Source organism: Tachypleus tridentatus, chromosome 7 (genome assembly GCF_004210375.1).
Source record: "Tachypleus tridentatus isolate NWPU-2018 chromosome 7, ASM421037v1, whole genome shotgun sequence".
In the NCBI taxonomy this organism is placed as follows: Eukaryota; Metazoa; Arthropoda; class Merostomata; order Xiphosura; family Limulidae; genus Tachypleus; species Tachypleus tridentatus.
Window position 1 is genome coordinate 159,938,501 of NC_134831.1, and position 72,089 is coordinate 160,010,589.

The 72,089-nt window shown below is 33.9% G+C and overlaps 1 protein-coding gene across 13 annotated transcripts; it reads right to left on the reverse strand.

Annotated features, from left to right (window-relative positions):
* Positions 1 to 13,391: 13,391 nt before the first annotated feature.
* On the reverse strand, positions 13,392 to 53,285 carry LOC143257021 (E3 ubiquitin-protein ligase RNF19A-like). Of its 13 annotated transcripts, none has more exons than XM_076515078.1 (14): positions 53,068 to 53,282; positions 44,486 to 44,638; positions 43,246 to 43,315; positions 42,233 to 42,487; positions 39,714 to 39,970; positions 29,173 to 29,334; positions 28,770 to 28,972; positions 27,810 to 27,954; positions 24,969 to 25,131; positions 23,798 to 23,912; positions 18,984 to 19,127; positions 18,583 to 18,790; positions 17,987 to 18,121; positions 13,392 to 16,660 (listed from the first exon to the last, which is right to left on the reverse strand). In XM_076515078.1, the coding sequence occupies exons 4-14, from the start codon at positions 42,434 to 42,436 to the stop codon at positions 15,868 to 15,870; spliced, it is 2,529 nt and encodes an 842-aa protein (XP_076371193.1). In that variant the 5' UTR covers positions 42,437 to 42,487; positions 43,246 to 43,315; positions 44,486 to 44,638; positions 53,068 to 53,282; the 3' UTR covers positions 13,392 to 15,867. The 13 variants fall into 13 exon arrangements, with proteins under 13 accessions (XP_076371193.1, XP_076371190.1, XP_076371188.1 ...); XM_076515075.1 differs by having other exon boundaries at positions 42,233 to 42,515; positions 53,068 to 53,281; XM_076515073.1 differs by lacking the exon at positions 43,246 to 43,315 and adding an exon at positions 52,841 to 52,939 and having other exon boundaries at positions 42,233 to 42,515; positions 53,068 to 53,281.
* Between the last annotated feature and the right edge of the window lie 18,804 nt (positions 53,286 to 72,089).

Here is a 72,089-nt window from a genome sequence, read left to right on the forward strand (position 1 = left end):
CAGATGATTGAGAAAAATCCACTGATGGCCCAATCTTTATTGATTCTTTGGAAGTGGTGTTAACAGGAACCCTGATGTTTTTGATTACACCATTTCCACCAATTTGAATACACCACTTCCCAACACCTGCTTAAATTTAGAATTCATCCTTTCTTGCAGTGAACATTGTACAGGATGGAATTCAGTATTGACATCACAATACACTTAAAATTTATTAACAGCTTATTTAAGCCTTTTCTGAGTAAAGTCATGTATTATCTCAAGAGTTATTTACTTCCTTTGCATGTTCTGTGAGATTCTCTTGAGAGATTACTCTCTATATGAGGGAACAATTGCACTTTGAGTTTTCTACCAAAAGTCACTGATGGTTGTGTCTCGCTTGTAGATTCATATACTACTGTATAATAACTCATCCGTATTGTGTGTTTTTCTTATAGCAAAGCCACATTAAGCTATCTGCTAAGCCCACCGAGGGGAATTTAAGCCATGATTTTAGAGTTGTAAATCTGTAGACTTACCGCTGTACTAGCGGGAGGCAACTCATCAGTAACAATGGAATATCTTGATTCCATGTTTCCAATTAAATGGCTAATTGATGTAACATTGTATGGGTGTATCACTCTACTGTCTCATTAGATGAGTGAATGACTCTTGTCCTAGTATCTTTGTCCCCAAGGACTGGACACATTTCCAAAAACAAAGTTTAATAAAAGTTTAGTCTCTTATGTAAGTGAAGCTCCATAGTTAAATTAACTGTTTAAACAATTTTGATGACGACTTTTCTTGCTAGAGTTTCTGCTTTCTAGCTAGGATACGCTTTTGGTCATTTAGTGAAATAGTCCATTACATCCATGCTATAGTTATTCTTATAGTTAAGGACCAAAAGCATTGACATCAGCTATCTTAAGTGGTGCTCCAACACAATACTGCTGTAGCTATTGATACTGTTTCTTTTCTTGTTCTTCACAGCATAGTTTACATTTCTTTTTTACACCACTGCTCTACATAATTTGATACTTAACCCAGTAAAAGCGTTCTCCTACTTGCTCTATTGCCTTTTTAACGGCCCGGCATGGCCAAGCATGATAAGGCGTGCGACTCGTAATCGAAGGTCGTGGGTTCGCATCCCCGTCGCGCCAAACATGCTCGCCCTTTCAGCCGTGAGGTCGTTGTATGTTGTGGTCAATCCCACTATTCGTTGGTAAAAGAGTAGCTCAAGAGTAGCCAAGGTGGGTGGTGATGACTAGTTGCTTTTCCTCTTACACTGCTAAATTAGGGACGGCTAGCACAAATAGCCCTCGAGTATTCAAAACAAACAAACAAAACAAGCCTTTGTAAAACCTAAATGCTGAGTTGTTATAAAGTTTTGAAGAAAACAAATTGCTTCAAAATAGAAATAATGCGGAAGTTCAACTTGTTGTTGTTTTTGTTTACTGGTAATTTTACATTTTTTGGCATAACAGGCCCTGTTTTTAGCATAATAAATTCCAATGTGCCCAGCACATCTTTTTTCTTTGGGCTGTATGGGGGTGACAATTTGGCATGGGGGTCTTTCCGCTCTATCCTTCATTTGCTGATTAATTTATTTCAACTTCGTTTCTCTTTTCTGAGCATCTTTTAGATGAGTGTTGGACTACTCTAGTTTTTTATCATATCTTGGACTATACTTTCTTGTAGTATTGTTTTGTGATCCCATATTTTCCCAGTATTTACATCTCTAAGTAACACATGGTCTTCACGACAGTGAATCAGCATTTCTATGGATGATGCACAATATTGATATTGTACTTCAGTTTTTGAAGCCATCCTGTTATCTAGTCTTCTGTAGATTTATGTGCGTTTTAATTTAGTTAGTTACTGTCTGAGGTAAGAATTTTTATCATAGCATTTCATCACTAGTAGCGGAATTTTGAGAAAGTGTACTTCTCAGTAAGCACAGATTTTAAATACCACGACTTTAAGGTAGGCATATATATCTTAATAATTATAAATGAAAACTTTTGTTATTTTATCTGTACACGTGGCTTTACATCAGTTGCATATCTGCAGTTAGTTAGGGTTTTGTTTGTTTGGAATTTCGCGCAAAGCTACACGAGGGCTATCTGCGCTAGCCGTCCCTAATTTAGCAGTGTAAAACTAGAGGAAAGGTAGTTAGTTATCGCCACCTTTTGGACTACTCTTTTACTAACGAATAGGGGGGTTGACCGTCACATTATAATGCCCCCACGGCTGAAAAGGGAGCATGTTTGGTGTAAAAGGAGTTCGAATCCATGACCCTCATATTACTAGTCGAGCGTCCTAACCACCTGGCCATGCCGGACCTGCATAGATTTTGATTAGTTCCTCGTTATAAAGCAACCTGTGCTGAAATTAAAACCGTAGGATAACATGAGGTTTGATTGTTTGCTATGAAATTTTCGCAAAGTTACACAAGGGTTATCTGCGCTCTCCATCCCTAATTTAACAGTAAAAGACTAGAGGGAAGCAACTGATCATCACCACCAACTTTTGGGCTACTCTTTTGCCAACGAACAGTTGGATTGACCATCACATAAGTACGCCCTCACGACTAAAAAGGCGAGTGTGTTTGGTATGACGGGAATTCGAACCCACGACCAGCAGATTGCGAGTCGAGCGCTCTAAACACCTAACGATGCTAAGCCTGACAACATTAGGTGCACTATGTTCTCTTATATTCTGAAAGAAGTAAGCAACCATGATCTCACTGTACTCAACAGAGGTACGAGATTACCAATAGTTCAATTGTGCCTCAGTTAAAAGACTCATCGACCATCATTTCATAAGTAATGAGTTACTTATTAAGTTCGGTGGCAGTTAGCGAGTTAGACAGTGATTCACTTAAAGGAAACAATGAGTCAAGTTAGTCCTACCAAACAAAATAGCCTGTAGCAAATACTATTAAACAAATAAATCAATTTTATTAAAACCATGATGTCAAAAGTAGGTTTATTTTCGTAAAAATAATATAGAAATTTGTCTTAACATCAAGATGTTAATATTATTATAAAACAAGATTTAAACTTTCTTGGAAATTACGAAACAGTTAAAAGCAGGTCAATTAAGAAAGATACAGAAGAGAGGAATTAATATTACTATAATAAGAAAGACACTTAAAACCATGGGAACGTTATACAAACGTATTAGAATAAGACAGGTAATTAAAATAAGAGCAAGAAGAAGTTTAGAGAAAAAAATTAAAAGAAGATTTATAACTAGCGGCAGTACAAGAGAATGATTAAAAGAAAAACGTAAAATTTAATGAAGAATTAAGAACAAAGAAATGTCAATGAAGACAAGACTGATGAACCTGTTAAAGATGAGCAGAGGTAAAGTACTGTAACGGCAACATTTGAATCAGGACAAGGATTAGTTGAATAATTAGTTACATAGAATGGAGGAAATAAACTACAAAATAATAGGTGTTATAAGTGTAACTTGAAAGAGCATATATCTACAACTACAAATAAAGGCCTGTATATAACATCAACCCCTTCCACAGGATACCAGAAAGAGGAAACTTATAGATGTGGGAATTATAACCATTACTGTCGAAACTGAGGGAAATCAACAGCAAAGAGACAACATCTGGAAGACGAGCTTTCAATTCCAACCACATCAGAGGAAAAATAGACGACTAACTCAACGTTGGAACCAGGAATTAGTTGCATTCATGGGTGAAACTTAGCTGCGATTAGCCCATTTATATCAAATGATATAAGAAGTTCATTACTTAACAAAAAAAACAATCCACAGTTTATTGGTTTGTAGGCCTGCAGTATGTTGATCGACTCTTGTTCTCCAATTAGAAAAGTGAGATATGATTTGTTAATAGAGAGTGGGAAATATTCTCCAGAGATGGAGAACAGATTGATGCATATAGCAAGTTTGTATAATGAAACATTGTAGAGTGGACAGCAACTGCTTGTTGTGGAAACACAACTGTAGAGGACGACGTTTCGAAAGTCTTCCGCGTTTCATCTTCAGGCGGAAGACTTTTGAAACGTCGTCCTCTACACTTGTGTCTCCACAACAGGCAGTTATTGTCCATTCTAAAAAGTTTCATCATGAATACTCTGTCTAAACAATCTATCAGAGGATTTGGTATAACATTTTATCAAGAGAAAAGTTACAAATTACCATTACTATAGGAATTTTCTCTATACCTTATGATGTATCGACATTTATATTGAGGAAAAGTACGTAACTGGAACTGACTTCATGAGAAAGAAATGAATGTAAAGTTAGGGTAGTTTCAAATGGCCTCACAATCTATGACCAGGAAATCTTTTTATACTATATAACTCAATCACTACATTAGAAGGTGAGCTTCCAGCGATAAAAAGGAGCTCAATTATAGTGATATAAAGAAGTAAAATATACCAGAATGTAGTATGAATACATTTACATCTAGTACAAACAAGCACTCTAGTCTGTTCGAAAGACGTCATCATTGGAGCTATGATCACAACAAGCATAAAATTCGAGTCAAATATAGATAAGACATTGCAAGATGTGAATTTATATAAGTAGTATTTCTATATCAAAGAACATCAGACGCAGTTACTCTTGACGAAAAATTTAGAAAATTTGATATTAAATCCTCACATAAGAACATCTCACCACCTAGTAAGACTTAGATAATTAAAAATATGGAGTTCTTGCACCTGATGAATAATATAGCTTACATTAATTACTCGTGAAATATCAGGATATCTTTACCTTTGAATTTCATGACTTTGGCTGAACAAATCAAATGTCTTATCACATTCATACTGGAGATGCTGCTCCAATATTTTAGTTAGCCACTCAACTTCCATTTGCAGAATAAACTGAAACTTTTTTGAGAAATTGTCTGGAAAGACGAAGGAATATCACTGATGGCATTCATAAGTTTATCCAGGAGAGATTTAAATAAGGTAGTGAAAAATGAAAAATTGCTATCATATAAGTGCTGATAAGAGTACATTTCAAGAAAGTGACATGGTGTTGCTATACAATCTTTGCTCCAAGAGAGGACAAACTCCAAAGTTAAGTAGGTCTTGAGAAGGGTCATATGTTGTACTACAAAAGAATCAATGATATGGTTTACAGAGTTCAGAATAACAGGAGGTACAAACCAAAAAAAAAACATACGCCATGATTGTCTTTGGAAGTACATTGATGCGAAAATGGCTACTAGATAAATTCAGAAAATAATTTGCTCGTGAAAAGTCAGCCTACTGAAAAGCCCAAGGTTCTTGTCAATACCACTTCTATAGATATAGCTGCCATTTTATCTGCTTTACAACCTATCTAGGGGAGAACTTCCTCAGTGACAGGACAGCAAGTGACAATAATAGTCAGGAGGTAATCCCATCTGCATGTCATAACCCTCAGAAAAAAAACCCACCAAAGGTTTGAAAAATATATGATTTAGTGTAGTGTAGTATCCAAAAACTTCATAAACCAGGAAAAGAACAATGCTGTAAGCTTCATTTTTAATATTTTAATTATACATTTGTTTTACTAAAGGAAATAAGTCATTATATGATTATGGTGTAAGATCTTGAAATTTCATGAAAGTTAAGGTCTTCTTAGAAATTCCAGGAGTTCCTAGCATTATATAAAAACGACTGCACGAGTTAGTTAATAGTTAATTAATGAGCTACACAATGAGCTATCCGTACTCTGCCCACTACGGACATTGAAACGCGATTTCTAGCGTAGATTTTTGTTTGTTTTGAATTTCGCGAATACTTACACGAGGATATCTTGCTGTAGCCGTCCCTTTTTTAACAGTGAAAAACTAGAAGAAAGGCAACTATACAACACCACTAACTCTTGTGCTACTCTTTACTAACGAATAATGGGATTGATGATCACATTATAACGACCCCAAGATGAAAAGACAATCATGTTTGGTGGGACAAGCATTCGAACCCACCACCCTCAAATTATGAGTCGAGAACCCTAACCACATGGCCATGCCAGGGCCCCGCAAATAGTCCCTCGCAAAAATGCTGGGACATGGGTTCTAACGTAATCTCCTAGCCATGTTGGGCCCTTTTTCAGAGAGAGAGCTACATATTAGGTCAAGTGGTTAGCTTGACGGACTGGAATCTCTCGAATCAAAGTTCACGTTCCGTTACTTCTAGAAAAAAAAAAAAAAATATATATATATATATATAGTTCTATGCGCACTTTGGGGTCGTGGTTACAAGTCCCACTATTCAGTAATATAAGGTAACTCAAGGGTTAGCGGTAAGTACTGTTAACTAGAGTCTTCCCTGTAATCTACATCATTTTGAAATTAGGGACAACACTTGAGTAGCGTTATACAGATATAAAAAACAACAACAATGAAATAGACGTACCTGGAGATTAGATTTATTTATCAAATTATTTCATGTGATTTTGAGCTCATGAAGAATGAGCACTCTTATAATACTGAAACACACACACATCTAGAGAGAACAAAATGGAGCTAAAAGGCTCCAAAAAAAGAAGAAACACAGAATTGTCACACAGAACTGCCAAACCACGCAAAGAAATACAAAGGGGGAGAGTTACACACTTCACAAATAGAGAAATACAAAGTTGTAAAGTGCCTCACAGCGGAAAAAATATTAGAAATACCACTAAATAATAGAAATGTGTTAGCACAACATGGTGAAATATGGAGAGATATAAACATAAATGTAACATGCTATACAAAGGGAAAACAAGCAAAGAAAAAAAGGAACGGCACAGACAGAGAAGGTTAGAGCTTCCATATATCAAAAACAAAGCACCTCCCCACATACAATAAATGAAAAAGAAAGAAAACTAACATACCAGAAAAATGCAGAAGATATAAACAGCACATTTCATGAATGGATTAACAGGGAACAACTATATCCCCACCTCCAAATAAGAAAAGGAAGAGCTGTAACACTGTATAAAGAAAGAGGAATCTCCAGTACCCGCGGCACTTGAAATTTCTTTTAGGCGAGATGAGAGTAAATTAAACTATGAGACCTTGAACATGTTCAAATATGTGAGACGAAATAATTCGGTCTCCTGTGTTCAAAACGGTGATTAGATCTCAAATCGGTCAAGAGATGACGGAGCTATGAGCTAAAAGGGTGTGCTCGAAAAACCCAGAACCATTCTATGAGCCGTTATGCCGCGGCTGAAAATAAAGCTATAATTTACCAAAGAGAAAGAGGAACAAAGAACCACGCTTTAAAAACAGAAATTTGAGAATTATCTAGCTCAACAAAAGGAGGAAGATAGGGATACTATACGTCACAGAGATGGAAGAATAGAGATAACACACTCAAGTTATAATAGAGACATACCTATCACATCTCATGAGAAACAAAAAGACGGCTATTACTTACGGCGCTAATTAAAAATAAGGTTAATGCTTCTAAATATTACAGAGTCCGACAAACGGAACTGTAATTTTACTTTTACGGTAGAATAAATACAAAGCTAGCATACCTGCAGAGAAACAGAGAGAGATGTACCACTTTACGTGTAGTAAGACAGAAATATAGTGTTTATGAGGGAAAAAATGCTTCTTCCTCAGAGTTCAAAAATACAGTGGTATTTTATAATGAATATACTTCTTAATTACATCATTATATTTATTCCTTTATTGCTGAATTTTCATGAAAAACAACACTAAAAATTATCTACGCATAGCCACTTCTAATTTTGTCTTTCTAGATTAGAGGGAAGGCAGATAGTAAATAGTGCCCACTGCCACCTCTTAGGCTATACGTTTTCATTGTACAATGGGATTATACCATCACCCCTTTACCACACCCGCGATCTGAGGGTGCGGAGCGCGTTTTCGCGATAAGCAGGTGTAAGTAATGAACCATCAGGTTCTCAGCTTGAACATGCTAAATAGTAGGTTACTCACGAGCCAAAGTTTTCACCTGACTGTTGTATGAGTTGTAGTTTATGTTACGTGTCTGTTGTATGAGTTGTAATTCACGAGAAAATTAATACTACACCTACATACAGACTGGAAATAAAGTTTCTAATTAAGTTGTATCCATAAACAGTGAAGCACGACAGCAAGTAAAGACTAGAAAATGTCACTTCACAAGATGAACTTCTTCGTACGCGTCGCTTAGCAACAGCTTACGTCACCGAAACGTGTCAGTATCCTCGAAAGCTGCTCAACCAACTTCGCTAAAAGCAACAAGTGTACGTTCTTGATTTCTACGACGTACGTCGAATATTAAATGTTTGTGATTTTAAATAATCTTTACATCAAGGCTACTTGATAAACAGCTTAGTGGACTTTACACAAACAACCTTGAAAGACACTGCACAGTTTTATTAAATAGAAGTCAACGATTTGTACAATTTTCCAGGTTTGTTTACTGTATGCACTCATGTGTGCTGATTCGCAGCACGATTTTAAAGATCCGCTGTTCAAGTTAACCTCTGGTATTCTGGGTTCAACATGTCTCTAATGGTAATTAGCTCTCCACTAATACCAAAAGCACGAATTTAATTGATAGTCTGTTTTCAAACAATCTGCTCTTTGTATTTATTCAAACACAATGTTCAAGATGTAATTTAAACTGAACATGGAATACCTGACACAAAAATATGAATGAACGTAACATTCTCCAACCTAACCGATACAGAATCAAAATTCGAACGAAAGCAAAAAAAAATAGTCAGAAAATGACACTAAACACAACATGAACTTCGACAGAGATGCATATTTTATTAAAGAGAAATACAAAGTGAACAGTTGTGTATACTGTGTTGAGGAGAAATGCCTAGTGAAAATCTTTCTGTATTGTAATAAGGGGAAATACAAAGTGGGCAGTTATCTGTGTTTTAGTAAGAGGAAATACACAATCAGCACTTGTTTATGTTATTTAAGGGGAAAATACACAGTGAACAATTATCTATATTGTATTAAGGGAACTACATAGTTCTCTAGATTGTGTTGAGGGGAAATACCCACTGAAGAGTTGTCTATAGAATATTATATCAAGGAGAAATACCCACTGAAGAGTTGTCTATAGTATATTATATCAAGGAGAAATACCCACTGAAGACAATACCCTTTGTCTATAGTATATTATATCAAGGGGAAATACCCATTGAGCCGTTGTCTATAGTATAGTATATTACGGGGAAATACATATGGAACAGTGGCGAAATGAAGGGAAAATACAGAAGGCTTGTTTAAAATGGATTTGTTCTTAATTCAATACAAAGCTTTTTAAAATGGGGGCAAATCCAGTTTAAACAGTTGTTTGTACGGAAATAAGAACAAACCTCTCTTTTATGCTAAGAAGAAAGGAAATATCAAATAAAAAAATTGTTATGCGTGTTGTAGTGGGGGGAAGGGTGGGATCCATATGGAACATAGTAACTAAATCCAGTACATTAGGGCTAAGTTGTAAGTAATGTTAGAATACCCTTTAATTATCCGAGGCGAACTATTTTTCTTATACAAGGTCTATAGATATGTGTACTTCTACCTTCGGAACTGTTAATAACTCTTAGTACACAAGTCTGTTATAACATACTGTTATCTGACACTGACCGATTACGTCATTCATAGCAGTCACCTGAAGTCAGGTCTGCTTATTCAGAGCTATATTAATTCAACAGGAAACTGTAATACAAAACGGAGCTCACATTAGCCTTTATACATTCATTAAATACTGTGTTTTCAAAATAAAATAATTATAAAAGACTAACATTAATCTATGCCCGCGAAGCTACTTTTTTCACAGCTGCATAGGCCGCAGTTTATTCTACATGTTATTGTCAGTTTGTTTGTAACTAAACATAAAGCTACACAATGGGTTATCATTGCTTTGCTCACCACAGGTATCAAAATCCGGTTTCTAGCAATATAAGTCCGCAGACATGCCACTATTCCACTGTGGAGCTATTGGTAGTATATTAACTCATGAAATTTCTTTCGGCCTAATTTTTTTGATTGTTTGTTTTGGAATTTCGCACAAAGCTACTCGAGGGATATCTGTGCTAGCAGTCCCTAATTTAGCAGTGTAAGACTAGATGGAAGGCAGCTAGTCATCACCACCCACCGACAACTCTTGGGCTACTCTTGTACCAACGAATAGTGGGATTGACCGTCACATTATAACGCCCCCACGGCTGGGAGGGCGAGCATGTTTAGAGCGACGCGGGCGCGAACCCGCGACCCTCGGATTACGAGTCGCACGCCTTACGCGCTTGGCCATGCCAGGCCCATTTCGGCCTGATAGTTTTAAATACAAAGCTATTCTGTACCCATTACAGGGATCGAACCTTACTTTTATAATAATATATTTAATTATTCATGGCAAAATGCAAAGCGACTAAGCTGCTTCAACAAGTTGTTTTAGAATATCATTGAAACAGGAGGAATGTTGAAACAGCTGATAAACTCTGAATATTTTTGTTTACTTTTCAATTGTCTCTTTCTGATCGTCAAACAAACAAAACATTATGTGAAGTAAACTTCTAAAATTAGTCTAGAAGTAGATGAATACTGAATAATCAATTGTTTCTTCCGATTGAAGTGTTTAAAAGATATTGTAGGTTAGTATTAACTTGTACATGTTCATAACAGTTTTATAGTGCGGAGTTAATTTAACATACTATTTCGACTTTAACGAACGAAACCTAAGAAACGTTATTGTGTAATAACAAAACATATACTAAACACTGTAATATACCATATATAAAATGAAAATTATTTTAAATGTGTCGCGATGTTCAGATTTGTTTTTCAAACACAAATATGTTACAAATACTATATTATTTGATTTAGATTTTTAAACGAATTTATCTCTAAATTCAACACTAAATATAGTGCTCACGGTAATATATAGACTGTCCCTACATTTTGATGAGTTTTAATAAAGAAATGGCCCATTACCCAGGTAAAGTGCACGTTTTTATTTATACATTACAGTGTACACTATTTCATTGTGTGCGTCACTGTTCCGACCTCTGAATTAAACAGATAATTCTTTGGACTGGATCGTTGAAGGTCGGGGTCCACAAAAATCCGATCCTAATGTTGCGCCATCTTTAGGCACAGTATAAAACTATACAGACACATTTATATATTAAGGTTTGATTATTTTTATCATTTCAGTGTGTTTTCATGCTAACGAAAGAGCTGATATAACTGAAAATAGAATATTGTGCTATGGTTTATGCTGTAACGATTGTTTCTAAATAAGAGAAGGTGTTATCAGCTACGTGTTTTTAAAGGAAAGTTAAATATTAAGGCTAGATATTGTAACCGTAAAGAAACATCAATCGACAGGTATTTTAAAGTTATATTTTTGTAAATAGGTAGCGTTGTTTTACAGGTTTTGTGATGAAATGTTTTGAAATTTATTATATTTTGAACAACCGTCTCATGCTACACTAAATCAGATATTGTTAATGTCACTCGAATTATGTGATTTTTTACTTAGTTTTCGATGATATCTCAAACTAACCTTTTTATGTTTTTAATATTTGTCCATGACTTCTTATTTTAATTGTCTTTTGATCAGTGGCTTCAATTTTCGTATCCTATTATCTATCAAATATTAGGCTAAACACAACGCACAGACTAGTTTAACTGAATCCTCTTAACGAATTTGTTGACTTAAAGGTCTAGTTACGCCCTTAAAAAATGCTTTAAAAAAAAAGGGAAAGAACTACACCATAGAATCCACTTTAGAGTATGAGTGTCAAAAGAAAAGTTAGGATCTGCCTTGATGACAAGTTAGGATCTTGATGACAGTTTTCTCAATTGGAAAAATAAAATAGGTTAAATGAGAGGTATAAAATCGAAGGAAAGAATCGAAAGTATATTTAAAGTATATTGCCGGTACGTTTCTGTATTTAACATCCATATTAAAACGAATAGACCAAAGATCAAATGAAGAATAATAAACACGTTATACATGAAACATTACAACAACTAGTAATAATATACACAAAGAAAATAAAACCTGTAACTTCTTAGATATATACACCAAGATATCTATACTCTGCTGTCCACCACTGGTATCAAAATCCGATTTTAACATTACAAGTCCTCAGACTTTTCACTGAGCTACACGGGAGGGTCTTTTATTAAGACAATTATACATAAAACTGTTAGAATCTCGCGGTATTAGACTTAAATATATAGTTATAAGTTATGTTCTTAATTTTTTGATTTAGATATTTCTTTGCTGGAGGACACAAAATTTAATATCTAAAAGTTATTGTTTGTTGAATTTCGCGGAAAGCTACTCAAGAGCCATCTCCTGTAACCGCAAGGTGTCTAAAGCCCGGTGGCAAAACACAATTCCACCTCCCACAAAAATCCAAATTCCATCCACCCTTTACACTCTTTCTAATTCCTGACCTTACATAGCAACCCACGGTACTGGATTTCACCATATTGGCATGACTATCCGGTGTTTGAAAGACAATTGCTGGTCAAGTGAGTAATAACGGCACAGAATGCAAAAAAAAAAAAAAAGGCACATAACCACGTGGAGAGGATTTGGTGGTGAATAGGGATATTTTTCGTGTGAACTTATTTAGATGTTCACGAAATTGCTAAATTTCCAATAAACTACGAAACGTCAGTGTAATTTAATCAATTTATCATTTAAAATCATGAGATTTCCCTACAAAAGGATATCAAGCATAACAAAAATATTTTAACGAGTCTTAATCTTATGGAAACAATTAACTTCTGGGTAAACGGGTTGTTGATTTGTTACCCTCAATGTCTTGCTTTCATTTTGAAGAGATGTAGTACAGGAAGACAGCTACTCAACATTACTCACCTTTTAACAAACGAATAAGGGAATTGACAGCTACTCAACATTACTCACCTTTTAACAAACGAATAAGGGAATTGACCATGACATTATAACATACCCACGACTGAATGGACGACCTCCGTGAATGTATTGAAACCCGAGATCCCCAGATTGTGAGTCGAGTGCCCTACCCACCAGGCAATGCCAGCTAGTTCTTAACAAGAAAAGTTCCTGAAAATTAAAACATTTATATAATCTAAAAGTTTCGTGTAGTATGTAGAAACCAAGCACAATATAAATACGAAAATCATTGAAGTATTCATTAAGTCAATAAATGAATCACTTTACTCAGTGAGTTATTTATGATTGAATCAGTTCATTGCTAGTAGTGAAGGTTATCGTGTCTATTCAGTCACTCAGGGAGTTATCGATTGATTTCTGTCGAAATACTTATTAGTTAATTAGGCATATACACATATTCCTGCAACATATTAATGTAAAATAAATAATGATAAAAATGGACTCACGTGGTATTCAAATAACAGCGACAATATTGTATTATCTAGAAACTGTAAAATGAACAGCACACACTTCCAATCAACAAATGGTTTAATTAAGATTTTAATACAAGCCCAGCGTTCTCAAATATACAATTTCCACTGAATAAGATTACAAAGAGTATATCCAGACATAATACTAAGGTACTGAACATGTTATCAGCCTAGTTTATTATGGAATGTCTTCAGTTGCAATATCATTGCTATCAGAGTTTCTACAGATTAGAAAATCCATTATAAATTTAGAATGACGAGAGATAAATGAGCAAAACAACAAACATAGATATAAAATAACCAGAAATGAATGACAACTGGTAAAATAAAGTGAGTTGTGGGATTACACTGTCACTCATTACTGGATCTTTATTTCTAAGTACCATGCTAAACTTTGACAAAAAATAATTATTTTACTCTTGCTTAAAAGACTTGTAGATACAACTCTTTTTGGAATCTTATTAACAATGTAGACTAACTTTTTAACTGATGTTTCATAAAGACAAAAGAGAGAGATTGCATTAACATTTTAAAAAATGTTTATCACATATCCAAAAGGTTACTGTCAATGTACAAAACAGAAACAACTGATCACATTCTTGACTAGTCCATTGTTGGCTTCACCAGTACTAATCTGACTGGATAAATACACTTCATCACTTGTGGAAAAACTGACAAAGAACTTTAAATGACAATGGCTGTGTCTTGTAAGTGTGAGAACTCCTGCCATTATGTCCAGCTGAGATGCTGGCATAAAAAAAAAAAAGCATAATATATGAACAAGATTGTATTACTATGACTTCTGAAGTTTTTTGTTTTTTTCACAAAAGATGGGTTTTTATTTCTCCACAGTGACTGAAATTACTATTTGACGAAGTTTAAAGATGACAGCAGTACATCAACAACTCACTTTAAACATAATGAATCGTACATACCAATAAATGTTAGCTTATATCAAAAGCTTACAAAAACACACCATAAGATACAATAACATATTTTACCAAGAATAACAATGTATATGTGATGTTATATCAAACATCACAGATGATAAATTGAGATGAAAATTTCTAATAGAATAATTTAGTATCAAACATTACGTATGGTTTGGTTTTAGGACAACATACCTATCAAAAATACTGTAAAAGCTTTATCATACATAAGCTATAATTACTTATCACCAGACAGTGTTTCATGTTTAGAGATAAAAACTAAATACATCGACAAAAATCTTTACATTTATAACACACTTCTATACTTTACACATGATTCAAGTATCTTTAATTTGATCATGACATCACAAAGACAACTTGTAACACAACCAACTAAGCCTTGGTTTACTCTTTCTTTACTTATATAACAATGTGTCTTGGAGAGACATGCTGCTACTATTAAAATTGCAAAATCTCTTAATTTTACATGACAGCAGCTTTAATCACCAGGGGTAGATCACGTCTTTATAATATTCAACCAGCAGACAAAAATGAGATTGTATTGTAAAAATATTTAAAAAAATGAAAGAATAAATGAAGTGTAGGTTAAAATATCAAAATGCTATTTCATGTTTTATAGTGATGCCTCTTTTCCTAATTTTTAACTTCTTGTATATGATAGCAGGTAGAGGAAATTCAGCATTGCTAAAATGCTAAGCAAAATTTATCTGACAAACTCTTAATGAAATATATGACTGTTTGTAAGAAAGTTTTTACGTAACCTACTTATAGATTACTCTTTCAATCAACTTAAACATCATGTTAAGTTAAAACCAGCACTGTAACCCATGTTTCACACATTGAATTTAGGCTAATTTGGTTATTCAACTAACAATGATGAATACTATCATTGTGCTATTTTGTTTTTGCTAAGCCTATGAAATGGCAAATAACACTGGTGGTTTAACAACTGGTTGCATTTCCTACGTCTTCACTCAAATGTTATGAGCTGTTATTGTGTGTACCAAATTTATCACTTGTGTTTTAAATGTGATTGTCTCTCACTGAACACATTTATGAACAGAAATGAAGTAAATCATGGATTTTTTTTAAATTCTTGTTGCATTTACTGGTAAAGACAAGAGCTACACCTTAGCTCTTTTTACTGATTATTCAAATTATGTACTTTAATAAAGGCCATTTTGGTAAAACTGACATCTGACATAAAACACAAACAAAATAACTTTTTCTTTTAAATACATTGTACTCATTTGTACATACATACATATAAACACACATTACACAACAAGTGTTCTTTAAGGATACTTTTAATTTCTCAGTCTTCCTTCTGAGCCCCAGTCGTGATTTGCAAGTTTTTCATTCATGCAGAATTTCACAAATTATAGTTCTGCATTATCTAACTTTAATTATTGACATATTTTCCTTAGTTTACAAAGAATAAAACACAATAATTGTTTGTAGATGCCCTTTTCATCAAACAAGCAACAATAATTAGTCTGTCTCCTCACTCTACACACTTGAAAACTTGAGAAGGTCAATTCTTACTGCAGAACCTTCTACCCAAGATGATCAATATGGGGCACTAGGTGGTCTGGGTATACAGTTCCTTTCAATGTTAGAACCTAGCTCCTCACTGCAACAAAGAGCTGAAACAAACTGCCCACTGGATTTCAAAGAAAAGCTTTTGAACAATTTATCATCTAAATTGTCATGTACTTCTTGACTGGACTCACCTTTTCTTTGGTTTACCTTTTCACAAGTGAAATCACAAGATTTAGTTCTGGCACACTGAAGTTCGGTAGAAGCACTTGAGAGAATTTTTGAGAAATTTTTACTGCCCAGGGATGCAGATCTAGATATCTTTCTAGCTCTAGAATGATGGTCATCCCAGTCTGTTGCCAGTTTCTTTATTTTGCAGCAACACAGATGCTCAGTTTCCTCAGGCAAACTGACCACACTGCTACCTCCAGATGAAAGTGCTGACTTTGGTTTTACACCTTTCTCTGCTCCTGACCTTTCACCTACACCAGGACTTTCATCAATGAAACTGACATAACACTCTCTCAAGTCTTTCCGAGGCTCAGAATTTCGATTTTCTGGAATACGGGATGCTAAAGGACCCCTGTCAACTCCCACCTGCTGCCATCGCCCAGACATTTTCCATCGATACCCATATCCCCCAACACCTCTAATATTCCCATCTTCACCATAAGAGCACAAGAGACAAGAGTCTCCTATTCTCATAGAAACAGCTTCACATGCTTTGCAACTTGCAGCACCTTCCCCTTCTTTGAGTATACCATGAGGAAGAGAAGTATCCTCCGTTGAACTCTCAGCATCGATATGGACATCCACTTTATCTCTAATAAAGATAGACAACTTGTTTCACAGACAAACATAATACACTAGTTTTATCACACAAATATTCCTATCATCATTTAAAAATTAACATACTACCTATAGAAAGATGCATTATAAAAGCTGAATCCTAATTTTTATCTATTCCTCTAGATTACACAGATGTTTTCAAAGATTCTTCAAGTAACAGTATGAAGACATATACCCTGATAACTTATCATTGCTTGTGTTCCAGTGAAATATGATGTTATCTAAAGGTATTTCACAAGTTGAGCTATTTGAGACAAAAACCTTTCAAATAATTCTATACAAGAACAGACTTCAACAGTAACTAATGTTATTTGAAAATAAATTTATTTAAACTATGTACTCCTTTCCAGTTCAATTACAATTTGTAGCTTATAAAGTAGTTGACATTATCTCAAACTGAACTTTGTAAATGTACTATATGCCTGTTATTATGCAACAGTTTAGTTTAAGATGTTAATAATTATCAGGGACATCTAGTAATGTCATCGTATCACATCTTCACAAACTTTACATCTGCAATTTCCTTTCTGTTACAGATATGAAGCAAACCAAATTCAAGTGGAATACAACTAAATGGGGAAGGGGGGGGAATTCTTAACCCCAATAGGCTAGAAATACCTCAGAGACCCATGGAATTCATCCAGCCAATAAAATAGGTAGTTTTATCCACAACTACATGTAACAAAATACAGTTAGTGCAATAATCGTTCCTTTAAACCTTTAGGTGCATACACTTCTTGTGTGAAAATCTCATGCAACTGTTACCACTGAAATATTCCATACTTTCAGACATTGCAATTAACTTTAAACAAAACTTCAAAAAATTAAGTATATTATAATATAAGGAACTTATGGCTGTAACTATACAGAGTATTATCCTAATGACCTAAATTTGTAGGTTTATTCAGTAATGAAATACTGATTATGTATTGAAAGGCACACTGTTAAACCCATTCCTTTAGAAACCAGCCACAAAGTGTAGAATTTCACCTTTTAATAGTATTCTTTTGCACAGAAAACATTTATATTTGGAAAACCAATACTTACTACTCCTAATTTTTAACAGCATTAGTAAAAAAAACTAAATCTCCACTTTACAGTAACATTGGCTGCATTATAGCAAGTTGTTTGTTTTTTTAAGTGATGGAATATTCTTGCTACACTTTCACAATATAATGAGATCTAATCCTTAATCGAAATATAAACAACTAGATATCCAACAAGGATTTTGGTACTAGCATCACCACAAGACAAAAGGTTGGTTGAACAACAAAGTAACAAGATCTAATCCTTAACTTACCTGTAACCAAGTAGAGATCCAGCAAGGGCTTTAGTACTAGCATCATCAGCAAGAGAAAGATTGGCTGAGACTGATTCAGTATGACTGCTTAAACTGAGTCTTTTATTGGAGGAAATATCAACTTGAACTTCTAATCTAGAAAACAAAAAATTCTATGTACTGTTCATTCTCATAGTTATTTATCAGGTTATAGTATACATATATAGTAATTTATAATGTGGGCTGAAAAGTGTAGACATAAGTCTTATGGGTGGAAAAAAAATGTGTGTGTTAAAAGTACAAACTAATTTTTAAGTATATGATCTGGACCACAGAATATTAAAATTAACTTTTATAATGCAATCAGATGTAAATTTACAAAACAGACTTGAATTTAACAAACAGAGATAGAAAGTACAATGGAATTACTGTGTTAACAATATACTGAGTATTTATGTGGTCTTTAGAGCATACATAAAGTACTTTTTTCAAGTTTTATTTCACAGACACACATACAATATATACCAAATAACATAAAACACCTGGTTATATCATCTGTTTAAATGAAACCAATTCAACAGAGTTCATAAGGTATTAAACTGATACAGAAAACTTACTTCTGAGTTGTTGTTAATGAAGAACTGGCTATACTCCCAGCTAATGCAGTATTACTTGCACTCTCCCCATCGCTTTCTGGAATCAATCCAATCCGCTCCAGGTGACTTCCACTGCCCATACTTATGCTGGTTGACATGCCAAAAGAGACTTCACCAATACTTTGGTTGATTCCTCTGTGGCTTGCTGCTGTATCTACACTCATGCCATCTTGTGGCAAAATAAGGTAGTAATGAATAGGAAACCTCATTAATATTAACTTAAAATTATATTTTGATATACATGAATAATGAACTGGTTGTATACTAATACAGTGTTACATTTCAACTAATCTTCGGGTTACAGTTGCAGCCATCAAATAAAAACTCTATCTACTATTAAGTGTAGAGAATTCTCTTCTTACCTGCTACTACACCAATATCATTTTCTTCATCAAATTCAAACCTCACTCCAGATGCTGATGTGGTCACTCCGCAACCACCAGAACGACAGAGGGAAATGGGAACTACTCCATAGACATATGCTAGTAAGACGGGCACCCCAATGCCTAGTATGATGATTTATGAGCACTATTAGTAAATGGAGATTTTCAAAACTTTCAGATTCTGTTTACATTTACAATAAAAAGCTATGAAAACAAGTAACCAGTCATTTAGTTACTTAAAAAAACTGAAGTGAATGAAAACAGTTCAAAATTAAAACTACACATTTAAGTTAGGATAAGAAAATTCTGAAACAACTTGTGTTTTTACATGAAAAAATCAAAACATCTTAGATCCTGCTTTGGCACTATAGTCTAGCATCCATAACAAACAAATGCAGTAGAATGTATTTTTAACACACTTCAGTTTGTTTATTTTGAAATTTCCATACAAAGCTTCAGAGAGGGCTATCTGTACATGACAAACCATTATTTCTGACAAACACAGTCTCTGGAAGTGTTTAGAGACAATAATTTGTCTTTCAATCAGCTTATACAGAGAATAAATAGGTTCATAATTATTACCAACCCACCCACTTCCACATGCACATCAACAGAAAAAAAAGTAAGCACTCTAAAGATGGACTGGATTTGGAACAAAAAAAGGAGGGGAATTCTGGCACAATTTTTGTGAACATGTGTACAGTATGTCTCACAGAAAAAATGGGAAACTGCCCTCTTGTGCTTTCTCACTTATAACTTCAAATTTACAACCCAAGCAATTTTTTTTTTTTTACTTTAAATATATTTAAGGGTGGGATATAATTAAAGCATTCTTTGTTTTGTATTTAAGCACAAAGTTACACAAAGGGCTATCTGTGCTCTTCCCACTATGAGAATCAAAAGCAGGTTTCTAGCACTACACATCCACAAACATACTGCTGTGCCACTGAAGAGCTAAAAAGTATTTTTGGTAACCAATTTATGTCAGCTAATCCTACCAAGACTGTCAAATCAATCTCTTCTGGACACTTAGGCCTGGTGGGTTAAGGCGTGTGACTCGTAATCCGAGGGTAGCAGGTTTGCATCCCGGTCGCACCAAACATGCTCGCCCTTATTTGCCCCCCACTAGTACAGCGGTAAGTCTACGTGTTTACAATGCTAAAATCAGGGCTCAGCAGATAGCCCGCTATGGCTTTGCTATAAGAAAACACATACTCTGGACATTTAACTAGATACGGTTTCTTTTATTTTGTTTTTGTGTTGTCAATGGTAAATTTTTTACTTCAACCAACCAGCAAAAGCCTTTATTCTCTGTGGTAACTCTCACTTTGACAACTCAAGTCTACAAATAGAAACAAAAATGTAACCTTAACAATAGTGTATTGTCTATGTTGTGTTATAATTAACCAGTTGGTAGTGGTTTGTTTTCAGGCTTATGTTACATGTACACAATATTGGAAATAATAAGGAAATGCACTGGAGTCCTTGGATCAAGTGGTTGCTTTTTTTTTTTTTTTTTTAGAATTAAGTTACATGCACACAATACTGGAAATAATATAAAAATGCACAAACAGAATTATTGAACTAATTGGTAGTTTTTTGGTTATAGGGTTAGATTTCATTTCACAGTTATGCTGGTGTGGCATCATGTGATTGACTGGATGACACTCAATCATAGTGTAGATTATAAAAACTTGTCACTTCTCCTCAGGTAGAGATTATTTTCATTGTATCCATAATTTTTTTTTAGTGCTGCATGTGTGTGTGTATTAAGAAAAAATGCTGTTTTATTAAATAAACAAACACAAAACCAAAGAATACAATAATACCATGAGTACTTGATGGATTTGCCCTTTAAAACATTTCAAACAAAAACACTGTTACGCGTTATTTACATAATACAACACGTAGACCTGTGGTACTACACTCTACTAGATTAAGATATTATTAGAAGTTTGTTTTTGGGATGCTTTCCTTTCATACTGAATAGACCTTAGAATATTGATGAATCAAAATATTTCTATACTGTCAGATAATAAAATATCTATATCTAGTTTTGACTGGTCAATCACTCATGCAGCATCATCATAAAATTAACCCTGCTATTGTAAAGGCAACAGACAGGTCAAAATGCCAACATGATTTACTATATAATGCTTTCGACTGTTTTAAGTTATGTGATTACTAAAAAAATAAATATTGTAATTATTTTTTTATAAATGCCAGGACTAAACTGTAAACTAGTATCACATGATGTAAAGATGAAGGGTACTCAGTGTTAGAACAATAATGAATAACAGTGATTCCCAAACTGTGGGCTGCAGCAAACTAGTAGGGGCACTGCAGGATATTTCAAATTTTCAAGGGAAACAGAGCGATATCAACATCTGTCAAACACCACATGAACTATTAGCTCAAGGTAGTTCACAGTTTTAACATTAGATCATGCTACATTCCTTTCAATGGCATTCTTGAATGTTTGAGATATGTTTTTGCTTTCTACTTTCAGCTATGCAAGTGTGAACTTTCTCATTTCTTAGATTTTGTATATAAATACCTGTCAACTTCCAGGTCCATCAGTAATCAAAATAATTGAAGGTGGTTGTGATCAAGTGTGTGAGGTCTAGCAAAGTTCATTGAATTATTTTGTTGATTTTTAGTCCTTGTGCATAAAAATGGAAAGATTTTTCAACATTAATAAGAAGTGTGGGAATGAAAAAAAAAGATGACAAACCACAGACCAGTGGCAAAGTTACGTAAAAATGGAAATACTGAAAATATGACGACAGTTATCTAGACTTTAGTTTTACTTCAGTTAATGCCAATCATGAAGAGTGTCCACAGTATGTATTGTCTAAAAGTTTTGGCCCCAGAGTGAATGCTTCCAAGTAAACTAAAATTCCACTTAGAGACCAATCATCCTAACATGGCTAGTAAATTCCATAATTATTTTACCAGAAAGTTAAAATAATTGAACGAACTAAAAGATACATTTCTGAAACAAGCATGCTTTGCTAGCATCCTACCAGGTGGCATGTAGAGTCACAAAATGTAAAAAGCCTCACACCATTGCAGAAGAACTTATTTTACCAGCTGCAGTGGATATGGTGAACATTATGGTGGGTGAATTTGCAGGAAAACTGCTTTCAAAGGTGCCTTTATCCAACAATACTCTCAGTCATAGAATCCAACACAATCAGCTAATTGAAAAAAATGAAAGAGAAGGAATTCGGGTTACAGTTAGATGAGGCGATGGATAGTAACAAGGGTGCTAATTTGATTTGTTACACATGATTCTTGGATGGTGACAAAACTATGGACGACCTTCTCTTTTGTAAAAGTATTACTGCAGATACAAAGGCTTAAGACTTGTTTGAGATCCTTGACACTTTTATGTGTGAAAACAACTTAGACTGGACTAAGTGCATTGGTGTCTTTACCAATGGTGATCACTCTATGTCCAGCTGTTATGAAGGATTGCAGGCACTCATACGAAGCAAAGCTCTTACTGCATTGTGAACCCACTGCATAACCCACAGGGAAGCCCTTGCATCAAAGCACCCGAGGCCTCCACTGAACCTAGTACTGGAAAGTGTGTTGAAAGTGGTGAACTTTATAAAAACTCAGTCACAGAGGGTTTAAAAACACTGTGCGAGGATATGGGATCTGAGCACACATCTTTGTTTTACAACTGTAGCTTGCTATGGCTCTCCTGTGGGAATGAACTGTCCCATGTGTTCAAATTACCTGGATACTGATTTTTTGTCAAAATTGGCATACCTGTGCAATCTCAAAAAACTGAATGCATTGAATCTCTCTTTGCAGGGAAGCAACATGCTCATTCTAAAACTCACAGAGAATATTTCAGCCTTCAGAAAAAAGTTATTACTATGGAGAAGAGAAATTAATGAAGATGGTGGCAAAGATTGTTTCCCCCTGTTACAGCAGTTTGTTACATCCAATGAAGTTGGTTTGACCCACAAACTAAGATCTGTTTTTGAGGAACACCTACCACAGCTCAGTGATTGGGTTGAAAATTACTTTCCAGAAGATATGGAGAAGTTTGCATGGATCCAAGACCCATTCAAGACTAAAGCTCCATCTGAATTTACCTCTGCAGAAGAAGAAATTCTTATTGAGCTGTTTTGTGACAAGACTTTAAAAACAAAATTTGACAGCATTAAACTAGCTGAGTTTTGGATATCAGTAAAAGAAAAATAACTACTGCTAGTGCTAAAGCTCAGCAAATCCTAATTCCATTTGCGATGTCTTATCTCTGAGAAGCTGGGTTTTTGGAGGATGCTGTGATAAAAAGCAAGTATAGTGCAAAAATCAATGTGGAACAGGAAATGAGGGTGGTGGTGTCCAATCTGATTCCAAAATTTGAGAAGCTGTGCAGTGCCCAACAGGCTCACACATCCTATCAGTAATTGTGGTTATTTAAAAATGAAATAAAAATATTGTTTTTACTTTCAATTTATGTGTATTATTCTTTCAAATGGATACTAAGTTGTTTGGACCTAACTATGTAATAAACAGAACTGTTAGGATTTTCTTTTTGCCTAGGGGCGCCGTGAAAAATTGCTGAGACACTAAGGGCATTGTGAACCAAGAAAGTTTGGAATATGCTGATGAACGTTACAGTCTTTTAACAACTGTTATTATTTAATCATTAAAATGTAACACCTTATGGATGAAGTTTTAATAGCCAGTCAGTAAGATATATATATAGATGTAGCTAACAAACTATTTGATACAATTATACGCTAACACAAGAGCTAAAAACTACGTACCAGCAGCGATCCCTGCCAGCACAGGTGACAAAAGGACAGATGTTATTACTCCAGCTGTGACAGCAAGGTTTCTTTTATGTCTGCCACTGTTTTTGTTGACGTGATAACGATGTAGCTAAACAACATCCAAAAACAGATGTATACTCTTAAATACACACATATGAATACTGGAGTCAAACATTCAGCATGGGTTTGTTTAAAATCTTGTTAGCAGTGATGGAATAATGAGAAAATCAGTAATAAAATACAGCTTCAGTGGCACACTAATAACTATACATAAACAGTTCAAATACTCTAGCATATGTTAACTGTGAATAGGCAATCAAATCAGCACTATATAACAATAATGAAACAAATACAAGTCTAAATGTTCACAATGAGACTACAAAAATTAGAAATTTTCCCATTACCAGTTCTTGTTATCATCATTAACTAACAGCCAAAAATATTTGTGCTCATACTCCCAAACATGTTGGGAATATTTTATCTATCAGTCAAGATCCAAAGGAAGATGTTAAACTAATTAGTAACTATGGATAATCAGCTAAGTGTTAGGAACTGAGCACTTGAACCCACAATATCTCAGTTATTTCTGCCTTTTGCTGTCTGCAATTAGTTGTGGAAAGGAAGTCACTCTTAATATTAAGATATAACCTTAAAATAGAAAGAAACCATCTTAAATACACTTAACTGATTCTCCATAGTTACTGATTAGTTTGATATCTCCCTATGGATCTTAAATGATAGATGCAATATCCCTAACACATTTAGACATTGTGGCCACAGGTATTTCCTACAAGTTCATAATAATAATTTACTAACGCATTATATTAATACAATTTACTTTAAATGAGAATACCATTTTTCAAAATTCAGGTCTCTGCTTCCAAATTTCACAGTCACGTGCAAGTCATAAAGACTTAAAACTTGAACTGCAAATACAACAGGAACTAAAATATGCCATGTTTCACTTTGAAATTAAATATTTGTTGAATTGCAGTACTTAATATCAAAATATACATTTGATGTCCAAGCTGTTCGAAAAGTTGTCTGAAATAATTTACAAGGTAACTTAAGATAATCTGGTGTCTGAATAGTTGCCAAACAATCTAGATGTGTACATCAGCATTACCCTAAGTTTTACAACAGTCCATTCTAAAAGGGATCTCACCTTCCTTCCCACCCAAACAGGGATACCGATGATGATGGCAGGAATGGCTATGCCAGCAATCAAAGCAATACCCACTGGTGCACCAACTAACATACCCAGTTGCCACACAATCTTCTTCTTTCGACTCCAAGGCTTCTTCCCCCAGAATGTACAGCCTGATGGACTACAGAGTGAAAATAAATGTGAACAGCAATTGTGGATTGCAAATCAGAAGCACATAAAAACAACTGTTCAGAGCCGTATATTAACATAACTCTGAGTTTTACTACAGTCTGTTTTAAATGGTATCTCTCCTTTATTTCAACCCACACAGTGATACCAATGATGATGGCAGGAAAAGATATGCCAGCAGTTTTTCACCTAAACTGTAACTTATTAGAGTTTTACAACATAATGTAACATAATACTGTTATCAATTTACAAATTTCTGTCCAATTATTTAAATTTACACAAGCTCATTATTCCAATGCCCCCCCAAAAAATTGAGGTTAAAAGGTACTTTATGGCCTAGCCATGGCATCAAAAAATGTTCCAACTCTGTTAAACAGATTCTTATATCTTGTTATGAAGAAAGTGATAAATAAACCAATTTTAATTCAAGTCAGTACACTAATACACATTGCAATCAGTAATTTGTTTAATAACATTTCTCCTTTCTTTTCAGTATTTTAAATGTTCAATCTGTGCATACAAAATGCTCACAAATAAATTTAACACAATCTTTTATTGTAATGTATTTCAGGTTCTAAAAAACCCTTAGAATATTGCATTACACAAAGATACAAATACCGTGTTTCTCCGAAAATAAGACAGGGCTTATATTAATTTTCACTCCAAAATATGACACTAGGGCTTATTTTCAGGGGATGTCTTATTTTGATATATTAAAAAAATGAAGTTACAAAGTAAAACTATTAAACTACCCATTTAAAATAAACTATTAGTAAACTATTAAACTAACTGATTAATACTTAAACAAACTAATTAACTAACTATTAAACTAATTAATAAATTAATTTTTTTTTTATTTCTTTCCTCTTCCTGCCACTCTTAACTAGGGCTTATTTTAAGGGTAGGTCTTATTATCGGAGAAACACGGTAACACTTCACACACAGAAATAAAAGCAACAGATGTCAATAACCATTCACTGCAACAAATATATATTTTTGTACAATTCTATTAATAAAGCTGTATACAATTGTTATTTAAGTAAACATCTAATACTCTCCTAACATTTGTTTCACTTTGATTCACATTTTTTAAATGCCAATCACTCTTCTATGTGACCAACATGGCTATTAACCTTGACCTCTGATTCAAACACACCATTATAAAGAACTGTTTCAATCTTTTATTATCACATTAACTGAGATATATCCAATCTAGTGTTTAAATAATTAAACAATCACTGTTATTTATTCCTCTAATTTAAACATCCTTCATGATTTTTATAAGCAATATATGCAGCATTTTACATAACTACTGGAGTGATGTGTGGGGTAACAGACCTCCACTAAAGAGCTCTGCTCCTCTCCATCTGAGATACAGTTTTTTAAGAATTTCTAATTTGCTTCATTATAACTCCCAGTGATTTGAATCTTAGTTTTTCTATCCTCCAATAAAAGAAAAAAAAGAAATTCTGTCCTTTGTTAAAACACAAAGCTATACAATGAGTTATCTGGGTTGTGTGCACCAAGAGTATCAAAATATGGTTGTTAGAGTTATAAGTATTCAGACTTAATTCTGAGCAGTGGAAGGTAAATGTGGAAATGTCACTGCATATAAAACAAAACAATCAAGAAAATCTGAGGTTGTCATTTAAGATAAACACTGATTAAAGTTAAATATTTGATATGTGTTAAGACCAGATGATGTGAGGTTTTAAGGTTAGTAAACTAATAAAAGCCACTCTACGTTAAACCATATACATACAAAACTATAAATAACCAAATGGTTGTTTTAATTATTTCACTCAGACTGGTACAAAATGTTTCCCATCATCATTCAAAATTGTCGTGCCTAACGTATGGGACTAAAGTGAGTTGGAAAGTATTTATTGGCATCTTATCTCATGGTTTCTCAGCATTTTCCATTCGACCCTTCAGTAACCAACAAGATGCCCAAGAAGAATGCATTGGGTGGTGATTGTGCCAGCATTCCTAGAGAGGCAAGTAGTAACCCTAAAAAGGCTTGATACATCTGACCCAGAGAGTTTAGAATGTGGTGAAAGTGAGTTAAGTGGTGTTTAGACGTGTGATAATGAAGAGGCAATGAGACAAAAGAATGTCAGCTCTCCATCTAGTGGTGACAGTCAAGATGATGAACCCAGACCCAGCAGAGGAAGGTGCATACATTGTCAACAATGGGAAACATTTGTCTCAGTCACAGCACAAGGGGGTTGGGGAAGCACTGGGAAATATTTGTCCCAGCTGCAGTGAATGGGTTAAATCTAAAAGTATGGTATGTTGAATTACCACAAAAACTTTGCAACTAACCAGTCAACTTTTGAACATTTCATCTTATGCAAACACTTTCTTGTGAGAAAGGATTATTATGACAACACTATTAAATATTTTAAAAATTTAAGTGAATGTGCAATTTTATCACATTATTTCTCAAGTAAAAAAATGTTTATCGGTAAAACAACTTGTATTATATTTCCTTCTTTTCTAAATTATTTTTATTCCATACATAATATTGTATCACATTTACTTTATACTATTTTAAAATGCCACTCAACAAACAATAAAACACTATCACAGCTAAACATTAACGTTGGAATAATAAACAAGACAAATACATGAATCGTAAGTATAAGTGAGCAAATTACTTCTTCCTACCTTAAGTAGTGCAGGTCTGTGATTTCATTCATACACAACCAACAAAACTCTGTACCACATACACTGCATGTCATGTGGTTACACGAGCCATCTTCCATCTTAACAATCAACACCTTACAGCAGGGACACAATTTTATGGCTTCTGCTGTATATAACCAACAATATATTTTGATAACAATATATTCTTTGCATATGAAATAACACAAGTATAGCACTTTTTTCACAAGAAAAATCCAATTATTATTTTGATATCAACACAAGTGCACATCATTATATTGTCTATTGCAATAAAAATTATTTATGTGTATTTCATTACTCATATCAGAAAATATATATTTTTTAGCATTGACTTACCGTATGTTATTGTTGAACAGTTCTTAGAATGACTGAAATGCTCGACAATTATTTTTTGTGGTGGGCAGTATAAAGAGTTCAGAGCCTTGGCTCTAAGTGAAACGAAGAGTGCAACTCAACTGATCTTTTTGAAATACATGAAATAATTTAAATTGATAGCTCAAATTAAACTTTTCCCATCACTGAGGATGGGTACTTTTCCTGTGAAAGTAATATTACAGCAAGAGTAAAGAGCAACTTACTATAGTTATTACATAGTATTCTAAAACTGTTAGTCCTAAAAATTTTAATGAATGAATGTAAGACTTGGCAAACTTAATAAACCCCAGTGACTGCCAATAATGAAAATTATTCTTGCATTATTATTGTCACATAATTTTTGTATTTTCTGCAATAAGTTAGAACGCAAAAGGTGAATTCAGTTACCAAAGTGATAATGCTTTTCCCTATTGAAATTGCTAACCCTAAATTATATCTGAAAGACTGTGCATTCAGAAGTTTATACTTCATTTATTTTGCAGGTTTATTGTAAAATAATTGCATCAATCACAAAAACGTTTATACAGATACTGCAGCTTACCATCCTAGAAATGATTACAGGCTTACTCTGTATGATCGAGTCCTGACTGAATAAGACTGAAGTCGAACGTGGATGTGGTGAGTTGTGAACTCTCTCTGCTCGAGCAGCATCACATGTTTGGTTGGGATGCCACTCCTGCTTACAGTGGTAACAGAAGAATGTATCACATCCAGGCCTGTCACATTTTAATTTTGGACAACTTGCACATCCAGTTGCTATCACAACATACCTACAGAAAAAAGAATATTTCCTTTGCTATTTAAGTCAACAGCTATCACAGTTATTACCTGAGAAAATACAGATATACAAAGCCACAACCACAAAAAATGTTAAAAGAGAATGTGTTGGAACCATAAGAGAAGGGAAGATTTATTTCAAGTTACACGACTCTCACCATTAAAACAATAATAACAAAGCTTGACCGCTCACCCACAATCTGGGGCAGGACACCATCTAGCATCAACATCAGTCACCAACACCCGCCGGATCATAAAGTTTTCGTATTTTGCAAGAGCAGATTCATCATTCAGAATCATTCGAATATCATTTGGATGGAGAGGTTCAGTACACTCTGGACATGAGATGTTTACTCTATAATAATAATATAGAAATAGCCTCATTTAGTTATCAAGTAGCCTGAAGTTAAAAATACAATCATTAATTTACAAAACTTGCAACACAGATAAATAAATACCTGTGATTTGGATCAAAAGGAGTGAGTTATACTACTTTACTAACAAAATTTTATTTTTATGGGGTAAGGGACAACAATTTTAGTACATGGCACGAGATCCTTGTTGGAGACTTCATCAATAGTAATAATTTGCAGTCACCTTAATAAGCAAAATGTGATAAAATGTAGATTGCACCTCATACTGACAGTTCAGGAAAGATTGTGTTGAATTGAACCACACAAGTCATTGATCATTATGAGTACAGTAGTTTAATCATGAAATAAATACCCTATAACCCAAGCACATTTGAAAGGTGGACCTCTCTTCTTTAAGGGCAAACCGTAATCATAATACAACGTACGTATTTTCAATGCTGTTTATAAAAATATATTTACCATTCATGGGAGAACTGTGCAATCTCATAATGTGGATTATGTGAAAACTTGATGTTGCTGGTATGTCTGTTGCAATAAACGTCAATGGAGCATGGAGCTCCTGTCCTGTTAAGTCTAATTCACAAGTTTCTTTCTTCAACAAAACCCTTTTTACCAGTTTGCATATTCAAATTATTATTTTTTCTTTTTTCTGAGCAACAATTCAAATTAATCACCTTGTACATTCAAATGATCCTTCCACCCATATCATTGATCAAATTTTACTACAAATGTAAATGAAATGACATTTTAGGTTCAGTTTACAAACAATTTTTTTCCTTGTTTACCATACTAGAGTAACTAAATCAACAAAAATTGCATTTTAAATTCCAAATATTCAATTACTTCTTTTTTGATTTTTAAGTTACTTTTGTAATTAACAGAATACACACTTTATAATTGTTTTTAGTATATCAGCTACAAAACCTACTTCATATGACAATTTGATATGATTAGCATAAGTGTCATTAAGAACCTGAAGGAAGAAGATTTAGGTTGCCACTTGTTCTTCTAGAGTCTGGCTATACCTTCAGTTGTGAAACTTCAGTTCTTTTTAACATTATTACTATTATTAGAACAGAAGCAAACTATTTTTCATTAAAATCCAATTTTTCTTCCTTTTACCACATGGACTGACTTGTCACATGTTATATCCTTCTTTGGAATAATATAATAAAATCAGCTTCAGTTACAGGAAATTCTCATCTTTGTTAAAGTAAAAAGTTATTTAATATCTTTATTTATAGCAACTGCATGTTGTTTGAGGAAAAATATTTACACAGATGTTTGGTATTATAAGGGTTGTATTTTCTATTTGTTTCTAATCTGTATCTTTCTTGAAATAGTTGTTTGATTGGTTTGGTGTTTTATGGCACAAAGCAGCTAGGCTATCTGTGCCAAACATCTGGTAAAAAGTGAAAATTATAGTAAATTTAGTAAAATTCATAAAAGAAAATTAAGGTAAAAAAAACCAAAAAACATAAATAGCATAAAACCAATGTTAATATCTAGTCTACAACGTTAAGAGAAAAACTAGAGAAATACTAGTTTTAAAGGGCTTTCTGTAGCATTGTAATTATCATAACTCACCAGGAAGACTAACAGGCAAGTTCAAAAACCACTGTCAGTCACCTGAAGTTGACCTTTCCAGTCCTTCTTCCGAGTTATTTGACATTATAGCCATTTTCAAAAAGTAATAAAAGTTTTAAAAGACTTGTAGCAAAATTTTAGTAATGACTTGCCAGGAAGATTAACAGCTAGTTCAAAGAGCAGCATCAGTCACCTGAAGTTGGCCTTTCCAGTCCTGGTTTTGAATATTTTGGCAATAGAGCCATTTTCTAATTTCAAATCAAACTAGATGGACTGTGATTCTTAAAAGGTCTAATGTATGAATTAAAAAACTTAAATGGCATTAAAAATATTAATGGCCTTTAAAAAACTAAAAATCACCAATAACACTGTCAAACATTATGGACAAACAAAAGGACAGAACATGTTTAAAATGGTGTCGTCATTGAGAGTCCTAATGACAGCAAGAAAGTAAAATGTGGCTTATTGTGACCTAAGTGTTACACAGACTACACACTGGTGCATCAGTTCCAGATAAAAGAAAATGATGAGTTAAAAAATTGTGGCGAATATGTAGTCTAGTTAGAACAACTTCCTCTTTCCAATCCTTATGGAAGCAAGATGGCCAAAGTCAAATATAGGGTTTTATTTGGAAAAGCTTGTTTTTGCACTGCTCACTCCAAGTCAACTGCCAGCTGGCACAGAGCCAAGCATTGAATACAAGACCATAGTCTATGTATGGAACAGGCTCAGCAGTGACAGTGCCAGAGCAGATAGATTTAGCTGTGGTGTTGGCGAGCTCATTCCCACGATTACCAACATGGCCCGGTATAAGTAGATGTTAAAGAGAAATGGGCCAGTTGGTTTTGAATATCGACAAGAACAGGATATGAACTAACATGAAGTGATTCCAGGGCCAGTAGAGAACTAAGTGAGTCAGTACAAATAGTGCAATTTGAGTACTGTTTAGCTTCTATGTGATCCAGGACAAGAGAAATGGTGTACAGATCAGCACTGAACAAAGAAGGTGTACAGGAGATTCTGCATGCAACCACCAAATCACAGCAAACCATGACAGAGCCCACACAGTCATCTGATTTCGAACCATCTGTAAATTGGAATGGAAGGATGGTTCAAAATATATTCAGCAAATAACAGACAGTATTTCCAATCGGGAGTGTCTCCTTTTCTCAGATGACTTAAAGATAAGTCACCAGAGATGCCAACTATTTCAAAAGACTGAGCATAATGATTGTAGACAGAGCCCTTTATCATTTGCAGCTACTAGGCCTGACCAATGTCTCTAAGCTGTTTATTATTATATTATTATTATAATTATTTTTATTATTTATTACTGCTATAGATTGCTCATTTATGACTGTGTTTTGTGTATTTAATAAATAAATTAAAAAAAAATATTTTCAAATTATGTCTTTTATTCAGTTCAGAGTAACAAACATACTGGTAAAACAACATTGAACATGCACAAACAGTAAGCAGAAAAAGCCTTTGTGCAAGGATTGCATCATGTTTATGACACTTATTGTAACAGTTTTGCAGCTGTTGAAGCCTTGTCATCTTCACAACCCAATATTTGTACAATGGCTGTAGTTTTGATTCTAGCACAGCTACACTTTTTCACTACATAAAGAGTCTGGGAAAATTTTTCTGAATAGATGTCCTGCATGATCGGCTACAGTTAAGGATAAATTATGAGCAATGATGAATTGTGTGAACGTCACTTCTGCAATTATGGTTTCATATTCTGAATTCTTACTCATAAATGTCGTTATCTGCATCATTTTTGTCTTCCCCTCAGCCTTTTATTAGTGAAATGCCAATTTTGTATGCCTGGAACAATTGTTTATCCCACCATGCGCCACAGAAAAATCGAGGTGACAAACTGTACAAAACGCATGGCTGTCACTGACTTTTGATACAATGACCGGCTATTTTGAACTATACTTCTTCCTAAATTTTTGATTCACAGTTTTAGTCCTTTTATATTTGCCAGAAACAAGATAATCTGGTGAACGAGGCCTCTTTTTTTTCCATCTTGTTAACGATCTCATTGGTGTTTTTATGCTGCTTAGAAAATAAAAAATATCCATCTACGCGAACACTGATTGGCTGACAAGCACTGATGACGTAACTGTGGATTCCCCCAATACCCAGTAAGGAGAAGCACTGCACTCAAACTATTGGTAAATGTCAGAGATACAAATATTTTTTTATTATTTCAAGCACAAACATGATTATTGCAAGTAGCCATTTGGACTATGTCTTTTATTTATTATCAAAATTTATTTGTATCTCACAAGAAATTTTCTTTTCACCCCTTTCAAGCCCTGGGGAAACAATTTATCACTTTATTGTATAAGCCTACACAATATATAATAATTTGGGAGTTGTAACAAGTCGTAATATTTGTCTGTATGAGCGTATAGTCGTAATGTATACACCAAAATCGTAATGGTTGGCACCTCTGAGTCACAATTGGGGGCTATAAAAAAGCTATTGTGGGATGGGCTGACCAGTGGATAAAGCAATGTTATCCAAGAACAGACCCAATTCATCCAACTGCGCCTGGATATGAAGGCCAAAAGGAGCAATGGCATATGGTCTGTTCTGAAAAGGTATGGCCTACCGAGAAAGGAAAATACAACCCCAGGTGGGATGCTTTGGTAAGAAACAAAGTTTTGAAGCATTTAGTAAAGACAGTTACAAATGTCGGAGGTGCAAAAATGGTTCATGAGACTCTGTGTATAAGTTCTGAACTGGGGAAGTGAGGAAAGCCCCAGTGTAAAGCTGAAGTCCTTGATGAAGAATGGTCCAGCATCTTTAAGACTGATGTTCTGGCAGAGCCATAGACCAGTGATCCATAGTCGAGTTTAAATTGAATAAGAGCACGTTATATCTTTAGCATAGAACATCGATCCCCCTCTCCAAGAGACGGAAGAGAGAATACGGAGGATGTTCAGTGCTCTTGTACATTTTACCTGTACTTGCTTGATGTGTGGTATAAAGGTCAGCTTACGGTCAAAGATAAGCCCCAAGGACTTTGTCTCAGGGGCCACAGACAGCACAACTTCACCAATATGGAGTTCAAGATCATGGTGAACACCCTGTTGACAGCAAAAGTGCATGCAAACAGTTTTAGAGAAAGGGAAGTTAAAGCTGTTTGCTGTGGTCCACTTCAGTAAACAACTGGAGGCAGTCTGTAGATGCTGCTCAATATACCTCAAGTTCGACGACTGAAACGAGATGTGAAAGTCATCAACAGAGAGCCCATTTGCAACAGTGAGAGGGAGTTGTTCAGTGATGGCATGAACCTTTATACCGGAAATGTGTGACACTCAAAACACAGCCCTGAAGGACTCCAAGTTCCTGCAGAAAAGAATGGGAAAGTGTTGAACACACACAACTTGGAATCCCCTGTCCATTAAAAAATTTTTAATAAAAATGGGCAAATGGCCATGTAACCCATATACAGGGAGGTCTTGCAAAATGCCATACCTCCATGTTGTATTGTAAGCCTTCTCAGTGTAAAAGAATATTAATACAAGATGTTGTTGTTTGAAAAAGGCTTCTCTAACTGATGTTTAAAGTCGAATCAGGTGGTCCATGGTGGAGTGCTGTTGTAGGAACCCACACTGGGTGGGTGAGAGAAGGTTGTTTCATTCGAAGAACCAAACAAGATGAGCATTAACCATCCTCTCTAAGGTCTTACAGAGACAGCTCATTAAAGCAATTGAAGGCATCTTGAGATCCTTCCCAGGCTTAGAGAAAGGTAGGATAATAGCCTGGCACCAGGCATCAGAAAAAACATTCTCCTGCCAGATCTGGTTAAAAACAATCAGAAGAATAGCAAGAGAAGCAGGAGATAGATGGTGCAGCATCTCATTGTGTGTATCATCAGGTCCAATTGATGTACTGCCAGACGAATGAAGGGCCAGTTTGAGTTCCACCAGTGTAAAGGGACGATTGTAGTCATAGAGACAATCAGCTTGAAAGGAAAGAGGTAACTGCTCTGCCCGAGTCTTGATGGCTAAGAAGGTAGGATGAAGAAGCAAAAGTGCTAGATACCCGGCAAAAGCTTTCACCTAGAGTATCGGCAATGCTCAGGGTATCAGCTACTTCCTGGCCATCAGAGAGCAAGATCAAGAGAGGAACAGAGTTACATTGCCCATTGACCTTTTGAATCTTGTCCCATATGACTTTGGAACAGGTGGTAGAAGGTATGCTGGTTGTAAACTTAATCCAAGATTCCTTCTGGCTTTGACATCTTACCCATCGAGCATGTGCATGGGCCCACTGCAAAGCCATGCATTTCAAGAGTGTGGTATATCTATGCAAAGTATCCAAAGCTCATTTTTGAGCCTTCCGTGCCATGTGGCAAGAAAGGATTCCACCATGGACGAGGATATAGTGGAAACCGTGTAGAGGTATCAGAAATACATTGAGCAGTTACTGCTGCCACACAGTTGTCTACTGATGGCTTACAGATGACAGCAGTGCAAGAGCAGTGAAAGAGGGCCAGTTTGCCTGATCCAGCTTTCACAGGGGCAGGCGGGTTGGGTGGCATCGACCACGGCCAGTATCTCTCAATGTTATAGGAAAATGATCCCTGCCTCATGGATTATTGTCAACCCTCCATGGAAAATGGGAAAATAATGAAGTGGAGCAAATTAAGAGATCAACAGCAGTAAAGAACAGACTAGGTGCATGGAAATATGTAGAAGAACCAGTATTGAAAAGAGAAAGGTTGTGATCAGAGAGCATACACTCTACAGAGCAACCCTTCCTATCTATATCAGCACTTCCCCAGAGGGAATAATGTCCATTAACGTACCCCAGGATGAAAAAGGGAGACAGCAACTGTTCAATGAGAGCATCAAGGTCTGATTGATCATATGTCTTTATAGGTGACAGGTAGAGAGAACAAACAGTGATGGTATGACCCAAGGAAACACAGATGGCTACAGCCTCCAAAGGTGTGTTAAGTGACAAAGACAGGGTGGGCACATGCTGATCAACCAATAGTGCTACCCATCCATGCACTCGTCTGGCAGGTTTCTGAAATGATTCCTGTAAGTAAAGACAAACAGGATAGTAGGAAGCAATCAGTGTTTTGATGTCATCCAAATTAGAACGTAAACCTCAACAGTTCCATTGTATCAAGGTGGCCATTTTTATTTACGTGTAGGCAAATTAGGTGGAGAACCCTTCTGTTTATGATCAAGTCTTTTTTTCCTCACTGTCCTTGTTCGAGGGAGGTCTATCAACCTCCATGGATCCTGTCCTGAGTCAATTGGGCAGATCTTTGCTGTTGGAAGATGATTCCAGTGACTGAGAACATGAACAACTGATCATTTTGCATCTTGGAGTGGGAGAAGAAGATGTATTCCAGGAAATGCCTGTACCTGGAACCAAATGAAGTGGATCTTGGAATTTGTTGGAATGTATGTAATGGACAGAGATGGGTGTTAAAGTTGATTCATCAACTTTTTTAACCAAGGAGGTCAAAAGACTTTTCGTTTGTTTTGAGAACAATTCTTTTGGAGGCACAGAGAGATCTGTCTACACTCCAACTGTAGTAGTGGAACAAAGTGCAGCAGCATACGTCCGAGATGAAGGGGTGGACAGCAACTTTCGAGCCTTAGGATAAGTAATGTTATGAACCATTTTCAAAGGTTACACCTCTTTCCTTCCAACAACTCAGGGCAAGAACAAAAGTGGGATGGGTGAGAGCCATTGAAATTGACACAATGAGGGTCTGTTTCACACTCACAGGCATCATGGTCCTTGCCACCACAACAAGCACACATCAAGGAACCACAACATGATGTCTTTGAGCAACCAAACCACTGACATTGGAAACATCGGACAGGGTTTGGAATGTATGGCCATACCATGTAATTAAGATAATCTGCCTTGATGTTGGCAGGTGGACATGGTGACGTAAATGTAAGAATGAGGATGCTGGTCAGCATCGTAATTCCATCTTTGTGAGTGGAGATATGCCTCCTACAGAAACTCCTGGAGTGGAGAAACCAGTGAGAATCACTGACTCAGGGATGTTCTTCAAATCCCTCATGATGAATTCAAAGTAGCATGAGGTGTAACCTCAATAGGTATATCCCCAATTACCTTTGATTCTAAGAGGAGTTCACTATGCTGAGATGTGGATGTTTCCACCAATATGTCTACAGATCAAAGCTTCTTTACTGACTTTGAAGAACCAGCAAGTCCCTCTAGTCCCTTCTGATGAAAAAGGGAGACATTTGGCCTAAAGATTTGTCTAAAAGAGAATGTAAGATAAGAAAATGAGGTACAACAGGTGTTACAGACGTTGAAGATTGCTGCTCAAAATCGTCAAGACGTGGGTGGTCTTTTACCTATGGACTGTTTTTTCACTATTTTATTTAAGTTTTTATTTCGAGGCTCCATTATAAAGAAAGGAATATTTCGGTGCCCAGACCCCAGCCACCATGGAGCCCTATGAGGGAACTCACTACAATGCCAAACAGGGACACTGCAGCAATGCCAGGGTTTCATGAGCACTATACCTAACCAGCAGCATCAGATACAATGTCCACAACACTTGTTGAGAACATCCAACACTGGTACTTGGTTGACCCTAGCCCAAATGGACCAGCAGATTGACCCAAGGTGGGCCACCCCGAGGCTGCCCATCTACAGGAATTCAAGGCGAAAGTGATGTGTTAGGGTTGGACCCCTCAACCACCAGGATCCTCTCCTTCCCTTCACAGGTTACCATGCATGGCAAACACGTGGGTGGATGTTTAGACCTCAGAAAAGATAAACTGAAAGAGCAGAGGGGAGGTCACCTCACCATGTACAGGAATCCGCACTGAGGGGCTTGAAATAGTTAACAACACTTAAATCATGTGTATTTAGATTCTGTGCATCAATGAACACTTTCTGTTACAAATTTATATTTTTATCCCTCTAAAATAACTCCACAGGACTTAAATTAAAACAGCAGTTATAATATAAATTATTTACATATGACAATTCTTCATTTGGAGGTAAAGGTACAAAAGTTATTTCTAGTAAAATACGAGAATCTAATTATTTCCTTCTTGACCTTCCGTCACTCATGAATACAGTTCCCTACATTCTGTTGAAAGAAAGACAATTATTTCTCACTATAAATATATAACTGTTAGCAAAAACAGTACTTAATTTTTAGACAAAATTAAATTATTAACAGATAAATTAATATTTAATAAATTTAAAAGCTGGTAAATTACTGAAAGTTTAAAACTATTTCATAATTAATATCATGACTTGTTAAGTAATAGATTTTTTAGATGGACAAGGGTTACAATTATTTTTGATATTTGATCTCTAAGGGAACATTAATATTTCAAGACTATATACAGATTATAATATTATTTTTACCATCTTTACATTTTTCATACATTCAAAATATTGTAGCCTAAAAAGGCTAACTTGAAGCAGTTATGTTTTCCTTAATTATTGAAAATCTTGATTAGGATAAAGGACAGGTATTTACTTATCACTGAACTATTTTAGGCATGGCTTTATAGTATTATTTTTCTATTAATAACTTACTGGGAGAGGTTGAAAACTTAGAAGTGTTTTTATTAAGAGATATTTACAGTTTTCACTTTATGAATAATATTGACTGATTACGTTTCTTTGTTATTAAGCACAAACCTGTACCAATCTGTTTTGTGCTCATGAACAGTATCAAACCCCTGTTTTGGTAATGTAAATCTTTGACCTTTAAACTGAAACATTGTTGTGGGGTGGGAATGCTGAATGATAAATGATTTTTAAGGTTAAGTACTATGTTTACAAGTAAATGTAGGCAGTGAGTGAATTCTAGCACCTAGCCATAACACCTTTATTTCTTTTGCCAACTATTTTGTTTTTTTGTTGACATTTTATAGGATAAATCCAAGGTTTTTCCCATAGACATTTTCCTTTGAAAATTATACCAATTATATTTTTTTGACAACTGGTAAAGCATTTATTGTTTTTATTATATTTTCTCAACAGATTATACAGTCAGCTCTCCCAAAAGATATTAATAATGACCTGAACTTATGGTAACAACAGACTAAAATAGCTATAAAATAATTTATCTGAGATAAATTATTCATTTTTCAGTTAAAAGAAATTTGAAATATCACCTAGATTGTATATCTAAAATTCATACTGATTTGAATGTTACATTTAAATTAAACTAAAATAATTGTTTTTTAGCTACAAAATTTGTATCTGAAAATTATGCAAGACTGAAAGATGTGAAAAGCAACAATTCAAATAAACTCAATGAGGCACATTAGATTTAAAATATATTTTAGTCTTAATTAGAGCTGGACTATCAGCAGAATTTTTTAATAGAGTAATCACCAGGCTCATTGATGAACCACATTCACCAAATAAATTATTCTCATGAGACCTTGATAATTGGAAACACAAATTTTGAATTAATTGAAAATAATGAGAAATCATAATGGCAATATTTCAGTTACTTGAAAAATTGAAATAACTGCAAACATTCATTTCAATTATTTAATTATTCTTGTGATATTAACAAATTTAATCAATTTGATAAACTGATTATTTTATATATGACACTAATTAATTTAATCACCCAGTTATGGTCTTAATAATATTCTAAGCAAAGATATTTTCAAACTATTTGTGTGCGTGTCCTCTTTATTATTAATAGTTTCACTGACTGACTTACTATGTTGAGAAAAGGGATAAATCAGTTAAACTTTCAAGGTCATACCTGCTTTCAGAAATTTCAATTCTGAAGTAGGTTTGTAAACAGTTATAGCAGGCACGATGTGAGCAAGAGCTTAATTTGGGGAAGCAGTGAATTGGCAGTTCCAGCAGGCAGAATGGACACTCGAGCCGATCCACCTTTTCACCCTTGAAAGACCCTGGAAGAACATCACTACATGCACTAGAAACAGAGTTACATTCCAGGTCAAAAGGCTGATCCACTGTTGGCAACTTAATGACTTCTTTACCATTTGTCAAATTCTGTTACCAAACAAATGTAGATTATAAAACAAGATTTAGCACAAAATGCATAATTATCAAACACAGAACCACAATGAATATCAGAAGTTTACAAAAAATATTTTTTTCTTTTGATTCACCTATTATGTCTTAAAATTCTAAAGTTGCAACAAACAAATACAATTTAGAATAAATTCTCCTGAAAACTAAAATTATTTAAGCAAACTTCGAACATATTGCTAATATTTCATTTTTGAATAACAACAATAAAAATTTCCTAATAACTATAGAACAATACTATTTCAGTCATCTCTACGAAGTAATTTTTTAATTACTGGATATTCAATACTAAATATTTACAAGAAATTTAACTTGCTATCATTCATTAAAAGTTGAAAAAAGGAAATTAATCATATTAGCATACATTGACTAAAAATGTACATTCTTAAGTAACCAGTAATTATATGAAGTGAAACAAAGGGCAACATGTGTTTCTGTACTAATCATCTGTCAAGTCTTAGTCAATTTAGAGTGGATCTTACAAAGAAAATTAACCGTGTCTAAGTAAAGTGAAACAAGAATGAACATTTGAAGCCTTCATATATGCTGAAAGAAATATTTATTCAAATTAAAGAGTACTGCTAGTGGTTCAGAATGTAAAAATTTTTATTTATGTAGTTTTAAACAAAAAGAAAAATTATTTGCACTCTGAATATTCCTATTACTTATAAACTGCATAACTTTATTTGACATAAAACATTTATTAAAAAAGTTAAGTTTTCTGCTGGTGTAATTTGGTAAATGTGGAATAAGATTTCTATACCATATGCCCAAGCATCACTAATGATGAAAACTGGTTCTAAAATGAACAAGACATTCAACTGAAAAATATATTTGAAGGATTATATGCTTGTAGACCAACAACAAGTTCTTGACCTATTAATACTTGAACCTTTACTGGTTTTCATACTAAAAATACCTTATATTCAATATGGAAGTTATTGTAATTATCCACTGCTAAAACATTATCCTAACCAATTTCCAGTTACACAAACCTCAGTTTCTTTAATAGAAAATACTACCTATTACTGGCTTTATTTTTACCCATTCTTATTAAGTAATTTTTAATATGGTTCTTAAACCACATTAATGAATACAAAAACATTTAAATCTACATAAAAGCCTAGCACCAAAAAAATAATCTAGAAACTTTTCAGACATTCCTTTAGGCTTAGAGATGTATAGAAATTACATGGATGCTCCTCACTGTCGATTGTTGCCATCTCTTAAGTAAGAAGCTGACACTTCCCTTATGAAGTTGCAGCACTGGGCATTAAATATCTATTGTTGACAATTATTATTCAGAGTTGGGTTCTAATGAAATTTACAAACTGTAATTTCAGTCTAACCCATGTTACTACCACTTTCATGTAAATTCATGCTGTCCTAAGTAGGCAATATGTACTGCACAGGTTATATCATACTATGCTAAAAAAAGAAACTAACACAATGGAAATATGGTTAGGCCAAATTAAAAAAAAACATCCTTAGCATCCCCACCTACTTCCTATTTTGCAGCTGTCTTCCCTGCTTTTTTTTTAATTTTTTCCTTTTCAAAATATTGTTTTTTGATCATACAGAAAAACAAAGAAGTTTGCTGAATAGAAAATAAGATAAACATGATTGATTTTATCCTTTTTCTTTGTCACAAATTCTTATCTTTTTGATGAAAAATTTTGCAAAGATGACTTTTGTTTGACATTGACCCTTAGAAAACAAGCAACACTCATGAAAAAGTAGGTAGAGACTTTCTTTCAAAGAGGTCATTTAAAAAAAGAGCCTCCTCCTTCCTTTTATCAAAACCTCTGGACACTAATAAAAGTTTTTGTTTTTTTTATTTGGCCTGATACTAAAAATAAATCTCTCTCCAATAATATTGAAGTATGAACAGACTTGCATTACTTCACAAACATTATACATTACATTGATAAACAATGACTTGAACTAGCAACAAGGTGATAAAACTCTTTGTTAAGTTACATCTTAGACTTTTTAATATTTTACATGTATCACTCAGATTTTTATTACATTTTTAATCAAACTTAAATTATACTAAAGCTCATTTTATCCTGTATATCTGCACGAACCAAAGTTAAGAGTCCTTCCTATTTTTGTAGAAAAACATTTTTTCTTATTCAATATGCTTATATGGAGAAAATGTAAAAAAAATATTATATGCATATACAACTTTTCACTACTGTTAAGCTTCAAACTACACTTTACCTTACTGTTGAGTGGACATCCACTCATTATACTAATTTCAGATCGACTGATGGTTTCTGAGGGAACAGGTCGATGCCTTCCAGCTCCACGGTGACTGAAAGAAGCACCATTGAAGATGTGTCCCAAAGAGAAACGACCAAAACCATGTTTGCGGGGTCCAGGTGGAATACCACTAGGAAAATGGGTAGAAGAGGCACTTGCCATGCTTGTGAACAAAGATTTTGAAGTGAAAGTGCAGGAAACTCATGAAAAAACCTTTTAATTTCAGAAAACAGTTTCACATCTAAATGAAATCAAAAGCAAATACTTTATATATGTGTGTGTGTACATTTTGTTTTGATGCAGGTATATCATTCAGTATAAAACTTTCTTAAGTAATAAAAAAGACCTCCTTTCTTTACACATAGTTAGAAGAAATATAAAGGTCAGAAGTAATCATACTATTGCACAAACAATAATACACATGTAGATGAAAAGTGAAAAAAATTAGATCCCTTTCTTATTTTTACAGAAAACATAGCAAAAGTCCAAAATCAAATGTCTTATTCCTACTTAAGTGGTAACATGTAGAAATCAGTAAGTGAAACTTTGCTTATTCCAATACAGATAAGAGTTGACACACATGTGACATCTATTTATTTTTTCATGTAAATTACAAGTATTAAAAAAACACTGAGTAAAACAGAGCTTTTCTTCATCATACATGGATAACAGGAGAAAAATGCAAAACCAGATTTCACCTAATTGTTATTTAAAATGGATAAGACAGTGATCTTCATTTACTGAGTAACCAAAAATAGTAGACTAAATTGTTTACATGCACACAGGGTATAGAGATAGCTGTAACAATTCATAATAATTAGTGTAAGTGAAACAGCACAAAGGATATAAATAAACTCTCTATGTACAAACATAATTAAAATATACATGTTTGTAAAAATGTTAATCATGATGGAACAGATGAAAACTGTAAGACTTCAAAGCCTTCTTACCAATTCAGAGAAAACACTCACTTCAGAATTGAATCCACTTTCACTCTTACACCATGTAGGGTAGGTAGACATAATCAACACTTCTCTGTTTCTATATATGAAGTATATGTAACAGAGAGACAACTGTGTTGAATGAAACCTTTCTTACCTTGATAGTTATTAGTAAGATCTTCTGAATATACAGCAATACATCAACCATAATATATCTACTAAATCAGTTCTTTTTCTTGAACTAACTAACCTACTGATTATTCAAAAGAAATAGTAAACCAATCTCATTGATCTTAGAGAATCAGTATCAGAAGTCTTCATTAGTAATTATTAATAACAACATTTAAGTGTGAGAGTGTATAATAAAATGGCAAGGTAGGGCAAAAGGTAGTGTCAAAAGAGCCTCCTGGATGGTAGCAGTGTCACAGAAGTGGACCGAATGTAAAGAATGCTCAACTGGTCTGTATATCTCAAGGGGTTATGTATGTATTTGTAGTGTAGCTAGGGAAATAAATCAAGCTGCCAAGTATGTCAGAAATTTTACATAAAACACTTACCAGAAGAAAGTGCAGGGGTGAGATATCCCAGACCTACATTCTAATGAAAAAGCAAAGTCCATCTAGCTGGCAAAACAACCAGGAATGGTGTGGTTCTCAGAGAAAAGAGTAGCATTTACTACATTTCTAAATATGTACTCCAGCTTCCAGCTATACTTCTGAACAGAGGTGTGAGTATTCAGTCCTATACTAGTGGAATTACATCAATCCATAGGAAACTCTTCAAACCAACCTTCCCAGCAGTAAAGGACAGGGATAGCAAGGGTTCTTCCATTACTTCAATATAACAAAAAAACAGTGAAAGAATTTCTATATGGAAGAATACCAGAGAGGTACAGGGATTGACTGTGAATTATCTATTATTTATAATAAAAACACAAACTGATAGATATTCAACAAGTTACTGAAAATGGCCAGCAGGCACTAGCCAAATGCAAGGGCAGTATCACATGCAATGCTGCCACCTTTACTCTGTAATGTAAAACATGTACACTGCCAAAGCAGTTTGAAGAAAACCACATTCCAACAACGGGTACTGAGCACGAGCAAATGGACTTAACACTTTCGGTTATTTCCCACTAGATGAAAATTTTAAAGGAAAGATGTATTCCTTATAAAATATTGCCTTTCATGTGATGGGTTTTGTGATTTGCAGAACATATATTCTTAGAGATATAATAACAGTGATGACTGAGAAGAAAAAATAAACTCACCTCCTCAGTGTTTGGGTAGTGGGACACAGAGGCTATCCACATCTCCACCTCCAATATCTTACACAGGGGACATCAGTGATGAGAAGCAAGAGAAAGCCATAAGATGATGAAATTTATGTGAAGTTATATGAAAAAGATAAAATGTAGCATCTCCTGTGGAAGAATAAACCAATCAAAATACGAGAAATCACAAGAAGAGAAATTCTATGGAAAAAAGACAATACTAATTGCATCATTAGAGGGAAGTACAAGTAAGAAAATGTCAAACTGCCTCAACAAAGGAGACAGTTAGGGCTGGAATGATCACACATTGAAGAAGAAAGAATGAGAGGAGAAAACATCTGACCACTTTCCTGAACAGCTCAGGTCTTGGAATGGAAGGCTCAGTCATGGAATAAAAGTTAACATTTCTTTAACCTGAAATTGTATTCTTAAAAGATACTTACCTCCACATATACAATAACTATTCATTCAAATGTTTTCCTTTGAGATTTTGCACATGTCACTAGCCTTAAATTATCATCCACCTGCACTAGTGTGCAATCCAATCATATACAACAATAGCCCTCCACCAACAGGAGGGCTACACACATTTTTCTTGCACAGCAGATTCCCACAAGCACTTGCATTCAAAATTATCTTCATTTTGAGACAAGATAAGAATAATGAGAACCAGTACAGCTAACTGATGGATACTACGTTTACAATAAAACACCTCTTGTTATCCACGTGTAAAAATACATTCTTAAAGTACATCAAGTGATGACTTTTTATATGCCACATGGCCTGAGATAATATCTGCATCTGGACTATTGATTATTTTGATAGTTTGTCCTTTCTGTAAAATTCCTTTGAATCAGAATGTATGATGATGAATTATCTAATCTTATAGTCTGATTACTATATATTCTCTTTGGATATTTATTTACCAACATATGCTCTGATCTGTTGATTCACATCAATGTAGAATGTTTGATGATCAAATAAAAAATTATTTGCATATAGCTTTAGTGGTTTAAATTTCATTAGTTGAAAGTCTTAAAGTAGCAAGGGGCCTTTTGTCTCAAAGATATACTGCTACCTAACCTCCCTCACCAAATAGAACAGTAACCATTACCAACTGTTACTTAAATTGTAAAGTTTTATTCAGCACTACTCTAGAAGACAAATTTTTCCACAGATTTACTATTTTACTGGTAAAATAAAACTGCCTCAATTAAAACACATTTGATCTTTCCAAATCTTAAATTTACATACTCATTTTAATGTCCTTAAAACTCAATGTAAAAAACTCCGATTTGTCAATCTTATCAATTCTTTAATTATTAATATTTCAATAATATCATGTCTGATCCTTCTCTTTTCAAGACAGAGTAAGCTTACAGATCCAAGATTATCTTTGTACAACAACCATACATCTTTGGACTCACCTAGCAGACCTCTTCTGAACCCTCTTCAATAACAACGTCAATAAAAACTGAAATTTACCTAATTTAATTAATTCATAGTGTTTACAAAAATCTATAAATGAATAACTAGGAAGCTAAAAATGTGTACACTACTGAATTTGTAGAAAACCAACTTTAAACAATTTATTTTTAACATTTTAAACATACATCTTGTAAATATTACACACACAAGAAATACCAAAAGAACTATTAATGTATACAGTTTGAAGCTTCTTCAGACATGAAAAATACCTGATAAAACACTTGCACTTATAGGCCAATAAATAAACAGAAATGCATCATCTATGAATAAATCAATGCCCCTTAAAAATATGTATAAGCAAAGCTAAAATATTTTACCAAATTTTTGGAGTGAATCTTTCTACCAGGATGTTCAAGTGATACTGACAACAGCAAAACATTTCAACATAATTCTTTATCTACAATATACAAGTACAGCAATGATTGTTCCTTGCACTGTCCAATTAGTATGATTGTGGTTAAACAACTGGCTAATTCACATGAGATAACATTAATGATAGTAGTATGTACTTTCATCAGAATGCCATTAGTCTGAACATGAGTGGGTTAGATAACATTCGTAGAATACACTCATTTGTACATGTATGAATACTTTCCCCATTCAATTTTTATTCAGCTGAATAAAAACTATTTTTGTTCAAACTTGCATTTTAAAGCTACCTAAAACAACATTGTTGTTTGAAAGAAAAAGACAAAAAAAGTAGTCAAAGCAGTGATGTATAGCTGAATCTTTTCTTAAAATATAAAACAAAATTCAAAAACAACAAAGGATCTTTTAGTCCATATGACCTGTCCCTCAACCACTACCATCACCACCAGTACACTCAACTAAAAAAAAAAAATCATAGCCAGCCCTTATTATACAAATAGTTATAAAGACTTCATTTAAATTACCAAAATGTAGTGCATTCACCATGTATGAAGGCAACCCATTTCACAGACCAACTACCCTGTTGTAAAAATTAAATTACTTTAGCTAAAGATAACTCCTACCTCAATCAGAATCCCACTAACTCTTCTTTTTTTCAAGAAAGAATAATTTCAGCAATCTTAGCCTGTCCCCACATGACATTGTTTTCACCCTAGATATCATCTTAATATCCCTCCTTTGAACTCTAAGAATGTCCTTCCCAAAATATGCAGCCTAAGATTAAACACAGTATTCAAATATATCCTAAACACTGACCTACACAAGGAAATTATGGGTCATTCCATGTCAAATCATCCAGATTTTGCAAAATTTTCCAGGTGACTCCCTCAGAATGCCTTGAAAACATTCACATGTGCTTATCTACCCATATAATGAACAACAGCCAAAGATTAGATCAATATCTCTAATAGTTTCTGATTTACAGCCCCGTAAAATTTAAATATTTTTTTGTTATTTTTGGCGAATTCATTTTTGGGCAACTTTGGCTGCTTAAAGCTGCAAATGTAATGGTGGTAGAAGGCTGAAATTTGCTACACTGACTGAATTAATCTCATAGAATTCAAAAATGATCTCAAACCAAGTTTATCTTTCTTAGGATTTGCATAGTGAGGCTGTAAAATCACCTGAAAACTCAAAATCGTAAAAAACATTGGTTTATTTAATAAGCCATAGCTCTAAGACTTAATATGATACAAAGCTGAAGTTTGTTAACAAATTTTCTATAACATATCAGTTGATAAATCAGCAATTGTTGTAATTAAGTCTATTAGATCTCCTGTAAAAAAAGTTAGTTGCATGCAACTTTATATGATTCAGCTAAAAATAGCCCTACTTCAGGCCACAGTTTGACCATGTCACCTGTTATTTAACCTTTTCAGATTTTTACCATATATTCTTACATCTCTGAATATGATCTACAAAAAAAATCAGGATAGTGTTCATCCTACATTTCGAGCTATAATTTTTTAAAGTATCCTCTGACCATACGTTGTTTACTTGAAACAAAAACTTCAATTCAGCTGTGTCACTGTGTGCAAATATATCCAGACAATTTTGAAATAATTTATTAATCCCATTGAAATATTCTAATCAGCCTTTACCATATATTCTTGCATCTCTGAACATGATCTTCAAACAAATCAAGATTGTGAAAAATAATAAATTATCAAATTTTAAGTGTCTCTGTACCATTGGGCAAAAGACCACATTCAGGGCATTCAGTTCTTTCTTGTCAATCAGGTATCAGTCCTGCAGAATTGTGTAAAGTTTGATCTACTTCAGCACTATGAAAAATGCAAAACTGTGGCAGGTATTAGGTCACATCATAGCTTTATTCCCCACTCTACCAACAAATTGTATATCAGAAGGCTATCAGATGATGATGTGTACACAGTTGTAACTGTTGGTAGTAGCAGTGAAAGTGATGCTGCAGCAGCTCAAATAGGGTCTGATGATAGCAATGACAATTATCAGCCAGGGAAATATGTGGCATGAATATATGATCATGAATGGTATGTGGGAAACATAAAAGATAGATCAGATGAACATTCCTATGTGTTGGTGTCATTGATGAAGAAATCAAGAAACGAACTGTTCTCATGGCCTACAAGGTCACGTAAAGATGAAAGCTGGATTCCTTTCCAACATATTCTTTGTCTGATAAGTGCATCTACTGTGCAAGGCAATAGTGCTCGCCACTATGTTCTAAGTCAAAGTGATCTCAATATAATCAAACTCAAATTTCAGAAAATTATTCAAGCTGTCTGAACAAAGCAATGTTTATTTGATGTTGTTAAGGCTAATTTATTGCCAAAGCAGTGTTTGAAACATTTCATTATCACGATTATTGCAGTTTGGTGTAACTATAATCTTTCTCAGTTATCCCCTGTTGTAGCACCATGCTTTTTGTATCTGATTTACATTTGTAATTAGTATATCAAGAATCTTAAACTCAGCCATATCTGGATAACTGTAATGCATACACAATATATTTGCATTGCCATGTGATCTAACTAGTTATGCCAATAAACTTGTTCAGAAATGAATTAAGTCTTTCTTGTTTCCTGCAACTTCATTATTTAACATTGTGAAAGGCTGGTTAGAATATTTCAGTGGGATTCTTAAAATTCTGACAGGTATTTTTCACAATTGTATGGATATATTTGCACACAGTAACACACCTGAACTAAATGTTTTTTTTAAATAAAAAATGTGTGGTCAGAGGATACTTTAAAAAATTATTACTCAAAAAGTAGGTTGAACACCATCCTGATTTTCTTTGTAAATCATATTCAGAGATGTAAGAATATATGGTAAAAATCTGAAAAGGCTGAATAACAGGTGACATGGTCAAACTGTGGCCTGAAGTAGGGCTATTTTTAGTTAAATCATAAGTTGCATGCAGCTATATTTTTTAGGAGATCTAACAAACTTTTAATTACAACAATTGTTGATTTATTAACTGATATGTTATAGGAAATTTGTTAACAAACTTCAGCTTTGTATCATATTAAGTCTTAGAGCTATGGCTTATTAAATAAACCAATGTTTTTTTTACAATTTTTGGTTTTAAGGTGATTTTATTACCTCACTATGCAAATCCTAAGAAAGATAAATGTGGTTTGAGACCATTTTTGAATTCTGCGAGATTAATTCAGTCAGTGTAGCAAATTTCAGCCTTCTACCACCATTACTCTAGCAGCTTTAAACAACCAAAGTTGCCCAAAAATGAATTTGTCAAAAATGAAAAAAAATGAACTAAATTTTACAGGGCTGTAAATCAGAAACTATTAGAGATATTGATTTAATCTTTGGCAATTATTCATTATATGGGTAGATAAGCACATGTGAAAATTTTCAAAGCATTCTGTGGCAGTCACCTGCAGCCCTCTGGATGATTTGACATGGAATGACCCTTATATCCTCTTTAAACTTATACTCAGTACTTTTGTACACAATCTAAAATCCTATTTGCCCTATCTATCAACAGCAACACACTTTTTTTTGCCATCTACTAATGTGCAGTCACCTTCAGGAATGTCCTGATAAAGATATGTGCTGGTAGTGGCTGGATTTGATCCTGGGACTTCTTGTTGGAAAGTCTGGAATATGCAAAGGCTTGTATTATGACTAATGTACAGTAATAACACTTCCACTTCATGTGGGAAACATCCTATAGGTGGGCATGTCTAAAAATACTCCTGCAAACATTCAAAAAACCTGAAATAGCTATCAATAATTCACTCACAATGTACTTCTCAAGTAACATGAATATAAAACAGCAGTAAAAAGCCTATTTATTGAAGCTTCAAACTCAAAGATGTATAACACCTTTATTTCCAGAATTTGTTTGGTACACAGTTATTCCACATAATAACTACAAACATGAAAACCTATACATGGCAGTCAAGATATTCATGTTACTTTCACTGTCATGTAGCATTTACTATCCCATGTATACACATCCCATAAACCTTGCACTCACACAAGATACATTTTGTGATAGAACAAGATAAGCACCTGTATATAAATCACGTTTCTATATTTATCAAGAATAATCACGAACTAACTATAGATTCAAAATTAACAAATTGTTTACAAAAACTCTGAAAAAAGGAGAAAGAGAATAAACATCCATGGAAAAAGAAATAAGAACTGTGAATAACTTGAGTCACTACTAAATCAATAACAAGTTACTAATCAATCAATAATCAAGTTCCCTATTCCTCACTGCTAACATCAACTTTCCTAATTCAAGCCTATCATTTCCAATCCATTTTCTCATGCCATCAAGCTAAGAGAGTCTTTACATAATCCCTTATTTACTACTTTTACCATAATTTCAACTTTACTCATTAGAACCTTTGTCAACATTCCTTCAGACCTACATACATGCCCAAAATAACAGAAATTACATTTCCAGTAGTTATCTTCTATGTTCCAATACTTCCTCATTAGCTTTTATACACAGCATCCCTTTGTCATTCATCTGTAAAGTAACAAAAAAAAAATGCTTCCAGGCTTCTACATTTCAGCCTAGTAGAGTAGTATTGGCAATACAAACATTTTACTCTAGATTTTTTCAATTCTAGTTTGACAGCATTACTGATGTGTGTGATTCTATGTAGTTGCCCACCTTCCCACTTTTTCTTTTTTGTGGGATGTGGTATAAACATAATATTCACAATAATAAGTCAGTCTCCACACACACAAATGTAACACTGTTGCAGGAGATCTCTTGAACTAATAAAACAATCAAATGCTCCCACATTTCCCCTTATTTTCAACATTATTGATGTATTTGACAAGCTGCAACATTTTAATCTTTTCCCATCATATTATTCTTGTTCAAAGTTTAGAGTAAATGTGAAAGTGATTCATACTTCATAGTTTTAAACTTTTATAATACATTAACAGTTTACATAAATTTTAAACTTGATCTTTACAAATCTATATAATTGTATAATGAAATACAAAATACTAAAATTGAAAATAAAATTGAGGCTTAGCAAAATGTGCTTCATAATGACATTGTAGATCTCGAGACCATAATAAAATTAAATAAGAAGAAATGGCAAGTCCATTTTATTACTGAGAATCACTCCAGTTCCCTAAGTGATGGAAACTAAACACCAATACAGCTAAAAGTACCCTTTCACTCTAGGCACTAATTTGATCTACACATTTACCACTCTCTTGCAGAAAACTACCTGAACTGCAGATATTGGATATGTAATCTTTCTAAATCTTAAACTGATGACCTCTTTCATTGACCTTAAAATTCCAACATAAAAATATCTGATGAAACAATTTCATCACTTATTTTCAAAATTTCAGTTTGATAAACCTTAACTTAACCCTTTTCAACAGAGAATAACTTAAGGCACAATAAAATATCAACCTATACTCATATGACAATCCATTCACTCTCAGAACTATCCTTACAGCTTTCTTCTAAACTCCTTCAAACAAATCAGCATGCTTCCTAAAACAAGTGAACCATCACAGAATATTCCAAATAAGTCCTAACTACTGACTTAAAATGAGATGTTAAAATAATCACCTCTTTAAACTTTTAAGTATTCCTAAATTACCTTGTTACTTTTATCACTTGTAAGAAAGCATTATCTGAAGAGCTTAAGATCTGTATCAATCAGTACTCTCTCAGATTCTTTTTCTTTCATCCACATAATTACAATAATTTCAGTTCAACAATCTATGTGATTTATAACAATATACAAGTATAATCTTACTCTTATCAAAATTAAATGCTTTCTGCAATGTGTTTGTTCAACCAATCTAAGTCTTTCCTTAAAATTGATAGCATCCTCATTAAAGCCATGCCTTAGATTTTTATACCATCAACTACCAATTTCCCAACTATTAATGTCATAAACATCCATACAAAACAGCACTTATCCCTCAGACATAACACTTGTTATATTAAATATGGTTAAACCAAATTCCATTTCCAGCAACTTTGCTTCCACTCACACAGTCAATCTTCAATCCATTATCTAATACCTTATTATAAATGCAGCAGTTTTTTCATTAGTTTCAGAACAAATGCTGGTAGTAACAGTATGTCAGCAGTAATTTTACAATATTCTACTTAAGCTCTTATGGTGGCATATATATATTTGAAAGAAAAATATATGTTTGAATTGTATGCAAATATTTCAAAATCAAAGAATAAATGAGTACTGAAATTCCAATTTTTAAACTCAGCAAATTATCTTATACCGCTAACAAAATTATGTTAATTTATTACTGCTAATCAGCATAAATAATGAAACAGCTACTCTAAAATGTTTATTACTGATAGTTTCGGGTAATTTTAAAAATCAAAACTCTACTATGACTGTAACATGATAGAATGTCTTAATTCTGGAAAATAAAGGAACTCGTAGAAATTATTAAAAATTGTGTAATAACAAAAATCATTCTTCTCAGGTTCTGGACAAAATTTCTTGTCATTTAAGGTTAGGTCCTACATCCTAATTAGTCTTATTCCTGCACATGACTTGGTTACGTCTAGAAAAAATTAAAATAAAATATTACACAAAAAGCTTCCAGTTTACATCCACTATTTAGTACTCGTAATGAATTTTTTTATATATTTAACTACAGTTACACTAATTTAGTTACAATCTTAGTCTTACCTTAGTTTTGGCCTTGTAACTTGAAAATTACATTTGACTGAGAATTATTAACAATATAAAAGTAATAATACTGTTAAAAATAAGCAACTCTAATGATAAAAACGAAACAAACCGAAAATGTAGTAATACTATTCTAAACAAAATATGAGTATTTTTCAGTCTAGCTAATCTTTACAAGTCGCGCGTAGTTCAGACCGTCAATTTTATTGCGAAAAAATAATATCAAAAGTTAACACCCAAATACAATGTTTATGGACTTTAAATAAAATTGTGTGAGCTAGAAAATGTCCACTGATGGCATAGTTTGGATTTTTCCCATTATAACTCAAATATACAACACTGGACAAATAATTATATTTTACACTGTTCTTCCAGTACTGTTTTTGCAAACGCTACGGAAGTATTAGTACTTCTTGTTCAGACATTTCCATTCTGTTGTTTCAGTTTTAAATGCATTACGATGGTTTTTATGCAAATAAGAACACACTTATTCTATAACTTTTTTATAAATGGATTTAATTAGAATTGTGTTTATGTATTGTCTCACATTTAGATCTTACTTTACCACTAAAATAATTGAAACAAACGAGCATAAACTATTAGTTCACCATGATGCCCCAAGATATAACGTCTTTAAATAAACCCAAAATATGAATTACTTTGAAACATAGAGTAAAACAAGCTCTCATTTCTTTATTTGCTGGCCTGGCATGGCCTAGCGCGTTAAGGCGTGCGCTTCGTAATCCGAGGGTCGCGGTTTCGCGCCCGCGTCGCGCTAAACATGCTTGCTCTCCCAGCCGTGGTGGTGTATAATGTAACGGTCAATTACACTATTCGTTGGTAAAAGAGTAGCTCAAGAGTTGGCGGTGGGTGGTGATGACTAGCTGCCTTCCCTCTGGTCTTGCACTACTAAATTAGGGACGGCTAGCACAGATAGCCCTCGAGTAGCTTTGTGCGAAATTCAAAAAAAAAAAAAATTATTTGCTTTAACTTTATATTTTTGTCGCCAATGACAGATCCATTAGTTTCTTGCTTTGTTAATGTTCACCGTACTTATGGTAGATTATCTGCTGTTCACAATTAATTTTTAACTAATTTTATTCACTTTGTGGTAATTTCCAGCATGTTGATCTCTTGGGATATTATTACATGCTAATTCATTAAATTGTGTTTTATTTGTTGTATTTCTGTATATACCCCCTCTTTGAGGTGGGATGAATAAAGAGAAAAAAAAACCACGTACGACTCAAAAACGTTTAAGAAGTTTTGGAGTTAGAGATACTAAATGTCAAAAATCTGAAGATTTGCACAATATCACGTTTAACAGCTTAAAGGTTTGTGAAAAATAACAACATGAAATGGAACAAGTAATCAGAAAACTTAAAACTAGACATTAGTTTAGACATATTTGTACCTTCTCTTCAGTCTCTCGTCTTCTTGCTTCAATTAAAAAAAAAAAAAAACTTGCTCAATAGCGACTGTGTGACCCAGGACAAATTTCCTTTAGGATACAGATGGTCAAAAAACTAGTCAGCTTGAACAGACCCAGGGTTCTGTTAAAATTAGACCCGTTTTTTGACTAGCTACTTATGAACATTTTTCTGTTTATGTAATTATGAGTTTTGTATAAAATTCTTGTTGATTTACACTCGATTTCAGAGATGTAGAAAGCGGTAAGGTCACGCAAGTCATGGCCTGACCATTTTTTGTGGCATAGATGGCTCAACTTATGTATTAAAACTTACTTTTTTAAATTAAACACATTACGTTGTATGCATGCAGTATCTGTAGTAAAAATGAAGTTATCATTCAGTCTCATACTAACATTAACTTTTCAAAAACGTTCTGGCAGGCAAACCCTTCGACATCACTAAAATTGGTAATTGTCTGTGTTGCGTGAAATAATTTATCTTCGATTTGTTGTTGCTTACGTTAGGCATTACAATTTCTAATAGCCAGGAATTTGAATTTGAATTGAGAAGTTAACTGAATTTTGATATGCATCAAATTTTCAATATTTACCAAAAATTTTCTTTCTCAGCCCAAATATATTTTAAGATAAAAAGAAACAATACAATTTATAATAACGGTTATTACCAATAGTTATTACAAATGATGGTTTATATACAAAAGTGTTACAAACTTATGAACAATAATAAGTCTTACACACTGCTGGCCAAAATCTTAAGGCCAATGAACATAAAGAAAAAATATGCATTTTGCGTTGTTAGACTCAACCACTTATTTGAGTAGAGCTTCGAAAGATGAAAATAAGAAAAGGGAAAATAAAAAAAAACTCTTTTAGCATTTAATAGGGAAAATATGAGCACTATGAAATTAGCTGAAATACTAGCTGGTCAAAAGTTTGAAACCATACCAAAAAGAAGTCCTAAACAAAGGAGGAAATGCCCAACAAGAGATCTCAATAATGAGTTGCACGGCAGCCATTGCGAATAACTTCAAACATTCGCTTTGGCATGGTCGATATAAGCGTTTGCAGAAGGCTTGATGGAATGTTGTTCCAAGTGGTGAAGATGGCTTCACGAAGATCATGCATTGTTTGGGATTGACGTCCATTTCTATAGACTTCCCTTTACACCTACCCCCAAACATTTTCAATGAGGTTCAGTTCGGACGAACACGCTGGATGGTCCAAAAGAATCACATTATTTGCCATTAAAAAGTTCTTTGCCCTGCAAGCATTGTGGATTGCAGCGTTGTCCTGCTGAAAGATCCAATCATTTCCACACAAGCGAGGGCCTTCAGTCAACAAGGATACTCTCTGTGATGTCGAGAAAACCCACTTGTGGAAAAAAATATATATGTAAAAAACGGCTCATTTAGGTTGAGAAAATTTTTACGTTATTCGCTCCTCTACGTATAAAAAAATTCTCAACCCAAACGAGCCGTTTTTACATATATAAGGATACCCTCTCCAACATGCCAATGTAGCTAGTTGCTGTTTGACGTCCCTGTATAATCTTAAGCTCCATTGTTCCATGGAAGGAAAAAGCACCCCAGATCATGATGGAACCTCCTCCACTGTGTCGTGTAGAAAACGTCTCTGGTGAGATATCCTTATCGTGCCAGTAACGTTGGAAGCCATTTGGACAATCCAGGTTCAATTTTTTCTCATCAGGGAACAAAATATTCTTCCACTTTTCTGTTGTTGTTGCTGTTGTTTTGAATTAAGCACAAAGCTACACAATGGGCTATCCGTGCTCTGCCCACCACGGGTATCGAAACCCGGTTTTTAGCGTTGTAAGTTCACAGATATGCCGCTTTATTACTCGGGGGCTCCACTTTTCTACGTCCCATGTTTGGTGCTTCTCAGCAAAGTTTACCTGAGTTGTTTCATGGTGTGGAAGGAGGCGTAGCCTTTGAAGACGTTTATGGTTTTTAAAGCCTTTCTCTCGTAGATGCCGTCTCATTGTTCTTGAGCTGCATTTTGCGTCCGTAAGAGCCTTAATCAGGTTCGACGATCGGCTGGTGTCTTGCCGGACAACCCGTCGAATCCTCCTCCTCATCGCCGGCGAAATTTTCTTGGGCCGACCACTTGAAATTCTCAGGGTCTTTAAGAAATTTGTAACAGCAGTTTTACTACGCCCAAAATCACCAGCGATAGCACGTTGAGAGAAATCTTGCGTTTGCAGCTCGACAATTTTGCCACGTTCAAACTCTGTCAGCTTTTTAGCCTCTGCCATGTTTTTACCCAATGGAACACAGGAGATGTCAATGGAAGTTGTTGACAATGCTAATGCTTTAACACAAATGACTAAATTTCGTTACGTGTTTACTGCTTAACGCTTTGTTTCAGTACGGTCTTAAACTTTTGACCAGCTAGTATTTAAGCTAATTTTATAGTGTTCACATTTTCCCTATTAACTGCTAAAAAGGTTTTTTTTTTCCCTTTTTTATTTTCATCTTTTGAAGCTCTACTCAAATAAGTGGTTGAGTCTAACAACGCAAAATGCATATTTTTCTTTATGTCCATTGGCCTTAAGATTTTGGCCAGCAGTGTATCTGGTCTAGAACTGAATCTTTTATCGACCTTCACGAACAGCAATGTTATTCTTTGTTGATACAGTTGTACACACATCTCGACGGTAACTAGATTGAAGCACCCGTAAGTTTTTACCGACGACAATATTTGATGCCCTCGTAGTAATACTAACATCCGAAGTTAATTCACTGAAGTTAAACGTATAATAATGTTCGAAAAATCTAAAAGTTCCTAGCCAAATTCTGTAGTTTTCCGATTAATAAGCGTTAATCCCAATTATAGTTTCCGAGGCTTATAGTATACTAAATGTAGCTGACAAACAACAATAACAATTTTCTCCCAAAGCATTGATTTATATTGTTTAAGGTGAGATTCTCGAACGTTCAACAATGTTCGAAAACACATAAACCATATATTGTTGATTCTTGCTTTCGAAAATCTTCTACAAATTTAGAGAACGGGAGACTTACATAACACACATCCAACAATACATGTATAAAAACTATACTGAATTAAACGTATATATTAAAAGAAATACATTGCAGTATAATCTGTTACACCTGACTACTCCAAAATTGCTTCCTAATACAATGGATTTGATACTCAGAATCTCTCACATGAAGCGAAATGGCATTTTTTGCGTTTTCAAAGTTAATCTATTTTTCATGTTCTACATCTTTGTTTGTGTGTGTGTATTTGCTTGTTTTATAGCAAAGCCACAATGCACTAACTGTTGTGTCCATAGCGGGGAATCGAATCTCGAATTTTGCTATAGTAAGTTGATAATCTAATAATATATCACCAATGGACGTAATGTTCCATAGCATTGTGTCAACACTTTTCCCAGTTTAACCATCATACATTTCTTTTACTAGATTGGCCTAGTAAAATACAAACGCCTTATTTTTCTTTATCGTTAGGTATTATATTTCAAGTTAGGTTATGTTTAATGGTACTTGGATATTCGATTCTGATTCTAAAGTTATTCAGTATTAATTTTTTTCTTAATTTATCGGCTTAATTTTGTTTTATAACCAGCATAAAGTGTTTTCATATTAACATGGCCGGGCATGGGCAGGTGGGTTAAGGCGTTCGACTCGTAATCCAAGAGTCGCGGGTTCGAATCGCTGTCACACCAAACATGTCGCCCTTTCAGCCGAGGGGACGTTATAATGTGACGGTCAATCCCACTATTCTTTGGTAACAGAGTAGCCCAAGAGTGGGCGGTGGGTGGTGATGACTAGCTGCCTTCCCTCTAGTCTTACACTGCTAAATTAAGAATGGCTAGCGCAGATAGCTATCACGTAGCTTTGTGCAAATTCAAAAACCAAAACAAACATATTATCATGGTTGGTCTTTCTTGTCTTCTTTTGAACAAAGTTTTTCTTGCTTTAGAATAGCAAACTGAAATAAAAATTATGTGATATAAGGTTCTTTAAGAACAGTAAAAGTGTTTTTAATTTCATGTTCATGTAACATATTATATAATTTTTAATAAAAAAGTAATAAGTGTTGCAACTTGTTTGTAAAAACAAGTAAACATAACATAAAGAATTTGTTGGTGTTCTCTAATGTACAGAAAATAGGTTCTGTATTCTTCTTCGTTATTAAATTTCTAAAAATGGTGTGTATGTGTGTATGTTTTTTTATAGCAAAGCCACATCGGGCTATCTGCTGAGTCCACCGATGGGGATCAAATCCCTGATTTTAAAATTGTAAATCTGTAGACTTACCGCTGTACCAGAGGAGAACTTCAAAAAAGGAAATTTCACATTGCTTTCCCATTTTACTTTAATAGGGTGAGGATCACTGAATGAGTTTTCAAAATCATCATTTTGTTGTTTGTCCGTACAAAATACGCATCATTAATTTGATATACTGAAATCAAGGAATTTCTGAGTTTTATATCTAACAAGTAATTTGAAAAATATTTATGAAAATTTTGCACAATATTGTAGAAAATGGCCGTTCCGTGTTTTGTCTGAAATAGCAACTAAGACCAATAATTTAAATGTACATTTACATAGAATATGATAGGAGAGAGGAAAATGCTGTTGCGAATGCAAAGATATGTTTAATACGGGTAGTTTTTTAGAGCAATTTTAAGGCATCTTCAGCTGTCAAAATCAAAACTTATCATTTTGCTTTCACTTACGTCAGTGAAATGTTTCCAGTAGTATTTCTTAATATTTTTAAATTACCCCCAATTAGGGAATACGTACACCTTTTGAACTGTCAGCTAATGATTTTAACCTTTTGATTCATACACCTATAAACGACGTAACTATCAAATTTTAGCTACAATACAGTGTGTCTGTGTGTTTTCTTATAGCAAAGCCACATTGGGCTACCTGCTGAGTCCACCAAGGGGAATCAAACCCCTTATTGTAGCGTTGTAAATCTGAAGTGGATTCCCTTCTATAACAAGTAGAGAGAATATATATACATACATCTCCTTTCTGAATTTTTGAGCTGCTGTTCTTCATGCAGTTGTGACATGCTCGTTGAGTGGATGGTGAAAGGTTGTAAATATGCACAATTTTTTACTTAGGTGAAAACTATAACATGTATTTCCACTTTGAATGTTTCTATCATTTTGGCCCTCTGACGGTGTCCACTCTCTGGTCAAATCAGTGTGAGTTAAGAGTGAAATTCTCTCAGTATATTTTATTTTTAATTATCTGTGGCAAATATAGCTTTGGATTACGAGATACCACACCAAATCCTGCATCTGATGTAAAACTAAAGTATAATTCTTATTGCCCTTATCACATACACACGTTTTAGAAAAAGTATTTCTTTACCCTAGCAGCATGTATAGTCACCTCATAACATTGAAGTGTGTCATTACTTTATGACTTACACATACATATATGTGAATAAAGATTTTGACTTTGTTTACGTTTCCTCTGCTGTTAATGTATATTATCTCCAATACATTTCTAGGCTACGCACTCTTGTGGCTTCAACTATAAAAAAGCATTTGTTAATTTGAAAATAAACTTGTTCACACTAAGAGCAAATTACAGTATTTCATTGGTGGGAAAAAGTTAATCTTACTACTTAATATTACTACTTGAAAGAAAGGTTGTTACAACATATTTTTTCTCAATAAATTTACGAGTTTTACAGCAAAGGAAGCAAGTTGAGTTCTCTCTATCAAATACACAAAGTGGATTTTATGAAGGTCTGATATATCAAACAAAAAAAATTCTACAATTTTTGAAGTTATTTCTGAAATTCATAAACATGTCAGAAGAAATCAGGCTTATAGCTATTAAAGAAACTAAAATACTCATAACTTCTGACTGAAACAATATAACATCAATTATTTTTCATAAACAAGTAAAACTGTGTCACCAATGTGAAATATTTTGTGATATTTCATAGCTCTTTCTTCAGACATTGTTGAAACATCATTCTCAAAAATTGTTTCATGTTAATGACATAGGTATTCTCAACGATTTAAAAATGTAACTTATCTAGACTGTGACAAATAAATTTATTTGTATATTAAGGGCATAGATGCACAATGGGCTATCTGTGTTCTTTCCACCATGGGTATTCAAACTGGGTTTTTAGTGTTATCAGCCTTCAGACTTACCACAGAGCTTATGGAGGTAATGATAAACAAATGTGAAAATATAAATTATTAATGGCAGTCTACACATCAATAGTTCCCAAGAGGTGACCCTGAGAAGTTTTATCCTTGTCACACACTACAAATGGTCAGATATTGCAAAAGCAAGCAATACTATACTTGGTGAATGTTGTTTTTTGTTTTTTTTCTTCAGCAGCTCAAGCATGGCCCTCAGAATTATTACAATCCTCTAAAGTGGTTCTGTCTGAAAAATAAACAGGGAATGCTTATAAACTTTTCCTTATTATTACAGTATCACAAGATATCCATATTCCACCAATCTTTACCTTTTTAACAGTATGACAGTATACAGAATAAATCAAATGTTTGAATCCTCATGCATTTCATTCTTCATTTCTGTATGTGTAGGTTAAGTGAAGGTCAACTACTATTTTGTTCTAATGTTTATCCATATAAAGAACTATTTTTAAACATGTTTTCAGTACTAGTGTTTTTAGCCTACTCTCACGCTCTCCAATTCCCAGTTGTCATAAATTTAAACACATAGATGTCAACAAATTTTGCACATTTTATAGCTGGAGTTCTGAAACAGAATTACTGCAGAATTGCTTCTATCAGGCTATAAGGTATTTCAGTTGTTGCCATGGATTCTCAACTAAATTGGGAACTGCACTATGAGATGATCTCATCATCACTTTTATTGTTCCAGATTTTTTCTTCTTAAGTTCAAGTACCTTTTATTTATCAAAGCTGTACAATTTTTTTTCTTGTTTAAATCACTGACAAAGACCACTTCGCAATGAACATTGAACAATGATATTCTGGTAGTATCCTATCTTCACAGTCCCTTCATTGATCACTAACTTGCCAATATTGGACAAATAGAATGGTTATATCTTCTCATAAAAACTATCCATAAGATACTAGAGTTAATTTTTTTTCATCACACAATGAAAAAATTTTTTTCTCCATTAGTCTAATTTGATAAGTTCAGGTGTCTGGTATTCTGTCTCTCTTTCCACAGACACAATAGACTAGTAATAACACAATAGAGGTGTATCACCCTCACCACACAGTTAATTTGTACCCCACAATAGTGATGTATCCCTTTCAACACAGTTAATTTGTATCACACAGTAGTGGTGTATCACTTTCAACACACAGTTAATTAGTATCACACAGTAGTACTGTATCACTTTCAACACACAGTTAATAAGTATCACACAGTAGTACTGTACAACGTTCAACAGACAATTAATTAGTATTACACAGCAGTAGCATATCACTATAAACAGACAGTTAATTAGTATCACACAATAGTACTGAATCACTATCAACGAACAGTTAATTAATATCACACAAAAGTACTAAATCACTATTAATACAGTTAATTAGAATCACACAGTAGTAGGGTTTCACTTTCAAAACACACTTCATTAGTATAACACAGTAGTGGTGTATCATTTTCAACACACACTTAATTAGTATAACACAGTAGTGGTGTATCACTTTAAACACACACTAAATTAGTATCACACAGTAGTGGTGTATCACTTTCAAAACAAAGTTAATCAGTATCACAAAATAGCAGTGTATCACTTTCAACACACAGTTAATTAGTATAAAAAGTAGCGGTGTATAACTTTCAACACACAGTTAATTAGCATCAAAAAGTACTGGTGTATCACTTTTATCACATAGTAGTGGTGAATCACTTTTAACACACAGTTAAATAGTATAACACAGTAGTAGTGTATCACTTTCAACACACAATAGTAGTGTATCACTTTCAACACAGTGTTAATTAGTATCACACAGTAGTAGTGTACCACTTTCAACAAACAGTTAATTAGCATCACAAAGAAGTAGTCTATCACTTTCAAGACAAAGTTAATTAGTATAAAAAAAAAGTGGTGTATCACTTTCAACACAGTTAATTAGCATCAAAAAGTACTGGTGCATCACTTTCAACACAAAGTTAATTACTATCGCACAGTAGTAGTGTATCACTTTCAACACACAGTTAATTAAGGTCAAAAAAAGTAGTGAATCACTTTCAACACACAGTTAATTAGGATCACACAGTAGTAGTGTATCACTTTCAACACACAGTAGTGGTGTATCATTTCCATTACACAATTAGTATCACACTGTAGTGGTGTGTCACTTTCAACACACAGTAGTGGTGTATTACTCTCAACACACAGTTAATTAGTACAACACAGTAGTGGAATCACTTTCAACACACAGTTAATTAGTATCACACAGTAGTAGTGTACATCTTTCAACACACAGTTACTTAGTATCACACAGTAGTGGTTTATCACTTTCAACACACATTTACTTAATATAACACAGTAGTGGTGTATCAATTTCAACACACAATTAGTTAGTATCACAGAGTAGTGGTGTATCACTTTCAAAACACAATTAATTAGTATCACACAGTAGTGGTGTATCACTTTCAAAACACAATTAATTAGTATCACACAGTAGTGTAGTATCACTTTCAACACACAGTTAATTAGTATCACAAACTAGCAGTGTATCACTTTTAACACACAGTTAATTAGTATCACACAATGGTGGTGCAACACTTTCCACAAACAGGTAATTAGTATCACACAATGGTGTTGTAACACTTTCCACAAACAAGTAATTAGTATCACACAATGGTGGTGTAACACTTTCCACAAACAGGTAATTAGTATCACAAAATGGTGGTGTAACACTTTCCACACACAGGTAATTAGTATCACACAATGGTGGTGTAACACATTCCACACACAGGTAATTAGTATCACACAATGGTGGAGTATCACTTTCCACACACAATTAATTATTATCACAGACTAGTGGTGTATCACTTTCAACACACTGTTAATTGGTATCACAAAGTAGTAGTGTATCACTTTCAACACAGAGTTAAATAGTATAAAAAAGTACTGGTTGGTCACTTTCAACACACAGTTAATTAATATCACACAGTAGTAGTGTATTACTTTTAACACATAATAGTGGTGTATCACTTTCAACATACAGTTAATTAGCATCACACAGTAGTACTGGATCACTTTCAACACACAGTAGTGGTATATCATTTTCAACACACAGTAGTGGTGTATCATTTTCAACACACAGTTTATTAGTATCACACAGTAGTGGAGTATCAATTTCAACACAGTTAATTAGTATCACACAGTAGTGGTGTATCACTTTCAAAACACAGTAGTAGTGAATAACTATCAACACACCGTACTAGTGAATCACTTTCAACACACAGTTAATTAATATCACAAAAAAACTAGTGTATCACATCCAATACACAGTAGCGGTCAATAACTTTCAACACACACTTAATTAGTATCACACAGTAATAGTATATCATTTTCAACACACACTAAATTACAATCACACAGTAGTGGTGTATCACTTTCAACACACACTAAATTAGTATCACACAGAAATGGTGTATCACTTTTGACACACAGTTAATTACTATTACACAGTAGTGGTGTAACCCTTTCAACATGCAGTTAATGATTATCACACAGTAGTAGTGTATCACCTTCAACACACAGTTGTGGTATAACATTTTCAACACACAGTTAATTACTATCACAAAGTAGTAGTGTATCACTTTCAACACAGAGTTAGTGTCACAAAGCAATAATGTATCACTTTCAACACACAAATAGTATCACACACTAGTAGTGTATCACTTTCACCAAACCATAGTGGTGTATCATTTCCATTACACAATTAGTATCACACAGTAGTTGTGTGTCACTTTCAACAGACAATAGTGCGGTATCACTTTCAACACACACTTAATTAGAATCACACAGTAGTAGTGAACCACCTTCAACACACAGTAGTGGTATATCACTTTCAACACACAGTTAATTAGTATCACACAGTAGTTATGTATCATTTTCAAAACAAAGAATAGGTGTATCACATTCAACACACAGTTAATTAACATCACAAAGCAATAGTGTATCACTTTCAACACACACTAAATTAGAATTACACAGTAGTGGTGTATCACTTTCAACACAAGGGGAATTAGTATCACACAGTAGTAGTGTATCACTTTCAACACACAGTAGTAGAGTATAACTTTCAACACACATTTGATTAGTATCACACAGTTCTGTTGTATCACTTTCAACACACATTTAATTAGTATCACACAGTAGTAGTGTACATCTATCAACATACAGTTAGTTAGTATCACACAATAGTGGTTTATCACTTTCAACACACATTTAATTAATATCACACAGTAGTTTAGTATCACTTTCAACAGACTGATAATTGGTATCACATAGTAGCAATGTATCACTTTCAACACACACTTAATTAGTATCACACAATGGTGGTGTATCACTTTCCACAAACAGATAATTAGTATCACAAAATGGTGGTGTAACACTTTCCACACACAGGTAATTAGTATTACACAATGTTGGTGTATCACTTTCCACATACAGTTAATTATTATCACAGAGTAGTGGTGTATCACTTTCGAAACACAGTTAATTGGTATCACAAAGAAGTAGTGTATCACTTTCAACACACAGTAGTGGTGTATCACTTTCAACACACAAATAATTGGTATCACACAGTAGTGGCGTATCACGTTTAACACACAGTTAATTAGTATCACAAAGTAGCAGTGTATCACTTTCATCACACAGTTCATCAGTATCACACAGTAGTAGTGTGTCACTTTCAACACAAAGTAAACGTGCATCAATTTCAACACACAGTAGAGGTGTATCACTTTCGACAAACAGTTAGTTAGTATCACAAACTAGTAGTGTATCACATTCAACACACAAATAGTATCACACAGTAGTTGTGTATCACTTTCAACACACAGTTAATTAGGATCACACAGTAGTAGTGTATCACATTCAACACACAATTGTGATATATCATTTCCATTACACAATTAGTATCACACTGTAGTGGTGTGTCACATTCAACACACAGTAGTGGTGTATCACTTTCAACACACATTTAATTAGTATCACACATTAGTTGTGTATCACTTTCAACACACAGTAGTGGTGTATAAATCTCAACACACAGTTAATTAGTATCACACAGTAGTGGAATCACTTTCAACACACAGTTAATTAGTATAACACAGTAGTAGTGTACATCATTCAACACACAGTTACTTAGTATCACACAATAGAGGTTTATCACTTTCAACACACAGTTAGTTAGTATCACACAATAGTGGTGTATCACTTTCAAAACACAATTAATTAGTATCACACAGTAGTGTAGTATCACTTTCAACAGACTGATAATTGGTATCACATAATAGCAATGTATCAGTTTCAACACACAGTTAATTAGTATCACAAACTAGCATTGTATCACTTTTAACACACAGTTAATTAATATCACACAATAGTGGTGTATCACTTTCCACAAACAGGTAATTAGTATCACAAAATGGTTGTGTAACACTTTCCACACACAGGTAATTAGTATCACACAATGGTGGTGTAACACTTTCCACAAACAGGTAATTAGTATCACAAAATGGTGGTGTAACACTTTCAACACACAGTTAATTTGTATCACAAAGTAGTAGTGTATCACTTTCAACACAGAGTTAAATCGTATATAAAAGTAGTTGTTGTTCACTTTCAACATACAGTAGTGGTGTATCACTTTCAACACACAGTTAATTGATAACACAAAGTAGTGGAATCACTTTGAACACAGAGTGAATTAGTAAAAAAAGTAGTGGTGTATCACTTTCAAAACACAGTTAATTAGTGTCATAAAGCAATAGTGAATCACTTTCAACATACAATTAGTATCACACAGTAGTTGTGTATCACTTTAAACACACATGTAATAAGTATGAAAAAGTAGCAGTGTACCACTTTCAACATACTGTTAATTAGTATCACACAGTAGTTGTGTATCACTTTAAACACACATGTAATAAGTATGAGAAAGTAGCAGTGTACCACTTTCAACATACTGTTAATTAGTATCACACAGTAGTGGTGTATCACGTTCAACACACAGTTAATTAGTATCACAAAGTAGCAGTGAATTACTTTCAACACACACTTAATTAGTATCACACAGTAGTGGTTTATCATTATCAACAAACACTAATTAAGTATCACGCAGTAGTGGTGTATTACTTTCAACACACATTTAATTAGTATCACACAGTAGTAGTGTACATCTATCAACATACAGTTAGTTAGTATCACACAATAGTGGTAAATCACTTTCAAAACACAATTAATTAGTATCACACAGTAGTGTAGTATCACTTTCAACAGACTGATAATTGTTATCACATAGTAGCAATGTATCACTTTTAACACACAGTTAATTAGTATCACACAATGATGGTGTAACACATTCCACACACAGGTAATTAGTATCACACAATGGTGGTGTATCACTTTCCACACACAATTAATTATTATCACAGAGTAGTGGTGTATCACTTTCAACACATTGTTAATTGGTATCACAAAGTAGTAGTGTATCACATTCAACACAGAGTTAAATAGTATAAAAAAGTACTGGTTGGTCACTTTCAACATACAGTTAATTAGCATCACACAGTAGTACTGGAACACTTTCAACACACAGTAGTGGTGTATCACTTTCAACACACAGTTTATTGGTATCACAAAGTAGTGGAGTATCAATTTCAACACAGTTAATTAGTATCACACAGTAGTGGTGTAACATTTTCAAAACACAGTAGTAGTGAATAACTTTCAACACACAGTTAATTAATATCACAAAAAACTAGTGTATCACATCCAATACACAGTAGCGGTCTATAACTTTCAACACACACTTAATTAGTATCACACAGAAATGGTGTATCACTTTCAACAGACTGTTGATTAGTATCACACAGTAATAGTATATCACTTTCAACACACACTAAATTACAATCACGCAGTAGTGGTGTATCATTTTCAACACACACTAAATCAATATCACACAGTATTGGTGTATCACTTTCAACACACACTTATTTAGTATCACACAGTAGTGGTGTATCATTTTCAACACACACTAAATTAGTATCACACAGAAATGGTGTATCACTTTTGACACACAGTTAATTACTATCACACAGTAGTGGTGTAACCCTTTCAACATGCAGTTAATGATTATCACACAGTAGTAGTGTATCACCTTCAACACACAGTTGTGGTATAACATTTTCAACACACAGTTAATTACTATCACAAAGTAGTAGTGTATCACTTTCAACACAGAGTTAATTAGTGTAACAAAGCAATAATGTATCACTTTCAACACACAAATAGTATCACACACTAGTAGTGTATCACTTTCACCAAACCATAGTGGTGTATCATTTCCATTACACAATTAGTATCACACAGTAGTTGTGTGTCAATTTCAACAGACAGTAGTGCGGTATCACTTTCAACACACACTTAATTAGTATCACACAGTAGTAGTGAACCACCTTCAACACACAGTAGTGGTATATCACTTTCAACACAAAATTAGTATCACACAGTAGTTATGTATCATTTTCAAAACAAAGAATAGGTGTATCACTTTCAACACACAGTTAATTAACATCACAAAGCAATAGTGTATCACTTTCAACACACACTAAATTAGAATCACACAGTAGTGGTGTATCACTTTCAACACAACGGGAATAAGTATCACACAGTAGTAGTGTATCACTTTCAATACACAGTAGTGGAGTATAACTTTCAACACACAGTTGGTTAGTATCACACAGTTCTGTTGTATCACTTTCAACACACATTTAATTAGTATTACACAGTAGTAGTGTACATCTATCAACATACAGTTAGTTAGTATCACACAAGAGTGGTTTATCACTTTCAACACACATTTAATTAATATCACACAGTAGTGTAGTATCACTTTCAACAGACTGATAATTGGTATCACATAGTAGCAATGTATCACTTTCAACACACAGTTAATTAGTATCACAAACTAGCAGTGTATCACTTTTAACACTCAGTTAATTAGTATCACACAATGGTGGTGTATCACATTCCACAAACAGATAATTAGTATCACAAAATGGTGGTGTAACAATTTCCACACACAGGTAATTAGTATTACACAATGTTGTTGTATCACTTTCCACACACAGTTAATTATTATCACAGAGTAGTGGTGTATCACTTTCGACACACAGTTAATTGGTATCACAAAGAAGTAGTGTATCACTTTCAACACACAGTAGTGGTATATCACTTTCAACACACAAATAATTGGTATCACACATTAGTGGCGTATCACGTTTAACACACAGTTAATTAGTATCACAAAGTAGCAATGTATCACTTTCATCACACAGTTCATCAGTATCACACAGTAATAGTGTGTCACTTTCAACACAAAGTAGACGTGCATCAATTTCAACACACAGTACAGGTGTATCACTTTCGACACACAGTTAATTAGTATCACACACTAGTAGTGTATCACATTCAACACACAAATAGTATCACACAGTAGTAGTGTATCACATTCAACACACAGTAGTGATGTATCATTTCCATTACACAATTAGTATCACACTGTATTGGTGTGTCACATTCAACACACAGTAGTGGTGTATCACTTTCAAAACACATTTAATTAGTATCACACAGAAGTAGTGTATCACCTTCAACACACAATTAATTAGTATAACACATTAGTTGTGTATCACTTTCCACAAGCAGGTAATTAGTATCACAAAATGGTTGTGTAACACTTTCCACACACAGGTAATTAGTATCACACAATGGTGGTGTATCACTTTCCACACACAGGTAATTAGTATCACACAATGGTGGTGTATCACTTTCCACAAACAGGTAATTAGTATCACAAAATGGTGGTGTAACACTTTCCACAAACAGGTAATTAGTATCAGAAAATGGTGTTGTAACATTTTCAACACACTGTTAATTTGTATCACAAAGTAGTAGTGTATCACTTTCAACACAGAGTTAAATCGTATAAAAAAGTAGTGGTTGGTCACTTTCAACATATAGTAGTGGTGTATCACTTTCAACACACAGTTAATTGGTAACACAAAGTACTTGAATCACTTTGAACACACAGTGAATTAGTAAAAAAAATAGTGGTGTATCACTTTCAAAACACAGTTAATTAGTGTCATAAAGCAATAGTGAATCACTTTCAACATACAATTAGTATCACACAGTAGTTGTGTATCACTTTAAACACACATGTAATAAGTATGAGAAAGTAGCAGTGTACCACTTTCAACATACTCTTAATTGGTATCACACAGTAGTGGTGTATCACGTTCAACACACAGTTAATTAGTATCACAAAGTAGCAGTGAATTACATTCAACACACACTTAATTAGTATCACGCAGTAGTGGAGTATCATTATCAACAAACACTAATTAAGTATCACGCAGTAGTGCTGTATCACTTTCAACACACAGATAATAAAGGTCAGAAAAAAGTAGTGAATCATTTTAAATACACAGTTATTAAGTATCACAAAGCAAGAGTGTATCACTTCAACACACGCTTAATTAGTATGACACAGTAGTGGTTGATCATTTTGAACACACCCTAAATTAGTATCACACAGTAGTGGTGTATCACTTTTGACACACAATTAATTGGTATCACACAGTAGTGGAATCACTTTCAAACACCCAGTTAATTAGTATAAAAAATAGTGGTGTATCACTTTCATAACACAGTTTATTAGTGTCAGAAAGCAACAGTTATCACTTTAACACACAATTAGTATCACACACTAGTGGCGTATCACTTTCAAGACACAGGTAATTAGTATCACATAGTAGTGGTGTACATTTTTAACAAGAAAGTTAATTAGTATCACACTGAAGTAGTGTATCACCTACAACACACAATTAATTAATATCACACAGTAGTGGTGTATCACTTTCAACACACAGTTAATTATTATCACACAGTAGTGGTGCACATCTATCAACACACATTTAATTAATATCACACAGTAGTGTAGTGTCAATTTCAACATCAGATAATTGGAATCACATAATAGCAGTGTATCACTTTCATCAGACAGATAATTGGTATCACATAATAGCAGTGTATCACTTTCAACACACAGATAATTAGTATCACAGAGTACTGTAGTTTCACTTTCAACACACAGGTAATTAGTATCACAAAATGGTGGAGTATCACTATCAACACACAGGTAATTAGTATCCCACAATGTTGGTGTATCACTTTCCACACACAGGTAATTATTATCACAGAGTAATTGTGTACCACTTTCAACACAGATTTAAGTAGTATCACAAAGTATTGGTTTATCACTTTATACACAGAGTTATTTAGTATCAAACAGAAGTGCTGAAACACTTTAAACAGAGAGTTAATGAATATCACACAGTAGTCGTGTATCACTCTCAACACACAGAATAAGTGTATCACTTTCAACACACATTTAATTAGTATCACACAGTAGTGGTGCAACATTTTCAACACACACTAAATTAGTATCACACAGTAGTGGTGTATCACTTTTACAACACAGTTAATTAATATCACACTGTAGAAGTGTATCACTTTCAACACACAGATAATTAATACCACACAGTAGTATTGTATCACTTTCAACACATAGCTAATTATTATCGCACAGTAGTGGTGTGTCACTTTCAACACAGTTAATTCGAATCACAAAGTTATAGTGTATCACTTTCAACACACAATTAATTAGTATCACACAGTAGTAGTATATCACTTTCAACACACAGTTAAATAGTATCACACAGTACTGGTGTATCACTTTCAACACACACTCAATTAGTATCACACAGAAGTGGTGTATCACTTTCAACAAACTGTTAATTAGTATCACAGAGTAAAGGTGTATCACGTTTAACACGCAGTTAATTAGTACAAAAAGGTAGTGGTGAATCACTTTCAACAGTTAGTTAGTATCAAAAAGTAGTTGGGTATCACTGTTAAAAACAGTTAATTAGTGTCACAAAGTATTAGGGTATCACTTTCAACACACATTTAATTAGTATCAAACAGAAGTGGTGTTTCACTTTCAAAACACAGTTAATTAGTATCACAGAGTATTTGTGTATCACCCTCAACACACAATTAATTAGAACACCACACTAGTAGTGTATCACTTTCAACAGACTGTTAATCACTATCACACAGTGGTAGTGTATCACTTTAAACACACATTCAATTAATATCACAAAGTAGTCGTGTATCAATTTCAACACACATTTAATTAGTATCACACATTAGTGTGTATCACTTTCAACCCAGAGTTAATTAGTATCACAAAGTAGCAGTGTATCACTTTTAACACACAGTAAATTAATGTCACAAAAAA

Bases quoted from the DNA above. Each gene is read 5' to 3' on its own strand.
- LOC143257021 (XM_076515078.1), bottom strand. From the start codon at position 42,436: ATGGCAAGTGCCTCTTCTACCCATTTTCCTAGTGGTATTCCACCTGGA. The intron at 28,973-29,172 runs GTGAGCGGTCAA...TTTTTTCTGTAG, and splicing joins TGTCCTGCCCCAGATTGTGG to GTATGTTGTGATAGCAACTG. The intron at 27,955-28,769 runs GTAAGCCTGTAA...GGTTATATACAG, and splicing joins TCAGGACTCGATCATACAGA to CAGAAGCCATAAAATTGTGT.